At 36.3% G+C, this 71,526-nt stretch overlaps 6 protein-coding genes across 6 annotated transcripts in view; 4 read left to right on the top strand and 2 right to left on the bottom strand.

Annotated features, from left to right (window-relative positions):
• The first annotated feature begins 949 nt into the window (after positions 1-949).
• Positions 950-1,515, top strand: LOC132185774 (uncharacterized). Its single transcript, XM_059599558.2, has one exon. It carries the CDS (start codon positions 971-973, stop codon positions 1,448-1,450), a length of 480 nt encoding a protein of 159 aa, XP_059455541.2. The 5' UTR covers positions 950-970; the 3' UTR covers positions 1,451-1,515.
• Positions 1,516-24,661: 23,146 nt separating this feature from the next.
• Positions 24,662-31,745, top strand: LOC132184073 (O-fucosyltransferase family protein). The gene is made up of 12 exons (XM_059597557.2): positions 24,662-25,137; positions 25,578-25,673; positions 26,115-26,214; positions 26,298-26,365; positions 27,920-28,008; positions 28,163-28,343; positions 28,481-28,609; positions 28,702-28,835; positions 28,962-29,175; positions 30,324-30,508; positions 30,620-30,715; positions 31,168-31,745. Exons 1-12 carry the CDS (start codon positions 24,982-24,984, stop codon positions 31,319-31,321), a joined length of 1,602 nt encoding a protein of 533 aa, XP_059453540.2. The 5' UTR covers positions 24,662-24,981; the 3' UTR covers positions 31,322-31,745.
• Positions 31,746-32,592: 847 nt separating this feature from the next.
• TL29 (ascorbate peroxidase 4) lies at positions 32,593-43,205 on the top strand. The gene is made up of 11 exons (XM_059597735.2): positions 32,593-32,815; positions 33,047-33,142; positions 39,728-39,812; positions 39,886-39,920; positions 40,072-40,137; positions 40,243-40,283; positions 40,728-40,858; positions 41,095-41,201; positions 42,133-42,270; positions 42,637-42,771; positions 42,953-43,205. The coding sequence occupies exons 1-11, from the start codon at positions 32,708-32,710 to the stop codon at positions 43,061-43,063; spliced, it is 1,053 nt and encodes a 350-aa protein (XP_059453718.1). The 5' UTR covers positions 32,593-32,707; the 3' UTR covers positions 43,064-43,205.
• Positions 43,206-43,305: 100 nt separating this feature from the next.
• SRS (Seryl-tRNA synthetase) lies at positions 43,306-50,019 on the bottom strand. The gene is made up of 10 exons (XM_059597734.2): positions 49,743-50,019; positions 49,478-49,626; positions 48,672-48,765; positions 48,436-48,584; positions 48,235-48,327; positions 47,651-47,830; positions 45,973-46,139; positions 44,033-44,167; positions 43,853-43,946; positions 43,306-43,675 (listed from the first exon to the last, which is right to left on the bottom strand). The coding sequence occupies exons 1-10, from the start codon at positions 49,966-49,968 to the stop codon at positions 43,400-43,402; spliced, it is 1,563 nt and encodes a 520-aa protein (XP_059453717.2). The 5' UTR covers positions 49,969-50,019; the 3' UTR covers positions 43,306-43,399.
• A 312-nt stretch (positions 50,020-50,331) lies between these two features.
• On the top strand, positions 50,332-51,558 carry LOC148584636 (histone H3.3). Its single transcript, XM_088518070.1, has 4 exons — positions 50,332-50,437; positions 50,831-50,902; positions 50,990-51,066; positions 51,148-51,558. The coding sequence occupies exons 2-4, from the start codon at positions 50,831-50,833 to the stop codon at positions 51,407-51,409; spliced, it is 411 nt and encodes a 136-aa protein (XP_088374196.1). The 5' UTR covers positions 50,332-50,437; the 3' UTR covers positions 51,410-51,558.
• Positions 51,559-70,651: 19,093 nt separating this feature from the next.
• Positions 70,652-71,526, bottom strand: part of LOC148584635 (uncharacterized) — a 4,556-nt gene continuing 3,681 nt past the window's right edge. Inside the window, exons 5-7 of the mRNA XM_088518550.1 lie at positions 71,471-71,526; positions 71,205-71,330; positions 70,652-70,701 (exon numbers count right to left, since the gene is read on the bottom strand). The exon at positions 71,471-71,526 is cut by the window's right edge and continues 257 nt beyond it. Of these exons, the coding sequence (XP_088374676.1) occupies positions 70,652-70,701; positions 71,205-71,330; positions 71,471-71,526 (232 nt within the window). The remainder of the gene's footprint in view (positions 70,702-71,204; positions 71,331-71,470) is intronic.

The raw sequence follows: 71,526 nt of genomic DNA, 5'->3' as shown, positions 1-71,526 counted from the left end.
TTATGTTTGTATCTATAACATTGTAACCTCATAGTTTTGGTTATGATTTATCAAGTTTTATGCTCTCTGATATAAGAGCTTATGCTCTTGATCTTTTTTCAATGAATGAATATATGAAAGACTCACCTAAAAAAAAAAAAAAAAAAAAAAAACCCATATAGATTATATAAATCCATTTATGTACATCACTTTAAAAGAAAAAATAAAAGAAAAATCACTTAAAATATATCATGTCAACTCTTGTAAAATGGATATAATAAATTGGTGTAAGAAATAACATTTCTTTCACGCGTTCTTTCTTTCCATCAATTTACTTATAAAATAATAAAATTATATTCCATAAATAAGTTGATAATGTGGGTGAAAATACCAATTCATAACTTAATGTAAAGAAAAGTCGTTGCTTTTTAAGCAATGAAAGTGATCATTGGTTGTAGATTAGAAATGTTGATCAATTTTTAGTCATTGAACCTGACCAAGAGGTGGAATATATGTTTGTTAATATAAATTAAATATTTAAGGAAATTTCGCTCTAATTACATGGGAAAAGACATTCAAAAAAAAAAAAAAAAAAAAAGGTCTTTCTTTCAGTACGTCTACATACTTTCCCGACACGAAACGGCGCGTTTAGCTTTCTAGTCTGACTTTCCCGGATTTTCTACGCCGCCCCCACTCAAAGGTTGGGCTTTTCCACACTTGGCCACGTAACCACGCATCCCGTCCACCGACTCAATCAAAAGTGGAGCCCACAAAACCCCTCCCGTCCATCTCAGCCGTACATTTATTCTCGCAGCCAACTTTTCAAACTCGCAACCCGTCAAAAAAGAAGCAATTTTACGAACAACCCAAGAAGCTCACATGAACTCTCAAGGAAGTGCACCTTCCCATTCATTCACCTTTATATATATATATATATATATAACACACACCAACTGAGGCGCCAGAAAACCTGAGAAAATCAAAGGAGGAAATGGGTCGGCCCAAGGCGGATTTGAAGTGCAAGAAGCACCCAAAACACCGGCAATCGCCGGGCGTTTGCTCGCTTTGCCTGACGGAAAAACTCTCTCAGCTATCCTCACGACGAAACTCTGAAACCACGGCCGGCTCTTCTTGTTGCTCTTCTTCTGCTTCTTCCTTGTCGTCATGTTACTCCTCCTCTTCCGCCTCTTCTTGCTCGTCCCCATTGCGTCGTTTTCGCTTTACGAAGGAGGGAAAGACGTCGTCGATATCGTTTTTGTTTAACGGCAAGAGCGTGCTCACCAAGAGCAGGTCGTTGGCTTTCGTTGCAAGAATGAAAAATGGAGATGATGATAATGACGATGATGATTATAAGAAGAAGAAGAAGAAAGTTGGGTTTTGGTCGAAGTTGCTTCATCCAAGAAGTAGCAAGAGGATGGGGGAGACTCTTATGCACTCTAGAACCATGAGAGAGATGGTGATTACTAGCTAATTAATTAAACAGGATCTTCAAAATGGAGAGTTTCTTTGTTTCTTTTTTTCATTTCTTTCTTCTTTCTTCTTGGTAGATGAGATCATAAGAAGTGTATCTATATATTAGGTTAGAGAAGTTTTTCATTTTTCATCTATGTATTGTACTTATTATTCACATTCCACTTTCCTGATGATAATTATCATACAAGGAAATAATTCGTTTTTGATTTGATTCTTCCTTCAATTCATTACTTATCTTGCACGTCTAATTATTTGATTGCTTGTTTTAAAGATTTTTTCATGATTTGCGATTTGAAATCATAAATCCGAATGCCTACAATAAATTAAACAAGCATACAAATTTCCTCCAAACTGATTTGAAAAAAATTTCTTTGAACTTACTTTAATAAGTGACAAGTATCATTCAATATCTTTGAATTTCTCCAAAATTAATGTATATTAAAAAAAAAAAAATGCAAGAGATAACACCCGACATTTATTAAAATTAGTTGAATAAAATTTCTTTGGTTTGTAGGAAATTTTCATTCCATAAAAAAATATTTGCTTGCACTTGTGAAAAGGCGAGAAACATAGGGGAATGACTTGGCCCTTATAATCTCCATCCAAGAACTTTCCTGGGGTTTACGAGTTCAATGGTCAGTCCACGACCACGGGTTTTTAGGTTAGAATTCTGTGAATTTCCTTGTATTAATTAATTATTAAATTCATCGAAATGACAGCTGCTAATTAAATAACTCTCGGTCCCCAAATTCGTGGCAATTTCCTACCGGTTGGTTGTAAAGTTCAAATCAAATGGATAAGCTGGCTGGCATGAGAAACTTGACAGATGTTTTGACAGCTACAAAAATTCCCCCAATCCAAGTTCTTCTATCCGGATTTCCCCAGGATTTTAAAGTAGTCTGAGCCTGCTGGGTGGTGGTGTGTACATAATAGAAAATTAAGAGAGACGTGTTAAAGTTTATAATTATTGCCTGTTCCCCTGAAGCAACTTATAATAAAAATGGAAAACAAATAAAATATTGAGAAAATTGAGACAAATATTTTTAGGTTATTGGGTATTCGACACCTCCATGAAATTCGATTGGTTACATTATGCTCTTATTTGCTTGATAACTTTTATATTACAAATTAATAACTCATATTTATAAGAGAATTTGATAGGTAAATATAAGATAAGATAAAAATGATATCTTGGGATAGGTGAAGATAAGAATTAAATAATGATTTTATTACAATCAAACCTATCAATCCTAAGATACACATAATCGATCTCTTTATATGTATGTTTGTATAAAATAAAAACATAGAACGGTTACATCTAATCTCATGGCATCACAAATATATATATATATATATATATATATATATATATATATATATATATATATATATATATATATATATATTTTATGTCGGTGAACCTCTCTAAGACCGAGCCCTTCGGATCCACCTCTGCAGAATAAACATCGGTCCCGTGCACTGCACCCTCGGAAGTTTCCCTACACAGAATTGCACGGCATAAGTGCATAACAAATACTTTTTTTTTTTTTATCGGGGAACCTCTCCAAGGCAAATATAAATAACTAGCAAAATATATAGCTTAGAATAATAAAAAAAAATTAAAAAATAAATAGCAAAATAAATTAAACACGATTCATAGGGTCCAAGAAAATAGGTACCTTTGAGCGTGAACTATTTTTCCTAACAATCCCCATAAGCCCCAAATAACAAGAAGAGAAATGTTAAGAGTTGAGTCGAATGGTGCAATCATAAATGATTAAACCATCTAATTTGTGATGTCAAAACAAATATTATAAACCTAAATGACGTCAAAATAACTATTCAAAAAACTGATTAATTGTTGGTTAGAAGCTATTCAAAGAACCCAAATCATTTAACTTTTTCATTCACATATTCAATCAAAGTCCTAAATCCAATTGAGTTTTTTAATTAGAAGCGAACTAGATTATAGAGAGAAACTAAATGAATTGGGCATTTTAGGTTTTTTATATTGAAGGAGGGGCAAAGTTTTAAAAAAATAAATTTTTTTAAAAAAAGAATTAAAAGGGAACACAAATATTATTTTTTTTGGGGGGAGCAAAACTATAAAAAAATAATTAAATTGGACACATATATTATTTTGGGGGAGCAAAACTAAGAAAAAAAAATTTAAGGGGATACAAATATTGTTTTGGGGGACAAAATATCATTTTGAAGGGACAAATTTATAAAATGGGTAGATTTTTAAGGCAATTTAAGAAAATTTGGAAATATTTTGGGGGGACATTCGTCCCCCCAACACAAGCCACAGGTCCGCCCCTGAATCCTAGAAGGTAAATATTTTAAGAAGGAATGATATAAGGAGTACTAGAGTCCTCCTAAATGTGATGTAGCTTCTAAAATCACCATTAAATTTGAAATGATCATTATTGAATTTTGATCTATTGATAATTTTAAAAGTTACATTACTCTAATCTTCCTTATATCATTACTTTATTCTAATAGGAACCCTACGGTTCTTCTTGATGTTCTCCTTGTTAAAGCATGTCACTCTCTCGAGGGATCGAGCGTAGGCTCGAACGCAGCACCAAACTTCTCTAGTACTGCGCTTGAGCGCACTCGATCCCTTGAGAGCGTGACATGCTTTAACACTCCTGATTTTATATAGATATTGTTTTTCACCCAAAAAAAAAAAAAAAAAACACTTATTCCACAAGTCGCTTATATTTTTTTCAGAAAACAATATCAACGTAGTATCATAATTAAGAACATCAAAAGGAACTATATCATTTTTCGTATTTTAATACCAACCATATCATAATTCTAACAAAAAACCGGTTAAGTATTTTGTAAACGTTTTATGTTTAAAAATAAATAAAATAAACTAACAAACGACGCCTCGGGATATGATTTTTGAAAGTGATGTTACTACTACCATCGGATCAAACAATCGGAAAAAGCCCCAGCAAAATCACATGATAACCGTACGATCATCATTAACACTTGACCATTCTCTTTCCTTGTCTTTCAGTTGTTCTTGGCAACTACCATTAACAAAGAATCAAAAAACATGAACTCGAAGAACATCATTCAAGATCATCATTCTTGCAAAAATTTCCAAAATTAATGACTCCTTAATAATGACGTTCAAATAGCGACTTTTCATAAAAAAAAAAAAAACGACACCGTCAAATTCTTACATGATTTCACTTTGTCTGTCGATCTACAATCATTCTTCCCAAAATGATTAAATCAAAATTTTCCCATATAAAAAATTAATTAATATATATATATATACCCGTCTATCTTCTATCACTTCTTCTCATGGAAGATGTTATGATTAATTAGTTTATATTGCACCCACCTAAAAAATTAGCCATACGACATGATATTTATTCTGAAATCTTCGTCTTCTGCAGTTTTTGTTCTACTTATTGTTCTTGATTGTTGCTTCATTTGGTCTGCTATCTCTCTACTGCATCTTATATATATATAATCACACGTGTTAAAACACACGCAGCTAATGTTTAGGCAGGCTGCCAATTAATGGCCCAATCAACCCAAACAAGAAGACCAAACTTGTGTTTTGTGTTTTTCTTTTTCTTTTGTTGAATTTTCATTAAAATTATGCCATAGATTTAAAAGCATGAAGCAGATGATGGAGATTGGAGATTGGAGATTGGAGATATTAGTCCCAAGTCTACAAATTAAAGTCTATAAGATGTTGACATGTGGCTTACATTCAATTCTACTAACTTTACCTATACTCTTGTTAATTACTTTTGTCCTTTGCCCTAGTCAACTTTGGTCTTCTAGTTTTAGTCAACATTGCATATCCTCCTCTTTAAGTTTTGTGTGGAAGCTAAAAAGTCATACATCTACAGGCATGTGACTCTTTCAATTTTTTCCAATGAAAAGGAAGAATTGATTTTGTTTCCTTTTGAGTCAACACGACTCATTAAGCAAAAAAAAGGCCTAAATCAACTAAGAAACATAAACCATAACATGATAACATGGTTTCATTCGACAATATTCGGACACACAAAAATATAATATATAGCTAACATTCATGGTTTGTTCTTCCTCTGTTCGTCTAATTTAAATTGTTTTTTTCTAGTATTTTGGTACATTTTGGGGTTTGCTTTCTTTTTTTCTTTTCTTTTTTTCCTTGTAAATATTCGATCAATTAAATTAACCTTGTCAATTTTCCTCCACCAGAAACGGATGGACTGGTATATATATATATATGAGGTCAATATTGTTAGAGTATACCATGGAGTTCAAGAATAATAGTAGAAGTCTATTTGTATCCAACATGATTCTCCTATAAATAGGAGCATGTTATATTGCAAATATTATCTAAAGAAATAAGAGCTTAATGCAGCCTTATAGCTTGATCTTGTAGATGTAGGTCATAGGCCGAACCATGTAAATCTCTATATCACTATCTTATTATTTCTGTATTGTTATTTATTATTATTTCCGCATTAAGAATTCTTTCATGGTATCAGAGCAAATAGGCTAACACCAATTGTTAGATCCTGAATTGCAATTTTCTTTTATGTTTCTTATTCTTCATTTCGATTGATTTCACAATCATGAAATCTATATATATTGTTTTTATTTTTGTTAAAAATAAAACCTTTTTTTTAAAAAAAAAAAAAAAAAAAAAAAAAAAGGGGTCATATCAAATCTTCAGCAAAACCAATCCACTTCCTCCAGCCAACTCATCCACAGCCCATTGTTGGCTCCATCTTGGCTTTCTCCAAGGCTATCGGCGAACAAACATTGCCCTTCATCAAAAACAAAAAATAAGACCACATACAGGTTGCTATCGGCGCCTTCATCCGTGGCAACACCGGGCTACCCCCCTCCACCCACGGCACAACACCTCTACAGCCATCCCTGGCTGTGAACACCGTGTCCAGCCACAGACCCACGAAGCATAGAGGCGTGACCCCCTGATCCACATTTGTCGGCGCTGATCCTCACCTCCCTCAGCCACCATTACTGTCTTTCGTCGGACTCAGCTTGCCATTACGGCCAGATCCGGCAACCTAACCTCAGTTCCGACTTGGTCCTTCAAGCCACTGCTGCCATCCCTGGCCGTGAAGCCCTTGCTCCCTTCAGCCATATATCACCGCACAATCTTCCCGCGCTGTTGATGTCACAACTCCCGTTCTCCAGCCGTCCACCGAAACCCCGTCTCAGACGCCCTTTCCACAGAGCTCCGCCACCTCTGCAACGCCCAAATTCATAAAGCAAAGCACTGCACTGCCAAGCATCATCCCATCCGCCGCCATCGAAGCCGTCTAGATCCGCTAGAGACTTCACCTCACACCAGGTTTTGTGATTCTTTGAGAAGACAAAGCATGTTTGGTTAGAGATTTACTTTACCCTTATTCTACAATGCAGATATTCCTATTCTAGGTTAGAAATAGGATATTATGGTTTAAGTCTCAGATTTAGTTCCATTTGGTTATGGGATTAAGATAATCATTATCCCAGTTTATGTAATCTAAGAATAGTATATTATTTTGAGAAAAAAAAAAAAAAAAAAAAAAAAAAAAAAAGGCCAAGTTGCCCATATTTTTTGCCCTTTGTTGGCACAGTCATTTGGTCTTTTGTTGGTCCCTTGTTGACCTAGACCTACTTTTGGCCCTTTGTTGGCCCAATTCTCTTGACCTTTGTGGTATATTTTAAAACCCAGGCTCATTTCAGCCCACAGTTGGCTCATACCGGCCATAGTAGCGGATGCAGGCCACAGTTGCCGAAGTTCAAGAGCAGCCGATGTTTCAAATCCGGGGTCAACTCCACCCAACTACCTCGGCCGCCACCAACTCCAACAAGTTTTCAATCACCATCACAACCTTCGTTGCCAACCAAAAAACAAACTCAAGTTTTCACAAGTTTACACCTTGAGTTACCTTGAGTTTGATGAAGAATGTTAGAGTATACCATGAAATTTAAGAATAATAGTCACAGTATAAGACTATTATTGACTTACAGTTGAAGAATATCACTGAGTCACACTTGAAGACTATCACTGAGTTTCAGTTAAATAGTTAAAGACTATCACCTAGCTAACCAAGTTAGATTAAAAGTCTATTTGTATCAAACATGATTCTCCTATAAATAGGAACATGTTATATTGTAAATATTACCCAGAGAAATAAGAGCTTAAGGCAGCCTTAGGGCTTGATCTTGTGGATGTAGGTTATAGACCGAACCACGTAAATCTCTGTGTCACTATCTTATTATTTCCATATTGTTATTTACTATTATTTCCGCATTATGAATTCTTTCATAGTATCAAAGCAAATAGGCTAACGACAATTGTTAGATCCTGAATTGCAATTTTATTTTATATTTTTTATTCTTCGTTTCGATTGATTTCACAATCACGAAATCTACATATATTGTTTTTATTTTTGTTAAAAAAAAATTAAAAAAGGGTCATATCAAATCTTCGGTAGATCCAATCCACTTCCTCCAGTGACACGGGTGTGTCCAGCAAGAGTCCATTAACAATCTCCCAAACTTCAGTCCAAATAAGTCCACAAGCCCAACAGAATGCCAAGGCCCAAATTGAAGAAATCCTGATGCAGTCTAGAGAGTTCTAGTGAGTTCAAAAACATCATAGCCGTCCATTACTTCATCATTTCGAACACATGCCTAGGTCTAACTTGAAGTTCAGAATCTTATCTTTCCAACTAAAAACGTTTCAAATCATTTGGAGTTGGGAGCCAAAAGTTATGACTGTTTCAAGTGGAGAGGTCAGCCTTCTCGAGAATACGCATTAAGGTGGCTGTTTGTCCCCTTGTCAGCTGCACCATGAATTAATGATTGTTCTATGCCATTATTACTTGTTTAATTTCATTAGATGCTTATCCCATGCTTAGAGAGTTGTTCTAAACTTATATAATACTTGTGTGTACAAGTGTAGGGCAGAGTAGAGTATTGTGTTAAAAAAAAACCAGCCTTTCGCTTTTGAGAGGAGAGTTCTCCTTGTATCTCTGTATCTCTTTGGTGTGAGCCTTAGAGTGGTGAGTTTTCTAGTTCTGTATCCCTTGTTATAAGCCTTTAGGTGGTAATATTCTATATCCCTTTGGTGTTATTTCTTGAGTGGTGAACTTCTATTTGTCATTTGAGTGTGAATTTGTGTACTTGTTTTCCATCTTCTTTTCTATTCGGTATCATCCAGCCAACTCATCAACGGCCCATCGTTGGCTCCATCTTGGCTTTCTCCAAGGCTACAGACGAACACACATCGCCCCTCATCAGAAACAGAAAAGAAGACTACAAACAGGTTGCTATCGGCGCCTTCATCTGTGGCAACACCGGGTTGCCCCCTTCCATCCACAGTACAACACCTCTACAGCCATCCCTGGCTGTGAACACTGCATCCAGCCACAGACCCATGAAGCATAGAGGTATGACCATCTGATCTTGTCGGCGCCAATCCTCACCTCCCTCGGCCACCATTATTGTCTTTCGCCGGACTCAGCTTGCCATTACAGCCAGATCCAGCAACCTAACCTCGGTTCCGTCTTTGTCCTTCAAGCCACCGACACCATCCTTGGCCGTGAAGCCCCTGCTCCCTTCAACCATATATCACTGCACAACCTTCCCGTGCTGCCGATATCACAACTCCCGTTCTCCAGCCATCGCACCTTCCCAACTTTCCACCGAAACCCTGTCTCAGACGCCCTTCCACGAAGCTCTATCACCTCTGCGACACCCAGATTCATAAAGCACTGCATTGCCAAGCATTATCCCATCTGCCGCCTAGAGCCGCTAGGGGCTTCACCTCACGCCCGATTTTGTGATTCTTTGAGAAGACAAAGCATGTTTGGTTAGGGATTTACTTTACCCTTATTCTATGATGCATATATTCCTATTCTAGGTTAGAAATAAGATATTATGGTTTAAGTCTCAAATTTAGTTCTATTTGGTTATGGGATTAAGATAATCATTATCCCAGTTTATGTAATCTAAGAATAGTATATTATTTCGAGGAAAAAAAAAAAGGCCAAGGTACCCATATTTTTTGCCCTATTTGGTCTTTTGTTGGTCCCTTGTTGACCTAGACCTACTTTTGGCCCTTTGTTGGCCTGATTCTCTTGACTTTTGTGGTATTGTTTAAAACCCAAGCTCATTTCAGCCCACAGTTGGCTCATACCGGCCATAGTAGCTGATGCCAGTCACAGTTGCCGAAGTTCATGTTCAAGAGTAGCTAATGTTTCAAATCCGGTGCCATCAACTCCACTCAACTACCTCGGCCACCACCAACTCCAACGAGTTTCCAGTCACCATCTCAGCCTCTGTTGCCGACCAAAGAACAAACTCAAGTTTACACCTTGAGTTTGAGGGGAAATGTTAGAGTATACCATGCAGTTCAAGAATAATAGTTACAGTATAAGACTTTTATTGACTTACAGTTGAAGAATATCACTGAGTCACACTTGAAGATTATCATTGAGTTTCAGTTGAATAGTTAAAGACTATCACTTAGCTAACCAAGCTATAGTAGAAGTTTATTTGTATTCAACATGATTCTCCTAGCATGTTATATTATAAATATTACCCAGAGAACTAAGAGCTTAATGCAGCCTTAGGACTTGATTACTATCTCTGTATCACTATCTTATTATTTCCGTATTGTTATTTATTATTATTTCCGCAATATGAATTCTTTCAAATATTTGGAATAACATTTGCAAAAAGGAAGAAATGGTTAAAACAAAACTCCAAAACCTTACCCATTTAGAGTATTTGTTTGGAAGTATTAATTCCCCTTTGGTTGCAATTTCTGGCCTGTTTCGTGTGGATATTTGACTTGTGCCATTAATTCTTACTTGCCATGTTCATAACTCTTGTGGAATGGAATTTGAATGAATGAAAAGATACAAAATGGAATTGATGATAGATTGATAAATACAATGGAAAACCCAATAATTGACGTAAATAAATAACTTGCCTTTTTCTTTTTTTCTTTTTATTGCAAACTCTTCTTTTCTTTTCTTTTTTTCTTTTTTTTTCTTTTTTTTTACATTAAAAACATCTTTTTTACTTCTTCTTTTTTATATACAAAAATTCAAAACTCCATTCAACTTTATATTTCATCAATCCTTTCTTTTTTCCTTTCTCCTCTCAAAAAGGTTTTCCAAACCCTAGTTACTGTCGTTCATTTAATACACACAAGTCTCTCTCATAGGAAAAAAAACACACATACACACACACAAAAGTCTCAACTTTTTAGCCTACAGAAAGAAAAAAAAAAAAAAAAAAAAAAAAAAAAAAGAAAAATCTCTGAACTCAGAATTTGGGTCCTGAATTTTGAGAACTCATCAATTTGATCCATCGACGCATTATGATTTACTAAATGGGCCTTCTGGGATTGGGCCATTTTCATTGTTTTTGCCAACTAAGGGCTGGGCCAATAACTTGTTTAAATTAGTTGGCAAACAATTTTTGGAGACGTGACTGATATATAGAATCAGCGGAGCCCGCCCAAATCTTGCTCTGGGCTTGTTAGGAGAGAGATATTTTTGCTCCTAAAAAAAAAAAAAAAAAAAGAGAAAAAATGTAATGGTTACATTTTTTTTTTCCTAAGCAAAAACGGCAGAGTAGTTGAGACTTGAGTGTGATCATAATAGCACAACTCCATCAGGTGAAACCTAAAATGCTTTACACTAATCAGACATGATGATGCTCATGGTAGGAGTTGAACCCATGCCCTATGATAGAGTTCTACCTGTTTAATTACAATGAATTAGGATCCTCTCCATTTCAAATGAACTGAATAATATCCAGTTAGTTATAGTGGAGGGGTATTTTTGTCTTTTCACTTTTTGAGGAGACAAAAATATCATTCCACTATAATTAACTGGATATTATCCAATTCATTTGAAATGGAGAGGATCCTAATTCGATTACAATATGGAGTCTATTTATTGTTTATCTTCCAAGTATGAGTCTGAGTCCAATAAGGAGTCTTTTTAGTGTTTTGTGTTTATCTTCGAGTATGAGTTTGAGTCCTAGTCTACGTTATTTAGTCTTTGTGTCCAATATTAATTAGTCTTTCTAGTTCATCTTTATCTTGTATTCATTATATTATCCAACCCTAATTAGATTCAATTGTGGTCTCTCTTATCCGAATGGAGTTATTGTGGTCTCTCCAGAAGTGGGGTTCCATCACCTTAATATATATATCTAACTACATAAAATTACTTTGAGACCACTTAACCACCGCTCTTGACGGTTAGTGATTCTTACATGAAGTAGAGGGACCCTATTTTGAGAGAGAAAGAGACTAATAATAACAGTAAGGATGTTGAGAGAGAAAGAGACTAATAATAACAGTAAGGATGTGAGTGGTGCAAGAGTCCAATTAAGTTGCTTTTTTATTATAATGTTTTTTTATTTTATTTTAATGTTAATGCAGCATGATTGCAATTGAAATTGATTAATAGGGCCGTTTGGTCCCGTAAGAGGTGATGGGTGAATCAACGACATACAATACAAGACAGGGGCAACACTATCTGTCTATCAACCCCACTTCCCATCTCCAATGACAAACCATCTTCCATGTCTTTTTTTAATCATTACATCTTTCTATTTTCTTTCTTTTTTTACTTTATTTAATGAGTCTGCTTAGTTAGGTGTACTCAGTTTAGGGGGAGAATCGCTCCAAAAAAACCTGGTCCGGCCCCTTAATATTAATTGACCTAATTTACAATGTTGTATGTATCAACTTTAAATCATAATTATAAAATAAATACTATCTATTTTATTTGAAATGGAGAGGATCCTTAATAATTCAAGATTGAGAAAGTATATGCCTGAGCACATTATGTTAATTATCTAGAATCATAATCATAATCGTAATCATAATCATGCCTAATTGCCTATTGCCTAGCTCAGAAAAAGAAAATCATAGGGCTTGTTTGATAATACCTTTTAGATGGAGTTTTTTGCTTTTTGGTCGTGATGTGAGAGCACTAGAAGCAGCTTCTCTAAATCTCATTATCTTCCTTAAATGGTGGACTCCCCAGCATTAAACCCAAAATGAAAATTACAATGCAGCTGCAAGCAGTACAAGAAAAAAGTAGGAAATGGGTCATAAAATGACCCGGTTCTCTCAATAAGGGCAGCAAAAAGCAGTATATATATAAAAGCTTTTCTCATCTCTTTTCTCTAGCATTTATTTAAAATACTATTTAAAAAATATATATATTTAAATGGTATAGAGAAATGATAAGAGAAGCTATTATCTTAAATATAGAGAAATAATATTTAAATAATATAAAGTTTATTTAAATAATAATGTAAAACTCTAATTTTTTTTTTTAAAAAAAAAAAAATCTAAGAAAAACTGATGCTAATGGTCTCAAAGTAAAAGTCGTTTTAAGTATTTTATGAATGTTAATTTATTTGTTAACTCTTTTACTCTTTTCGCTTGAAAGCAAACAAAATATCTTAACAAGCATTGCCAAACAAGTCCATATGATCATGTTTGATGGGTCACCTTAATATACATCCTTAAGATTAAAACCAACGACCCCACTTTTTTTTTTCTTTGTTTATTTTTTGGAAAGGGGGGTGGGTGAGGTGTCTGAAGTTGCGTATAGTTGAGTAGCATTTTGTGAAATCACAAATCAAATACTGACATTGATGGTGGCAAATTAATGAGTTGATCTACTTTGTAGGTTTGTCGTTTATTTAGGGCATGTTATGAGCATTCATTAGAGATTCAGGCAATTTGGTGATGGTAAGACTATATAATAGGGAAGGGTACATGCGCTTTATTTATGTCGTTAATGGGATGATATGCCTTCCACTACCTTTTTTTCTTTCTTTCTAATTTCCTTCCACTACCTTGTCTGTTAAGTTTACCTTGTCTGTTAAGTTTTGTTTGTAATTTGATATTAAAGATGAGAGAACTTAGACCCTACCCAACCAGTTCTAGGACATCCAAATTCAAGTTGTGCCTTCTACAAGATTGACATCTGCCTTCCATTATGCTTCACTCTAATGTGTCAAATCTACTTTTTTAATGAGAACCCCTCTTGAGGTAGGACTACTTTGTGTATATACCCTAGATGAGAGTCAAACTTTGAGTCTATACAAAGTATACCCTCCATACTAGTCGAGCAAGATACGGGTGTATGATCCCAAGAAATTGATAGCACTCATGAGGATTGAACTTTAGTCTTAATAGACTTTCGTGAGTGAAGACTGATGCCTGCACCACTAGGCCGACCAACCCCTTGGACACGACCATGTATATAAAAACTTAAAAGACGTTACATGTGTTCTTTTGAAATGTTAATAAGAGCGTAGTAGTTGGAAGTGCAGCTCTCGAAATGAACTTTTTAATATGGCATACATCAACACCAGTGTAATCAATACTATCAACTTTAAATTATGACGATGTAATTAATTCTATCAATTTCAAGATCTTATTCCTTCTTGTTCTTTCATTTTTTTCTTCTTGAGATAAAAAAGAAAATAAGATAAAGATAAGGTAGGTGTGAGTGGCACTAAACAAGCTAACCATGAATGACCCTTCTCTCTATCTTCTCTTTTTTGGCGTTTATATGTAAACTAATAATGGATCCCAATGAGTGTATGAGCCCTAGGTCCATTTAAGAATATTATGTTTTCATACATAATATGATGATTATATGAGCGTGGAGGTTGACCTTTAACCTATCTTGCGCACTAAGTGACACAAATTTCCATGTCCCATTGATTTCTGTTTATAGTGCCTGGTTTCCACCACAAAAACACTTGCCCTTATTCATTTCTAAATGCTTAACAACAACAACCCCCACCAAGAAAGGGTCAAAAATAATGGTTACTCTTTTATACCTTTTAGGATTCATCCAAAATGAATCCAATGGATCAGTGACTTCATGCGCCAGCTTTGGGATAATTGGATGATTTTCATGTGAGTACTTGATGTTCCATTTAATTTCTTCTCACCACTATTATATATATATATAGGAATTAAAGCTATTTTTAAGTGTTATCAAATGTCGGACACCACCACCAAGAATCCAATACTATATAATGAGGAGTGATACGCTTACAAATAAATTTTACATAAAATTGTTTACAAACTGATGTGGTTCAACATGATTAAGTTTTTCAAAATTTGAACTTATCTTATATCCAATCATGTTGTGCCACATCAGTTTATAAAAGTTTTTTTGTAAAAATTGTTTGTAAGTCTAGCATTCTTCCTATACAATTATTGCTCGATTTCATACCCTATCAAATTTGCAATATGTGGGGGCATTATCAAAATTTTCAATACTATACAATATTTCATACCCTATCAAATTTATGCATAGTGAAAGGAAAAAAAAAATGCTAAATCAATCTTTGTGATTTACTTGATTTATAATTAATTATACAATTAACTCTCCGAGGCCTCAAAATGAATACAAAAGTCCTTAAGATATGTCAAAAAAACTACTCCCTACAATCAAATTTCATCAATTAATTTAACAAATTTTGATAGGATGAATTATGATCGAAATCTATTAAATCAGTTAATGGAATTTAACTGTAGAGATTAAACTATTTTTTTGACATGCCTTAAGGATTTTTGGGTTTATTTTGATACTATAGAGAGTTAATTATAAATCAAGTAAATCACAAAGATTGATTTTATATATATATTTTCTTATAAAAAACCTAATGCTCCCTTGCTCACACTCAAATCATAAGTCTCTTCTTAAAAAAAAAATAATAATAAAAAAAAAAATCAAGAGTCTCACAACCAGGAATGAAGTTAGAATTTTTATATAAAATTTTAAAAAATGGATTTTTTTTTTTAAAAAAATTTATAACTTTTTATCCTTAATTAAAATGTTAATTATAAAAGTTTCTCTCATCGGAGGATCCTTCACATGCAAGTCTGCGACCCTAATTATCAAGTTCAACAATATCGTACGGTGTATCTTACAAACGCATGTGGCTGTAGCTTTTGTTAATTAGAAGTTGGAACGTCGGCTTCCATTAACAATGGGGACAGGACCAAGGGACCCCACTTCTCCTTAATTAATTATGTTTCCTTACACTAACCAGGATCGCCACTCCACCGCCACACGATTGTTAATTACTAATCTGAATGTCTGATTAGATTTGACGTAGACAAGATCCATAATCATGAATTCCATTGAAAATCAGTAGACCAAAAAAGACTGTCACTTAGCCCCACTGGACCACTGTGCTCAAGCCACGTAGCTAACTGTGAGATGTGATGCGTTACCTAGGATACACGTCAAACAATGGTCATTTTAAATGAAAAATAAAATAAACTAAAGAATATGGGGAAATGTGCCATATTATTATTCTCAAAGTTACATTCACATGTTTTCTTTTAAAAAGGTTTGGCTAAAGCACTTTTCTGGACTCATACAAGCACGTGTTATCTTTAGTTTGCTTTAATTATGGTTTTAGTTTGTTTAATATTAGACTGGAATACAGAGATCGAAATTCTCTCAAATTAAAATTTGAAAATTTTAAATTCACAGCGATTTATTTTATTTAACCGATTTTAACATTTAAAGAGAAAACTACTTTCAAAAAATTTAATAAGCCACCTTTCTTCATTAAATACTGAAATATGACTTATTTTAGACGCTTAAATGAGATAAACAGCTAAAATTTATAAATTTTAAAAAAAATTTAGGAGATCTCAATCCAAAAAACAAGAATTTTCTTAAATTTTATGTAAGATTAAACATATTGGTTTGTTATCTTTTGAAAATAAAAACATTACCAAACACTCAAATAAAAAAGTTTTTAAATAAAACACGCTTTTTATGGCCGGCCTGGCCATGAAGGGAAGAGGTCATGCATGACCAAAGCCATGGGTTTTCGTTGTCATAGGTCCCACGGTCATGGCCGGCTGAAGAAAACTATGATTGTGGGTGTTGTGGAGATTTACTAACTTTAGCATCGGAGCAATTTTTCACTGAAACACCTGCAAAGATGTTGGTGCTTAACTTCAATTCCTTGTTCCGGTGCTATCAACTATTTCTTCATATAATAATTTTTTTTTAGTAATAAAAAATAATAATAAACGCCCGTGCATACTATAAAGTTTAACCAGTCATAATACTTTGGAATTACTTATTAATTATTGCCACAAAAAGTTATATATAGGTGACTCAAAAGATAGGAGTGATACGCAATGTGCATAGATGTTTCAATTTTTGGTTTTGTTTGTCGTGAGGTCCAACTTTTGTCACGGGTAGTACAAGTTTCTAGTTTCTGCTAGTCTTGCACCACCGTACCCCATCCCTAGAAAGCTAGAAAACTGCGGCTACATCTAAACAACCCAACTTTTTTTTTTTTTTTTTTTTTTTTATCACTCATTTATCTTAATTTATTTATATATTATTTTTATAAAATATATCATTGAATTTGTAAATCCTACTCATCTAATAGTAAATTTATGGGTAAAGTCTACATACTCCCTCAAACTACCACCTAATTGACAATGTCCCCCCCAAACTTTCAATTGGGACAATGTACCCCCCAAACTACCAAAATATTGTCAATATCCCTCCAAAGCTAACAAAAAGATCAAAATGCCACTATATATTTATCAATATGACAAAAATACCCCTAAAATTCAAAAAAAAAAATTAAACGAAAATTTTAATTTTTTTTAAAAAATTATTTTAATTTTTAAACGATTTTTTTTTTTTAAACCGAAATTTTTATTTTAAAAAAAATCAATTTTTATTTTTTAGATTTTTTTAAAAATATGTTTAAAAAAACGATTTTTTTAAAAATATGTTTAAAAAAACGATTTTTTTTTTTTAAAACGAAAATATTTTAATTTTTTTTTTAAACGGAAATTTTTATTTAAAAATTATAAAAGAAAACATTTTTTTTTTAAAAAAAAAAACAATATAACAAATGAAAAATTTTCAATTTTTAATAAAAAAAAAATCAAAATTTTTTAATTTTTTTTTTTCTAAAAAAAAGATTTTTTTTTTCTTTATTTTAGGTTTTTCCATAAAATTTAGTATTTTTTTTTTTAATTTTTACTAAGGGTAGTTTCGTCAATGAGGGGGACATTGACAATGTTTTGGTAGTTTGGGGAGTACATTGTCGCAATTTAAAGTTTGGGGGGGGACATTGTCAATTGGGTGGTAGTTTGAGGGGGGTATGTGGACTTTTTCCTAAATTTAAAGAGGAGAAGAGAGCCCATTTTATGTGTAAAATTTTTATTTTACAGCATTTAATAGAAGTTTGACATATTAGGTAAAAATATCAATTGTAGTACAGATGATAATTTTTAATTCAAATCAATTTATGGACTTTTCTATTGGTTCCAACCCAACGCCCACCACCCATATTCGAGTCATCAACACCGGAATCTTTAAAACCAATCAAGATAGGTTTTATCGATGAGTATTTTCTCTATAAAGTATTTTGTTAAATATATATATATGGTGTGAAAATAGAGTTATATTATTTTTTTAGTGTTTTAAATTGAGGTGTTTACTTCCTATTGGAATGTATAAAAGACTAAATTTATACCATCACCTAATTGATTTTAAAAATTCTCAATAAAGAAAATCTCTTCTTTTTATTTCCGCTTAGGAGAGAGATGTACGTTGAGGCACGAGAGGGGTAGGTTAGGGAGACTAATTGTGGCTATCCTACCTGAGCGTGACTATAGTAGTACCTACCCACTGGGAGCTATACATGAGTGGCCTAGACGGTGGAAACCACAGGTACTTCCTCAAGTTTGACTGAGTTATAGCCTGACCCAGCCCCACCAGAACATCAATAATAACCAAAATGACTAATACTAATCAGGAATACTAACCAAGGTGGCACGAGGTTAGCTAGAGATAAAAAATCTCTCTCATTCGTCTGTTCAAAGTAGCTAGAGATAAGAAAATCTCTCTCATTCGTCTACTAAAAGTTTTCAAATATCTCAAATATATACCAAAACCAAGACAACAATGATAATTATGACCTAAGAATTCATCATAGGCACACACAAAATATCAACAAGTAAGAATGAAACATGATATATTCCACAAGATTATCTCCTTCCCTCTTGATGATGCTTCGACAGACATACGTATCTCTTCTCAGCAATCCATTCCGGGCACTCCAGCTCACCCGATCAGAAAGAGTAGTAATGCCCATAGAACACCCTGGCGCCAACAGTATGCCGATTGGGATGTGGGTGGCGTGGGGACTCTTGTAACTTTGTGAATGTGACAAACATATAAACCGTACAGGACAAGCAGTCCAGCACAGCAGCGCTTCTCTTCCTTCCTCTTCACGGATCGTCACTGTAGCACTTCATCTTCAGGCCTAATGACAAGGTCCCCAAACATCATCAATTGCTGACATTTTTATACAGTGGGGTATATAGTATTATACTGTTATTGTTGTTAAAATATAAATTAAATGATTAAATGAATTTCTTTATAAAGGTGAGTATCGGTTTGGTTTGTGCCAATAAAGGCATTTTCGCCTACCTAATCATGAAAATCGGCCAATTAATTCTTTCATACCAACAAAGAATAGTTTTGGCTTTTTTCAATTAATCGGTTAGTATATTAATTTCTGTTTAATTACCAAATCAATAAAGCATATATCTTATAAATGAAAGAAAAAGTAAATCCATGGAACACTAACAAAAGGACAACTATAAATTAGCTAGCCAGACAAACCAATAATGAAACCTACAAAATAAAATTCAAATTTCACTTGAAAAATTGGTTAAGTCGGTTAATTGACAAAATAAAAATTTCTACTTCCAATCGACCGTTGAAAGTCAGTTGTTAGTCGGTGATGATTCGGTAGTAGTAGGACTGGCAATTTTGACACGATCCGTGAACCCGACACGAAATTACCGAGTTTGGGTCATAAACGAGATGACCCGTTTATTTTGTGTCTGGCAGGTCAATTCGCAAGTGACCCGCCAGACATGTTTATAAATTTTTTTTTTTTTAAAAAAAAAAAAAAAAGAGTATCTAAAACGGGTCATGTCGGGTTAAACGGGTTGTGTAAACCCGACAAGACCCATTACTTTATACATGTTAAACGGGTCGGGTCAACCCATTATTTAAAATCTAAAACTATTATGATTTATGAATGCCAATAATATTATCACATCACTTTCTAAGCTAAACGGTTTGTGTCGGGTTAAACGGGTCATGTTAACTCAACACGGCCCATTACTTTATACGGGTTAAATGGGTAGTGTCGAATCGTGTCAACACAACACGACCCATTATTTTAAACGGGTTAAGCGGGTCGTGTCGGGTAACCCGTAAAATAGTCGTATCATATTCGGGTTTAGTAAGGCCGACCCGTTATCTAAACGATTCGTGTTTAAGTTTACCTTAAACGAATGACAGGTCATTATGGACCGTAAACGAATTGACCTGCTGACCGGTTTTACTAACCCTAAGTTGTAGTTGGTAGATGGTCCATAGGTGATAAACGATTACTTAAGGATTGTTCTGGAGTTAATGTTGTTCTCTTTATGTTTTTGTCTTGCACGTTAAAATTGCCACATCAGGTGCATTGGGCGCAAGTAGACTGTAGTATCATTATTGTGTAGACTGGAACTCACGAGATTGAAAGAGAGGAATGGATTTGAAATGTTTTGTCGTCTACACGAAACGTGTGGGTACCCACATACCGTTTGGATCTTCCGGCGCTGTGACAATAAATAATCTGTTTTTTCTGTGAGCTGTCATTACACTCTCTTTTATGTGTTGTCACCATACGTGTGGGTACCCACTCCCTAAGGGTTTGTTTGGTAATGGGGATGGGGATGGGCCAAACACTGTTCATCACAATTTCTCAAAAAAATCAACATCAAAACATTCTAATTTTTTCACTTTTAATATCAAATCATTCACTTTTTATTATTATTCAAATAAAAAAATCACTACAAAACAAAACTTTTTCACTTTTCCATACCACTTTTTTTATTTTTTTATACCAAACATTCTTACTTTTTTATCACATCAATCTATATCAACTACAGTGTTTATGCCATCCCATTTGCCAAACACCCCCTAATTTTCCTTGTGTATACCTTCGTTTGTGTTCACCTCACATTTCCCCTCTCTCTCATTCTTGTCTAGCTACTTCGATTATCATGTACAATATATATTTTCCTTTTATTTTTTTAAATAAATATATTGTTAGAATTTATAGGATTTTGCTTTATATAATTTGCTTAGGATTATAATGTTCATGTTTGTAATACAATCAAACACAAGTCACATTATAAGCCTCTAAAAAAGTAAGAGGATTAAGGGTACTGATAAATTATATGGGACGAGAATGATTATAACTTAATGATAATAGTAATGACTCTTCATATTATTTTATAATAAAATAATTTGAGGGCATTACAGCACGTGTCTAAAACGGGATCATCTCAAACTTTTATTTTTCTTTCTCTTCTTAAAATACATTTCTATTTTCTCATATTTTATTTTGTTAGGCACATAGTCACTTGGAACATGGGTACAACCTTAATTAAAAAATCACTAATGTTGAGATGTATCTATCATTTATTGATTTGTAAAGATTCTGTAAAAAATTGTTTCCAATACCATTAGGCATTGACAGAATTGTAGTGCATTTTATCATGTACTTTGTGTAGTTCGATGGGCCGCTTTCAACTTTATGTTTAAAAGCATTCTCAACTAATTCTCTATTCTCTCTTCCATTCTAATCTAAAATGAGAACGACCCCTAAGTAACTCTAATCATTGACAAAATGAAAGCAAGTTCAAACATGTCAATGCTTTTGATGTATCAATATTCCTAACTCGGCCCACCCCTGAACTAAGAAGCAAGGAAGGACACATAGTAGTGAATTCCCTCTCCTACCACTTCAATGTACTAACCCTATATTCCCGGCAAAGCAATTTAGGTAATATTGTAGCCAAAATGTATGTGGCACTGCGTGACACCCAATAACGAGAGTAGGAGGCCGGGATGCAATGTCATTACCCTACCAATAATGTACTCAACTAAAGAACATCAATTGAACGCTACGCCAAAATAGGGTCTTGTAGAATGATTGAGCAGCACCTTGCTTAATCGATGTAATGGAAGGAGCCCTCTGCCTAAGTAGCGAAGGGACATCCATTTTCTTGGTATAATTCATTAGCTCTCGATACACTTGCCATTCTATTATCGAGTTTTTACCTTCATTGACTTATAGCATCAGAGATATTCATGTCGGCATACTCGACAACAAGCATTGGTATGATAAAAACCTTCAATATTTTTTTGTGGGTCATTTTATTTAGAACTTGGGTGTATTTTGAAGAGATAGAAGGCGAAATATATATATATATATATATATATATATATATATATATATATATATATATATATATATATATATATATATTTTCTATTCAAAAAGGCGGGAAGAGGCGACCAGTGTAATTTTCTTCCTTGAGTGTGACCATCGAGGTTCTCACCCGTTGTGGAATGTTCAGTTTGAGCCATAACTATTATCTAGGAAGGCGAGTCCATCATCACAGCTCCACCAAAGTGTAAGTTGGTAAAGCCCTTTCTTAGTAGCATCTGATTCGGAGACTATTACCGCAAGCAGGTTCGAACTCGTGATCACTAGGAAGAAAGAATAAGAGAATTGAACCTTATCCCCTGCTACTTTACCAACTCAACTACCACCTTGGAGGTTAGATGTTTAAACGTATAATAAAAATTGTCATAGATGTTTATTATTTGACAATTAAATAAATAAAATAAAATTAAGAATCCGATTCTAGCATGTAACGTTGCTCTTGGCAGCACATGCACGCCATCCTTAATCAATGAAAGGATTCAATTCTTCTTGAGATCCACAACTTGGAGCAACTTTTTTCACTTGGTGGATTTTGCTTAGACATTCACACATGGGACCGACAACCCAATAGAATTTCATGTTTCAATCGAATACTAAGGTCCAAATGATCAGAATTTTCTACTGTCCAGCCAGTACTTAAAGTCTTAGACCACAAGATTTTGCTGAATTTTGTTGGGTCATATTCTATCATGCCTGGGAGGGTAGGGCTACATCTTTTTAGGCAAGATTTCAAACCTAATAATGTTTACTTGGTTTTGTCCCACTTTTGTTTCTCCCCAATCCAACTATAAAGTTTGCCTTTAAATGTATGGTGAAGGTTGAGTGGATTGATGTTCCTCCGATTTTTTAAAATATGAGATTTTTAAATTTTTAAAATTTAATGGTCTAAATAAATGCAGAAGTTTGTGTGTTACTAAGGTAAGTAATTTTAGAGTAATGCTAGGGACTATCTTTTTATCTTCTAAAGCTGATGTGGCTTTCAAAATCACCATTGGATCAAAATTCAGATATGATTCATCTAAAATTTAATGGTGATTTTAAAAGCCACATCAGCTTTAGGGGGATAAAAAGATGGTCTCTAGCATTACTCGTAATTTTAATTTTCAACATGAGTAATGCTAGGTACCAGCTTTTTATCATTCTAAAATCCTCCTAAAGCTGATGTGACTTTTAAAATCACCATTAAATTTTAGATGAATCATACTTGAATTTTGATCCAATGTGATTTTGAAAGTCACATCAGCTTTATGAGGATTTTAGAAGGATAAAAATATGGTACCTAGTATTACTCTTTCAACATATCAAACCCACTTGCCTTAGTAATATACAAATATCTGCATTTATTTGGGCGGTTAGATATATTGAAGGACTCAAATTTTAAAATCTGATAATCTCATATTTTTAAAAAATTTGAGGAAATCCTAATCCTGATTGATTGGTCTCATCCCAGAATTCGAGAGCTGTTATATCATTGTTATATAACTTGATTTGATGATATGTTAGTGAAAATCGACACTTGTTAAACGTGTGTTATTAAATTTGTTGAAAACTTATGATTGTTATGTTTCATCAAGGTTCGATTAGGGTTGGAATTTCACAACGTGTGATCTAAAAATAATGATTTAAAAACACAATCGTAATTTGATTTTTAAAATTACAGTACAAAATGGCGCCTTTTAAGTGGTCTGTTGAGTTAATGTATTTTAGGTAACACTTGGGGTAACATAATCATCATCATAAGATTAAAAAATCATCTTAATGCTACATTTAAGGTACATTTTGTTCCTTTCAGTGCTGGGTGGAGTCATATCTACTTATTTTCACCTATTAACAACAAGAAAAGAGTTCATTTTTATTCGTTTGTTTGATAAAAAAATAAAACTTTTAAGATAACTCAAGTTCTGAACGACAAATTTGGGTTCATATTCACATATATACGTGCCAAATAGTACGATTATTTATTTATTTAATTATTATTATTGGTTAATGAGGAGTAATCTTATATAGAGGACCATTTAATTTCGAGCAACAATACCCAAATAAAAAAAAAAAAAAACAAAAACAAAAACAATTAACAGTAATAAACCGCCATGACAACAATCAATTACAATTTTGATTATAAATCTCTCATTACTAGCAAGTCTAACAGAAAATCGCAAGTAAACAGATTTTCCTAAACTTGCTCAGGCAGATAGATTCTATATAGACTCTATAACTAAAAATACAATTTTTTTTTTAAAATTATATCTAGCTACTAAGTTTTCATCTAGTTTGAATTTAATCCTTAAGTTTTCAATTTCAAATATATAGTTTTTAGGTTTTACCCAATTTTAAAATAGGTTTGTCTATTACTTTATTATTAAAACTAACCGTTTGTCATATGCCACAAGTCTTATTTGACACGTTATAAACAATCTAAGAGTATTGCATGTAAAACGTAAAGAAACACAAAATCTAAGAACTTAAAAAAAACAAACTTACAGTAACAAAAGACTTCCGTTCGGTTTATGTGACATTGCATTAGAGTTGTTGAGATGGACGTTGACAAACTGTTAGTTTTGACCGTAAAGTGATAGAGGGATTTTATCTTTAAAATTGAAAACCAAAGGGCTAAATCAAAATCAGATGAAAATCTAAGGATTCGATATGATTTTTTTTTTGATTATTTAAAATTATTATTATTATTTTTAATCAAATGGAATCTTCAACATATCCGAAAGGTGAGACGTTCCCATTACCTGGCAATAGCATAGTATAAAAGGACGAGGGCAAACTTCTTTTACTCTGCATTTCTCATTTTCAATGATTTTCAAAATTGACCTTCTCTCTCTCTCTCTCTCTCTGTCATCCGTGATTTAATTAGATCCTGACTCTTGCGAAGTGCCAACTAGAGACCGTCCCAAGGTAAAAGTCGAAAAGTGCACTACAAAAGAGGAAGGGGAAGGCGAACCCAAGAACCGAACCACCCCCCGCCGGCCGCACTGAGAGCGGCAGACACTGAGACACCAAAAAAACCAGTCGCAGTAGCAACCGGACGGCTAGAATGGCCGCTTGACATTGTGCAGCCGCCGAGAGAGAGAGAGAGAGAGAGAGAGAGAGAGCGTTGGTGAGAGAGTTAGTTCTAGAGAGATGCAGAGGCGTAGGTGGAGGCCATTGGCACTACTGAGGAGGCTGCTCACGTGCGCAATCTGCGCAATAGCGCTCGTGGCTCTACTCTCCGAGCACGTCCACGTTTTCCCTTCCTCCAAAGCCTCCAGCTTCCCTGATTCCTACAAGTTCCCCACGGTAACACACACACACTCTCTCTCTCTCTCTCTTTGCCACCTTTGTTTATCCTCTCTTTCTTTGAACAAAATTCTAGGGATTCCGTTTTCTGATCAGGGGGTTTTCACTCTCCTTCTACAGACTTCTGTGATCTCCAACTGATCAGGAATTTTTGTTTATATATATATATAGTTCATGTTTTCGGTATCGGTGCGATTTGGATTTAGAATATATTGCTGAAATTCTACTTTCCTTGTTTCTGTTTTGAGGTCAGATATGTATGTTTATTGTTGATTGACTTATAAGCATAAACGTATTGAGTACCAGTCTTGCTTGTCTGGTTCTTATATTTCACGTTTTTTTTGTGTGTATATATATATATACATATATTGGATCAGTATTTGGGTACTTAGATTAGGTATTTTCCTGATCTAAGATATTATTTTTGTAATATTCTGCAGCAACATGAATTCAAACAGAGATTGGGCACAGAGCGAAGCTGGACACAAGAGCTCACTCCGCCCCATTTGTCCAAAGCCCCTCTCTCTTCTCGCCAGGTTTACTGTTTCTACCGTTAATCCTATGATTAAGTTGTTTATGTACTGGGTTTGGTTGCTAATGGAATTTGGATAATATAAGAAATTTCATGGTTGTGGATTTTAATGTTTTTATTATCTGGGCTAGACTGAAACTGTTTAAAGTAATGCGGTTCAGTTGAATGGAATTTTATATTACGACAACAAACACAATGTAGAGCATAACACTCAAAATATCAGTTTTTTGTTTCGTCCAAGTTTTTTAAGCATCGAAACAATGGTAGTTTTATTGTTTTCAGAAAAAAAAGTTTTTAATCTCTTTCTAATATATGGATTTGATTCGTTCTTTGAGTTCCCCTAGTGTTGTGCTTACTAGCAGGTCAAGTCTTATAGGTTTAGGTGTACATGTTGATGCGAAGTAGTCATGCATCTTTCATGTTTTCACTCTTTTAGATTTGACAGTTGGGTCGTGCTAGTGGGAATCCGGAGTGGTACAAGCTATGGAAGCCTCCATCAAATCGTGATTTTGTGCCATGCGTAAATCCTAGCTCTAATTATACACGTAAGGAAGTGCAATCTCAAAACATGTTGGCATATATGAAATCCTTGTGTACTTACTTTCTGATTTTACTATTGTTTATCTAGCTCCTGTAAAGTCGCGAGGTTACCTTCTGGTCCATACAAATGGTGGCCTCAACCAGATGCGTGCTGGGGTGCGTATTACATTCTCTCTGCCCCTGCCTTTCTCTCTCTTTCATTTGATAAGATCGATTTGTATTGTATTTGCCAGAATATTATTTTTGAATTTGTATACATCCTAATAATTTTGAATGTCTTTGATTTCTGCGAAGTTGTGAAGTCGGAAACTAGGAATACTACAGCCAGTCCCAATATGAATTGTGATAATGTCACACCAAGTTACCATACACCTTTATATCCCATTTGAGTCTGGGAGTCTCCTTCCAACAAGTTAGGCAACCTTGATTGTGATTTCTAATTTCTGCGAGTATTGACCTTAACTTTCTTCCTTGCAAAATTGAGGTAATCCTAGAATCTATTGAGATGGGTTCGGGTGTCTTCTCCCATAATTTATATGTAGAGATGTGTCTTGTTCCGTCATGATGTACTTGCTGCACTTCAGAAAGCTTCTGTTTGTCTGCTGGATTAACAAATGTGTGGAGTTTAGGGATACTAAACCTTCATCTGGTCCTGCCATAACTTAATCGGGGTTTCATTTTGTATGAAAGTTTCCATTAACCTTAGGAAATAGGAAGCACATGTGGGTCGCATACCTCAAAGTCTTGCCATTGTGCCTTTTCAAACCCACCTGATCTGAATAAGTTATGTTATATGTCCTGACTCATGCCACTTGTTGATCCGAAGAGCTGGTTCTGAAATAACTACCCTGAGCAGTTTCCCTAAGTAATAGTGTTCTGCAGTGCACAAATAATATTAATCTTAAGTGCATTCTAGCATCAAGGGGAAATGGCTGTCAAGAATTTACGGCGCTTGGACCTTCCTTGGTGACATTTATCAAAAGCTTAGTTGTGAATGGAAAATAAGCCTTATGCTTTTTAATTTTTTAAAATCTGTAATATAGTCATATTGAAAGTCAAAAAGCTTGTTTAGGGCTGCGACAAAAATACCTATGGTCTCAATTGGTGGGGTTTCTTCAGTTGATTGAAATTTCAATCATATCTCATAATCATTTGCATTTATCCTTTTCCACAAATGTAAGTTCTGAATGGGGACCTCTTTCTCTCTCTATCTCTCTCATACACATGAAGGCACACTCGCTGGGACAAATACACTCACAACCATGTGTATGCTTTATGAATTCATTAATGTTGGATATTACAGTGTTTGTTTGGCCACACATGCAGAAATAATGATATCTGTAGGATGTTGTGGACTAGACTTTGTGCAAGCCTTTTGATTGCCAGTGTTACTAGTACTTTGCTATAGTCATTAGCAATGACAGTGGTTTCAAAGTTGCTTGCCTTTACTGCTCGATAACTCAATTCAACATATTTCATTTAATTATGAAATCCTACTAGTTCTGGTCCTGCTTACATACCCTGTTCACTGTCTGTTCTTTGGATTAATATGAAAACATTTTAGAAGTGGTACTCTAGTTGGGTGGTGTTATTGACAATGTTACACACATTTGCCAAAATCTACCTGAACGTTTCAGTTATAGATATCTTGGAAGAATTCATCTGGCTACTTTTTGGAGCTTAATAAGGTTACTCATTCTTGAATTGCAGATGTGTGACATGGTAGCTGTAGCTCGTATCATAAATGCGACTCTGGTAATTCCAGAACTTGATAAGCGGTCATTTTGGAAAGACAATAGGTAGAAATCTTCTCTCTCTCTCTCTCTCTCTTCCCCTCCCCCCCCCACCCAAAAAAAAAAAAAAGAAAAAAAGAAAAAGAAAGAGAGAAAATTCTGTCTCATGTTCTACATGAATGATGCAATACTTAGATTTATTTTCTTTTCCAATATGCAGTAGCTTCGCAGATGTTTTCGATGAGGATCATTTTATTAATGCTCTGGCCAATGATGTAAAAGTTATAAAAAAGCTTCCTAAGGATCTGTCTCCGGCTACTAGAACGGTAAAGAATTTTAGAAGCTGGTCTAGCATGGATTACTACCAGGAGGAGATAGCTAGCATGTGGGAAGATTATCAGGCATATTCATTTGAATGCTTCTAGTCCTTTTTTTTTTTTTTTTTTTTTTAAAAATCAAGCGTCTATGTTTATTCAGCTCTCTTGCCAGGTTACTAATGTACTTTAATGCAATCATATTATAAAATATTTATTATCAGGTTATTCGTGCTGCCAAATCTGATTCTCGCTTAGCAAATAACAATTTACCCCCAGACATCCAGAAATTGCGCTGCCGTGCCTGTTATGAAGCTCTCCGTTATGCACCTCAAATTGAAGCAATGGGAAAAGTAATTTGACCTAAATGCTCTTCTGATTTCTGGAGTGGCTTTATCTCTATTGTGTCCTATGCAATGACCATTAATTTTCACCAATGTTGTAGTTGTTGGTCAATCGGATGAGGTCTTCTGGTCCTTACATTGCTCTGCATTTACGGTATGAGAAGGACATGCTTGCCTTTAGTGGCTGCACACATGGTCTGTCTCCAGATGAAGCTGACGAACTAAGGATGATCAGGTTAGAGATGCTTATTGTTGTTGTCCTGAGTACTCAGTTAATTCTCATGAATCCATGTGTAGAACAGTCCTTTTTTCTTAGATGCCAACACTTTCTATATCTATTAATTTTATTCTGAACTTGAAGGGAGAACACTGCACACTGGAAAATAAAGGAGATCGATTCTGCAGAACAGAGATCCAAAGGTTACTGCCCTTTAACTCCTAAGGAAGTTGGAATTTTTCTCTCTGCTCTTGGATACCCATCAAATACCTCAATATACATTGCTGCGGGAGAGATATATGGGGGTGATTTGCATATGGTGGATCTGCAATCCCGCTATCCCATATTAATGAGCAAGGTATGAACCTGCGTTATTGTGCTTGATTTTCACTTTCTTATGCTAATGGTCTCTCAAACTAGTCTTAAGAGGGACTGAAATAACAATTATCATCACAGCCCCAAATTTTGGCCCGTATCATGTGCACTTCACATGTTGCCGCTTTGCAAATTGAAAATGTTTACAGAGAAGCGCATTGTTTATTGTGGTAAGCAATGAAAATGGAAACCACTAGGCTCTTATGAGCCTTTTCCTGGGCAGGCACTTTCACCATGTACATGCCTTCCAAATTGGTGAACCCATTGCATTTGGGCTTGGGATGTCAAGTGTTTGAGCTTGATGTGAGATTTATGCATGCAAGGTCAAGGTTCATACATAAATCCATGCTTTCAACATAATTGAATCTGGGTGTCTGCTAAGAAAATCAAAATAGGAGTTATCTGAATTCATGAACTAATTATTCGTGTACTTAGGTCTGCCCCTAGAACAAGGGATATCGTTTTAGCAATTTATCAGGTTTGCCTAGATAAATATATGATATATTTTCTATAAATAGGTTGGAATCCTAATTTGATTGGATTGTTAGGTCGACCTCTATCTGATGTTTATGCCTAATAATTAGATTATGTCATGTGGATCTTAATTGCTCCATCAAGCTTCTGATGGCTTCACTTATCTGGTACTCATGGTGAGAACTATCTATATGCTATCTGCATTTACCCAGTCATAGTTGATTGACAACAAAGAGAGAGAAGCAAGAAATTTATAATTGGATGAATTTTCTCATGTCAGAGAAGCAAGTTGGGTGACATTTACTTAAATACATAAAACGATGTAACAGAAAAAATCCAAAAAATATCATTGGATACCTGGACATTAGATATTTGCTACCAATCGTGATGAACGGACCTCATCTAGCTTAATTGAATAACTACTTTACTAAACTCAACCTGTGGGCAGTTTAAGTTCAAAATAACTCTTCTTTTGCTTTAATTTCTTGCAACTGTGCTCTCCCACTCTCTCTCTGTGCTCGTGAAATTTGAAAAATATTTTTTCTTTTGAATTCTGTTTCCTTTTTATAGTCCAGTATACTTTCTGGGGGATGGGGGATGGCTGCTAAGGGCCAAAAAGAGGGGAAAAATGATTTGGAACTAATGATCCCTTTGCAGGAAAAATTGGCATCTGTTGAGGAGCTTGAGCCTTTTATGGATCACGCCACTCAACTTGCTGCGCTTGACTTCATTGTATCTGTTGAAAGTGATGTATTTATTCCATCGTACTCCGGGAACATGGCAAGGGCAGTTGAAGGTCATCGTCGTTTTCTTGGGCATAGGAAAACAATATCTCCCGACAGGCAAGACAGTTTCTTTTTAGGAGTTTAGCTAGGATTAAATGACTTTCTATCTAGCAAGCATACCCCCATCAATTGCTTCATAATAATTTAGTTGTCCTTTTTGTCCATCAGGAAAGCTCTTGTTCGTCTCTTTGACAAAATTGAGCAGGGAACCGTGAAAGAAGGCAAAAATTTATCAAATCGAATTATTGAAATCCATAAAAAACGGTATGTGATATTGGCGAGTTTATAGGTTTTATAACTAGCAGTAGCTACACATTGGGCATTGGATATACTGTTTGTTATTTTGGTGGGATATCATGACTGTCAATCAATGGTTCTCCTTAGAGGATTGTTCTAAGCACCCTTTTGGTACATCTTACATAGATTTCATTTGCAATTTCCTACCTGGGTTGGGTGATTGCTGTGTAATAGGCTATGGTGTCAAACTACTCACTTAATATCCAGCATACCGGTGTACCACAAGGCCAGTCACCAGCGGTAGGAGTGACTACCTGTTTCTGGATGACCCTTAAGACAGTCTCCTGCCGGGTCAAAATGTCATCGACTTGTGCAGCACATGTTTCAGCCTTAATTTTCTTAATAGTTTATATTGTGATAATCATATAGCACCCTTATTTACTTCTATTTGGTTTTTGTTCTTTACCGTGGTTGCACAGGCAAGGGTCTCCAAGGAAGAGAAAAGGCCCCATTTCAGGAACAAAGGGCATGGATAGGTTTCGTTCAGAAGAAGCCTTTTACGTAAACCCTTCACCGGATTGTTTATGTCGGATTGAATCACCAAATATAAACACCTCACACGTTATCAGTTAGATTAGATAATGCAGCAAATTCCCCTTGAAAACGGTTGCTGTGTTGGTTGGGTGTTGGCATATTGCACTCTCCCACGTTATTTTTTGAAGCAATACAAGCTGGTTGTGCTGCTGCTGCCATTATACGCATAGAGTTGCGTTGTGTATATCCTGAGTCTAAAGAAAGCTGGGGCGGATGTAGGAAATAGATGAAGACGACAATTGCGTTAATAGTGCAGGGCAGTAATGGGATCACCAAGGACAGGGCCTTTCATGCCATTTTTATGCTTGGAGTTGGCCTGGTTTCAAAGAGTTGAATAGGCAATTCATCGGGGATACGATACTGTATTTCTACTTTCTTAGGAATTTTTACACCTCTTGTATGTAGGTATTTCATTCGTAGTTATTGAATGCAATAAAATCGAAAAATCAGTTTTTTTCCTTTATTTACCACGGCTCTTTTCTTCTTTCTTAGCAAGCATTTTCTGGTTCTGGTTTAGATAGAGCGTGTTTGAGATTTGCGTTAAGGAGGGTAAAACATACTTTTAATACCTAGAAAGTGGTGACGAACAAAAAAGTTGGCATGTTTGGTATAAAATTTATAAGTGTTTTGCCTTTTTTTTTTTTTTTTTTCTTTAAAAATGACTAAAATGTATTTTTGGGAAAATCTTAAAATTGAAGATTTTTCTAAAAGGTTCTTTTAGACTATAGAAGTTCTACTTTTCATCACAATCCCAATTTTCAAACGTGCCCTTGGTCTGAGTTTAACATCAATGCTTTTGGGGCAAAGTGTGTATTGGGAAATAGAGCTTTTATACTTAGAGATTATTTTTTTAAAAAAAAACTTTTATTTCTATCTTTTTTTCAAAATTGTACAGCTTTTTAAAATATGGATTTATTAACGCAATCTCAAACAGATTCTAAAGCGTTTTTTCAAGCATACTTTACCGACATCCATTGTAAATGGTCTACGAGGGACTGGAGTATTTATTTATTTTTTAATACCTTTAATTGTACTCAAGTATTCTTAAAACCCAAAAAGATTAGTTTAGGCTTGACTCTTGAGTGAGACACCCTACCGATACATAAACTATTGAACTTGGCTTTTTCTTGTTTTAGGGGAAGGAAGAAATGAAAAGAAAAGAAAAGAGAGGCGGCTAGGCTTTAGTTTTTGTCCGATATTCATGGGATGGAGGGCATGTGTCGGTAAATCGGAGATCCAGAAATTTCCGGATCCAACTTGACATCGACAGCATGTTAGCTTAGTTGGACAACAAAAGATAGGATAACGCAACTCACTTGCTCACTCCACACAATATAGACAACCCAGTTGCCCATTTACGTATCACAAACCTGCGAGAGAATTCTCAGAAGACAATACAGAGAAACACAGAGAAAAACAGAAGCAATGGGGGTCTCCTTCCTCTCAACTTCCCCTCCTTTGCTTTCACTTGTTCCCGTCCCATCTCACAGGACAGCTACCATTGTTGCCGCCACCAGATATCCCTCTTATGCAGTAAGTTTGCCATATCTATCTGAGAGTGCGTGTTTGCAAAAGTAAAAAATAAAAACAAAAAATTCTCTACTTCATTTTCTTTTTTTGTGTTGAAGCTATAATTTCCATTTTTGTCAGAAATAGGCTTCAGTTAAATCCCATCACAGGTGTGAATCAAGATGTTTGACGCCATACCATGCCATTTGCTTTGCTTTGCTTGCTTTATCATGATAGTTGCTGTGCGAATGCCAGGTTACGATTCGTTGTTGTAAAATGGAAACTGATGAGGATCAGGATCGGTTCTGTAGGAGGGACATTCTTAAATGTTTTGGTGTCACCATTGGCATGGTGAGAACATTCCTTCATCTACTTAAATACAAATTCTGTTTTAGAAAATTTACTTTTTAATTTCAAAGAAGAGGAAGGGCCCTTGTTTCAGAGGTAGACATTGATTCTGTCTACTATTTACCACGCATTAAGTGGTCACAGATCCTTGAAATCGATATTGACTGAACTTATCAGTCTATTCCATTACCAGAAAAATATATGTTTGTGCATATGATCCATCCGATTATTGGTAGGTTGTGATCTTAGGGGCAACCTTCCATGTTTCTTGGAATATTAGCTGAATGTATGATATATGTTTGACAGAATGAAAATTATGAATGATATATGTTTGTGGATTGTGTGAAGTATGTCAGCTTGCCATTTTCACATGTTATATCATGAGGTAAATTTTTGTACCTTGAAGAAGAGGAGAGGAAAAGAAAGAACAGAGAAAGAAGGAATTGTATTATTCCTTGTACATCTAACATACGGCATCTACATGTGTTTAAATAGAAAAGTAATCAAATTGTTATGAACCTTAGTAATGACAATAAGATCAAAGAATAATGACAATAAACTCAAAGGATCAAATCAGATCATAAATTAACTACTAAGTTTCATTTTTCAACAGTCTCCCTCAAGTTGAGGCAAAGATATCTCGAATGCCCTGCTTCCATAAGACTGTATGAAGAACAATGTTGGACACTTCCTTCGCTAAAATATCTTAAAGTTGTTCTCCAGTATCCATGTATGGTGTACAGATTAATTTGTACGCAATTTTTCCTCGATAGAATGTCTATCAACTTCAATGTGTTTAGTTTGGTCATGCTGAGTCAGACTATGAGCAATATTAATTATAGCTTTACTGTCACAGTATAAGCTAATAGGATCCTTATAATTATATCCAAGTTCTTTCAATAGTATCTTAAAGCACAATAATTCACATACCCCGTGTGCCATAGCTCGAAATTCAGCTTCTATACTTGATCGACCAACCACTAACTGTTTCTTAGTACGTCAAGTAACTAAATTTCCTCTTACAAAAGTGCAATACCTCTGTTCCATGACTGACCGAGCCCATCTGCATTTGTATAGGACTCTATTTTCAAGTGATCATGTTTGGAGAACAACTCTTTACCCAGTGATGATTTCAGATAATGAATTTTGTAAACTGCTTCCATGTGAGACTCCCATGGTGAATGTATAAATTGGCTTTCTACATTAATTGCATAGACGATGTTTGGACAAGTGTGGGAGAAGTAGATTAACTGGCCAACTTGCCGTTGATCTCTACCTTTATTCGTTAGGATTCTCATTACTCTCTCCTAACTTCTTATTTTGCTCTATTGGGTTGTCAACTGCATTGTAACTAAGCATTCATGTTTCCTTGAGTAGTTACCTTTCCTTGTAAAAAACATTCAATGAGCAATGTCTGATCAGCTTGACTCTGCTTATAGTCACACTTCTGTATGACTCAAAAAAACTCTCTTAAACAACACCTTAGTAGATTGTTTTACCCTATATAATGCCTTCTTCAGTTTGCACAGTTTACTATTGACTGAAGAACCTTGAATCTAGGAGGAACATCCATATATACTTCTTCCTCTAGGTCTCTATGAAGAAATGCATTCTTCACATTAAACTGTTGAAGTGGCCAATCTAGATTTGCGACCAACGAGAGTAAGACACTGATAGAGATCATCTTTTTCACTAGAGCAAATATTTCCTCAAAGTCTATCCCATAAGCACGCGTAAAGCCTTTTGCGATCAATCTGACCTTATATCTTTCTACCAAAACCATCGTCTTTATGTTTTACCGTAAATACCCGTTTTCATCCTACCACTTTTTTCCCTTTAGGTAATTCAAGAAGGTCCCCATGTGTTATTTTAATGAAGGGCTTTCAACTCTTCTTGCATTGGTTCCCTTCACTTTGGGTGCCTCATGAACACTTTGGGGAATAAATACATAAGACAGTTTAGAATAAAAGTACAATAAGATAATGAAAGATTGTGGTAAGAAACAAAATTAGATATGGGATATTGAGTACAAGATTTGATTCTTCTGCATTAGCCAACAGGAAGATCCATATAATTAATTGCAAGCATTGAGGTGTCTAAAGTAGAATAGGCATAGGATTACTAGAGTCAGTAGTCGATGTTTGGCTGATGAATTGAACAATAGTCTTACTCTTCTGATGTTTGGAATAAACTCTTAATTCGCCCACCAGTGGCTCAACATTACTCACTAACAATCGGCTATGACTGCCGACCATCATGTTCTGGAACATCTTGTTCTGATAATGTGGTAAGTGCAAGTAAAGGATCGGTCAAGGAATTCTCTTCATTACCCATCTCCCCTTGAAGAGAGGTCTTTGGAAAAGAAAAATGGGGTGGAGATTTAAAACAGATCACGTCTATAGAGACAAAACGCTTTCTTGAAGGGAGATGATAACATTTATATTCCTTTTTAGTTGGCGAACTCCCCGAGAGCTCTACGATCCAATTTACCACATGATGAACTATGAAAATTAACAAAGCAAACACAACCAAGATTCTTTGAGGAACAACAAATAACGAGGAAGAGAAAGATGGGGACAAAACATCAATGGGTGTCTTGAAAGTTAGGACACGAGATGGCATTCAATTACTAAGATATGCGATAGTAAGCACTCTAGTAGGATTTAGGAACATTCATGAAAATCATTAATGCCCGAGTTACCTCTAGGAGATGCCAATTCTTTCACTCAGCAACCTCTTTCTGTTGTGGGGTGTAAATGCAAGCTGTTTGATGAATGATGTCAAGGTCACTAAGGTAAGATTGTAGGTCACTAGAGAGGTATTCTCCTCCATTGTCAGAACAAATAATCTTAAAGAATGTATTTTGAATTGGGTTGGAATCATCTTATAAAATGTCTGAAAACAGGAGGAAACATTTGTTTTAGGGAAAAATATAAAAAAGCCCCACAAACTACCAGCCGTTTTCGATTTAGCCCCCTAATGTTCGAAAAATGATAAAGTAGCCCCCCAAACTACCAAATTATTGCATTTTGGCCACTCCGTTAGTCAAAACCGTCAGTTTGGACGGAAACTGCAAAACGACGTCGTTTGTTACGGGTAAGTTACTACAATGCCCTTTTGAGAAAAATATAAAAAAGCCCCCCAAACTACTAGCCGTTTTTATTTTAGCCCCCTAATGTTCAGAAAGTGATAAAGTAGCCCCTTAACTACCAAACAGTTGCAATTTGGCTACTCTGTTAGTCATTACTGTCAAATATGATGGAAAATTCAAAATTACGTCGTTTTGACAATGGTAAGTTACTAAAATGCCCTTTTAGAAAAAAAAATCATATTAAAACAAGCACGCTAAATGGTGCCATTTTGCTTGAAATTAAGGTTTCCTTACACTTACCAAAACGGCGCCGTTTTGATAAGTGTTAGGAATAAAAAGAAAAAACCTTAGACACCACGCAGAAAAAACCCCCAACCCCAGTTTATCTCTCTCCCCCAAACCGCCGACCACCACATCGTTCTATCTCCGGCAACCTTCTCCCTCAAGTGAAAAAAACACAACGCCCCTCTCTCTCTTTCTCTCAAAACGACTGCCCCTGCCACCACCATCCATCACCGCCGGCCACACCATCCACTAGCTACGAAGCGCCACCGAAAAATTCTTACCCATTGTATAAATCAAACAAAAAAATCACGTTCGTAGATAAACAACACCGATCCGACAGCTATACCATGAAATACAATAAAAAGATTGAGTTATGGGTAAGATTTACAGGCTGTCGGAGATAGACGACGTGGTGGCCGGCGGTTTTGGGGAGAAAGATAAACTGGGGTTGGGGGTTTTTTCGTGGGTCACCTGCGTGGGGTCTAGGGTTTTTTCTTTTAATTCCTAACACTTACCAAAGTGGCATCATTTTGGTAAGTGTAAGGAAACCCTAATTTCAAGCAAAACGGCGCCGTTTTGCTTGCTTGTTTTAATATGATATTTTTTTTTTCCAAAAATGTCATTTTGGTAACTTACCATTGCCAAAACGATGTAGTTTTAAATTTTTCATCATATTTGACGGTAATGAATAACGGAGTGGCTAAATTGCAATTGTTTGGTAGTTTGGGGGCTACTTTATCACTTTTTGAATATTAGGGGGCTATAATGAAAACGGCTGGTAGTTTGGGGGGCTTTTTTATATTTTTCCCAAAAGGGCATTGTAGTAACTTACCTGTAACAAACGACGTCGTTTTGCAGTTTCCGTCCAAACTGACGGTTTTGACTAACGGAGTGGCCAAAATGCAATAGTTTGGTAGTTTAGGGGGCTACTTTATCACTTTTGGAACATTAGGGGGCTAAATCGAAAACGGCTGGTAGTTTGGGGGGCTTTTTTATATTTTTCCCTTTGTTTTATCTTTCAACAAATAAACCCAAATAGTGCGAAAAAAAAAATCATCCATAAAAGTAACAAACCAATGAAACCCAGATAGAGAGACAATACGAGGACCACAAACATCAGAATGAACAAAAGCAAATGGTTAAGTACTTTTATTGCCACTAGCAGGAAAATACACGATTGTGTTTAACAGCAAGTATCACATTGAAACATAGAAACTCAATTTTGTGAAAATAAAGATGGAAAAATATATTGCAACAAAGAAAATGAAAGATGCCCTAGTCTACGATGCCAAACTCATATTTTTGTCATGGAGTCATGAACTCATGTAATGTGATAAACATGTTTGAGCTAGCCAGGTTGTTTGAGTTGAGATATCAGGAAGTAAAGACCATCCTTCATTCTACCACTGCCAATCATCTCCCTGTGATGAGGTCCTAGAAAAATAATAAAATTTGAGCAACAAAGAGAAGATTATTTGCAAGGTTAGGTACATGTAGAACATATAAAAGAGACATAGATGGAGTTACAGGGATTGAACCTTTTCTAGACATGGATGACAGGGAACCATTAGCAATTTAACTTTTTTCTTTCTTGGACAAAGATGATATAAAGAGAAAGAGATGACAAACCAGTCATATGGTCGGATGCCCTTGAATCAATTGTCCAGGGATCATCAAATTCGCTATATTACAAGTCAAGGTTGCATTTAAAGATGAAGCTAAATTACCTAAATGTGCAGAGGAAGATATAGTGGTGGCTGGCTCTAACTGTGACATAAGCCGACACAGCATTTCTAGTTCTTCCTTGCTAAGAGTCTCGCTGTCAAGAGTGGAAGACTTGGAGTAGGAGTTTGATCAACTATTGAAGAGTGATTTAACACCACCAAAACGACCTCCTCTCCCTTCACTAGGGTGGCCATGAAGTTGCCAACAAGTCTCTCAAGTATGTTGTTATTTATTATAACGATCACAAAACAACCTATCCTTCTCCTCCCGAGCAGCATCCATTGTTTTTCCGTCATCATGACTATTAGAATTCACTTTTCCAATATACTGTGACATAGTTACCAAAGCAGATTGTTCGTGGGAAGGAGATTGGAGCATGATGTTAAAATATTAATTAAATTATTAAATTAATCATTTCTTAGTAGCTTAAGCTTCTAAGATAAGTAGTGATTTAATATGATATCAGTGTAAAGGTCATGAGTTTGTACCTTGTCTCCATCATTCACCTCTCATTTCAATTAAATATTCCACATGTTAGGTCTTACTTGATTAGTTTGAATCCACATGTGGAGGGGAGTGTTAAAATATTAATTAAATGATTAAATCAATACTTTTTTATTAGTTTAAGCTTTTGAGATAAGTGATGGTTTAACATATGACACGGCACGACTCTCCTCATTCTGAACATAGACAAAAACCTCTCGGGGAGATGGAAGAGGCTCCTTTCCAAAGATCTGAACTCAAACCTGATCATATTCGAATTTAAACCTGCCAGAAATTCATCGCTACGATCTTCTTCCACCATTTTCTGAAGTTTCACGGCATCGGCTACACATGCAATCTGAAAGTTTTGATAGTGATCTAGTTTCTGCTTCAATGCACGAAATCAATGAAAGTAGGTTATAAGAGATTCTTCACCTTGAGGCGTTCCATGAATCCGACATTTAGAATCAATGAATAAAATAAGAGAATAATGGCAAAAACTCAAAATCAAATCAGATCAGAAATTAACCATGTTTCCTTCTTCAACAACTTGAATATGGGTTGTCATGCCATAAATAAGAAATGCGTCACAAGTAGTGGGTTTTGCAAGATATTTAATTGTGCTAAGCTGGAAAAATCTGCAAGTATATTGTCCCATAAACCTGGGCTTGAAACCACTTCCCTTCACACCTACTTTTTTCAGCTCTAACCAATACTTACCTAGCTTAATGAGCAAAAATGTCGAATATGAATATTTGTTAGTATTTTAGAAAGTTTACTAACTCAACAAAGCCTTATCCCCCCACAGTGAATTGCAGTAGAAAAAAATAACATTGCCCAAAACAATGGTGCTTCTAATAGCTTTCAACAATCTGATTTAGAAACTCTTTTCTTAGTTGAATCATGCATGTGTACACACACAATCACATATTTAAATAAATATACAATGCTTTGGCCTAGAGTGATGTTTTGATGAGTTTCTGCCTATTGTGATCTTCTTTTAGGAATTAATGGCAAGCTCTGGATCATTTGTGGAAAAAGCTAGTGCTGCTGATTTGATACAACTGAGACAGCGATCTGAGTTTCTTTGTGAGTTCTTCAAACACTACATTTTCACACTGAAATGAGCTATTGATCCATATTCACAGCTCCTTCTTTACAGCTAGAGTCAGGGGGACCCTGTCTACGGCTATAAAGGCAAGTCCCCGTTAGCATGAACCATGTTTAATTAAAATAGTTAAATGGTTGCAGTATATTTTACAATTAGACTGTATTTATATATGGAAGATGATGCTGTCATACTTTTTTTTAAGGATTTTGTCACTTTTTCTATCTATTGTTGTTTCAGGGAAGTCCAGACCTTATCCCACCCATATTAACGTTGGCACTGAATGATATCATGACTTATGATAAGGTCAGACAAAATCTCTACCTGAAATTTTACATGGATGCTGGATAATTCCTTTACTTCGGTAAGCGAGAGGAAAGGACAGTACTGATGTACTTCTGAATTTTGTAGGCAACAAAATCTGGGGGCCCAAATGCATCCATACGGTTCAGGTTCATGCTACTAATGGCACTATCTCTTTTAAGTCCTGTAATCTTAAAGTAAAATTTTGGTGTGGATATGCAAGCTTACACTGGTCCTAGTATGAAATCCCACTGAAGAGTCAGAAATATATGCTGTGTCCAAACCTACCTGTCAGCTGCAGATGATGTTTTAGAATGCTTAGCCATGCCAGTTTAAGGGCTCTCAAGTGTCAATCTACTAATTTGCCCTGTTACTGAAGTGTCAAGGATTTTAGCAGTTGAGGGGTGACGTGGGCGGGAAGACCTAAAAATGCACATATAATGCTGAGTTGTTAAATAATTTATTCATGCACATTTGGACGTTAAGTTAGTTTAGCATCCTAACTTTTCATTTTCTTCACTTAAAAGCTTTCTTGGTTTAGCTTCTTGAAAAATTACCTGAATTTTCTTCTCCATGTTTTTTCTTGCCTGAAGTTCAGAGTTAAGCAGGCCTGAAAACAAAGGGCTTTCTGCTGCTTTGAATTTATTAGAGGAAGCAAAGAAAGAGATAGATTCATATTCCAAGGGTGGACCGATTTCCTATGCAGATCTCATCCAATTTGCAGGTTACATTTTAAATATCACCAAGTTCGAACTATGAACCATAGATATGACAAACATTCTATGTATTGCTTGTGCAGAGGTACTGTACATTAGCCAATATGATAGGTTCTTAAACATCCTTTCAATACGTCTATCTAGCATGAGCTAGCATGGAAGATGAACAGAGTGTGGAGTGCATGTGTCTATGCCTGTGCATGTGTGCTTCTGCCCCTGACTCAGATACCTTCATTCTATGTAGCGCAAGGTGCCGTTAAGGCTACATTCCTAGCTTCTGCCATTCGAAAATGTGGTGGGAATGTAGAGAAAGGGAACTTGGTATATACTGCATATGGTTCAAGCGGGCAGGTTTGTTTCTCAATTGTTGTTGTGTCATTGCTGGGATATTCAGTGTTGTTCTTAACTCGTGCATATATGTTTCTTTGTGCGGATATCCCCAACATCAGCTTTATGCTCTCATTTGATTACTAAATGCCATTTTTAAAGCTTTAACTGGATGTTGTGTATTTGTGGCCAATTTCAGCTTTGAGTAGTGGTTAATATGATGGTGACATTCCTGAAGTTCTGTTTATCTTTCTGATTTGTGTTACTTGGAATCATTGTATTTTCTACTGGACTTTAAGTTTCTGTGTTAGCGTATAATAGCAGCACTTGTGCAAGCACTCTGATTATGTGCGAGGGAAGATAAAATCTGTCATGTGCATTTTAGGAAGAACGAAATAAAGACTTTAATGTTTTAACGTCACTCAGAATGACAAGAAGTGTGCGGCTAGCATGCAGGCCAAAGGGGTTTATACACTAATTGACTAATCATATTTTCTTACATGTCATGCTTGCTTACTTTCACAAGCTCTTCTCTGAATCTTACATAAGTGGTTTACACTTGGAGCAATTCTGTTTAACTTGATGTGGAGGATTGAAAAAGAAATTAATGTTTGCCTAAAATTTTTTTGGAAGCGTTATAATTCCTTGATGTTACTTATTGAAGTTTCAAGTCTCTTTCTCTTCAAGTGTGTCTTCGAGTTTGTTTCTCACATGCATAGAATTAGATTTTGAGAATCTTAAGGATGTATCATAATCAAAAGTTATTAAATAAATGTGTTCTTCTCTTGTTGTTCCTTTTTAACATATCAAAAAAAAAAAAAAAAAAAGATCTCATAAAGTTCAATTCACATTCTCAACCATTATTATAGTCTTTGTGATGAAGCGACTGGATATTAGTAGAAAGAATTGGATCTGTAAATTGATGTTTTATTCATACAACTGTTATTGCATACAGTGGGCGTTGTTCGACAAGCAATTGGGAAGGGCAGATACCCAAGAGCCAGATCCAGAGGGAAGGGTTCCCCAATGGCAGAAAGTAAGTGTCAAGGAAATTAAAGACAAGTTCTCAGCTATTGGCTTTGGTCCACGCCAGGTATTTTAGTCAACTATAATACTTTTGCTGCAGCAATTATATTTCAGTTCTCGTTTCTTTCCAAATAATTATGTGTACTTGTAATCTGCGACCAAAACAGAGCACCCCAGAATGCAGCCCACTGCTGCCAAATGTGTAAAATTTTTTTTAAAAAGAGAAGTTTCTTTGCTGATTGAAAATTTGGATGCATTGTACTTTCTGCAGACATGATACTTCACGTCAGTTCAAGTTTTTTTTTTTTTTTTTTTCAATGAAAAGGGCTAAAAATGAAATAAACAAAAACAACATTGTAGGGGATCCTTGTATTTTATTCATTTTTAATGAAGCCTTTAGTACCTGCTGATATTTGATTGCTTGTTTGGCCAGGTAGCTGTGATGTCTGCATTCATGGGTCCAGATCAGGCTGCAACAGAGGCCTTTTTGGCTACTGATCCGGATGTTTCTCCATGGGTTCAGAAATATCAACGTAGCAGAGAAACAGTATCTCAGACGGATTATGAGGTCAGTGACATTTTCTTGCATATATCTCCAAAAGGGTAAAAAGGGTTTTACTTGGATGTGATGTTGATTCAGTTATCTTGATCAATTACTTGAATATTTTTTTTTTGAAAAAATTGTACATATTATACCATAGTGATTGCTGATTGGTGCCATTGCAAAATGCAAATTGATTCTCTTTCAGGTTGATCTGATAACGCTGCTCACAAAATTAGGTTGCTTGGGTCAGAAAATCAATTACGAGGCATATTCATATCCCGTGAAAAAAGTTGATTTGACCAAACTCAAATTGTAGAGGGAAAAGCTAAATAGCCTGTGCAAAGCAGCAGCACCAACTGCAGCGACGAACTTTTTCTTTTTGAAAAAACAATGTAAGTCTTAGATTTAAAATAATGCCACTTTCAACCAATATAAATTCTTCCGCCAGAATTAGTCACGATTGCATCTACAAAGCCCTTCTCCCTCTATTAGTCATGACCAACTATTACGAGTGAGCTCATGCATTATATAACAGGTGGTACTTGTTTAAAGCAAACATTCCAAAAAGGAGGATATATATATATTTAAGTTAGCAGCAAAGAAAGATTCTGCAACTACAATACATGAATCAAAAAATAACCATTCCATCATCCTATCCGGATTTAGGAGCTATAATCCCAAGCCCCCCCATGAAGGGCCTCAATGGCTCAGGGATTATAACGGAGCCGTCTTCTTGCTGGTAATTCTCAAGCAAACAAACAATCATCCGAGGCACTGCACAGGCAGTTGCATTTAATGTGTGAACAAACTTTGGTGGAGCTAGGTTTCCTTTCCCCCTTTTAGGGATAGTTGATGATGGTTCTGATGGGCGATACCGGATTCCCAGTCGGCGACTTTGATAGTCTGTACAATTTGATGCACTTGATATCTGTTCAAAATATACACGTGGGATTTAATAAATAGCTAATTAGTGGTACCCTTATCTCAACAAACTACATATTCTTGCTTATCTCAAATTAATCTCAATAAGCAACTACTTTTTCAAGGTGAAATTTGTAGCCCATCTAACCAACAGAAGCTCATTTCAGTAAGAGAGAATCCATACCTCGCCAAATCGTTCTAAACCAGGCATCCATGCCTCCACGTCAAATTTACGATAAGCAGGTGCACCTAAATCCGCTGATGCCATATCCAAAGTTCTGCCAAGAAACTCAAAATTACCATGATTTGTACAACATGTCAACAACCACTTCACAAATTGATAAAGGCTTTTGAAAGTCCCTACTTATAATGCAATCCAAGTGATGCGAAGAGGTCTTCTTCAATTTTAATGAGTTCCTCGTGATAGGATGCGCTCTCCTCTGGTCGACAAAAGATAAACATCTCCACCTTGCTGAACTGGTGGACTCGATATAGCCCCCTGCTCAGTATTTCCACCAGCTTATCATAAGACTATTAGCAATTGTAAAGAGCATGACTTATACCTGAGCCCTAAGATCACCACCATCCTTCCAAAGGACTATAGTGGATATATGGCATATGTTTAGTGGTACATGGCCTTCCACAATACGGAGCCAATCAAGTGTTTTTTCAAGCATAAAGCATGGCCGAGGAAAAAAAAGAAGCACAAAGCATGAAAAATAAATGCTTCTGGGCCACTTTTTTTAAAAGCTAATACAAGACACTAAAAGATTTTAAGTTTATTAAATGACAGTAAAACTAAAAGGCCAAAGACATAAGATCACACCAAATCTTTAAATTGCACAATCAATCGCGGAACACGTTTATTGTTTGGTTTCAATCTATATCAACAAAAGCTGATGCCTTCATAACAGACAATCATGGTCACCAAACCCTGATGGCTTCATCTGGTCTCTCTCAACCCTGCAGTGAGCAGGGTCATACATATATAATGCATGGTTGTTACAAAGAAAGGCAGTAACTGTACTACACCCAATTCTACAGACGTAAACCAGGCACTCTACTATATATATATATAAGTAATTAGCGTCAACGGGAGGAGCACTCTACTAGATTTGTATTTGAGTTTCCATTTTTGGGGCATGGTCGACTTATATTGAGCTCGTTTCGGAGTCGAGTCATTGATTTGGATATTCTGCCCATTCACAGCTGAGGATATTCTGCCTATTCAGAGCAGTTTAGATTTTGGGATTCTGTTTGTATTTGGAGATGCATGCATACCTGTGGTATTTATTGTATTTGATGGTTTTCATCATGTCATTTGGAGAGAATTTTGGACACTCTGAATATTAAGAAGTAGAATGTACAGGTTTAACTTTGGTTTGCGTTAATATCAGGCTAGGCTTGGTATTGACATGCCACTGATGTATGCAAATTGAATTAGGGGTTTGAATCATGACAGTTGTGGTATCATGACTTTGATGCTCATGGTTTCAAACAAATGCTATTTCTTCAGCATTGGATCAAAGAGAAGTTGATCATACTTGTCATGACAGCATATTTGGATGATAGAAATTTTGGCAGCATGTGTTTGTGGACCACCTTCTTCTTCATTGTGAGATTGCTTGTGCCATTTGAAATGTCTTCTTCAAATGATTCGAGTTGTCTTGGGTTATGCTTTGACAAGTAATCAATTTGTTTGCTTGTTAGTGGGACTGCCGGCAACAATCGGAGAGCTGCTGCATGGAAGATGGCGCCTTTTACGGTGTCTTTGAAGGAAAATGAATGATATGTGTTTTGAGGACTACAAGAGGACTTTGGAGGAGTTGAAAGCTTTATTCTTCAAGACTTAATATTTTCGAACAGCTGCTTATGTTTCTCTTTTAGTGATTAATTATTATGATTTTCTTGTTCTTTTTGCCTCTACTATCTAGGTGGCTTTTCTTGTATCCTTCCCGTATACTTAGGGCCGTTAGGGGGCTCCTTACGCTTTTAATAATATCTCAATTAATTATAAAAAAAATGTTGGCAGCACCTTGAACAAAACAGTGTAATGTGAGTATTTCACAAATACTATCTAAAATATGAGATCATATCTCAATATCAATGGAACAAGTGATTTGCAATCAAAGTCGGTGAACTAGTTAGGCTACTGTATCGTTGTTGGGATAGTTGCATTCAGTTGAAGATTTACGATGTAATGATTTAGTAGACATCATTTAAGTGCACAGAAGATGGTGAGAACAGAAAATGCTGAAGTAATATTTCAAGGCAGCTAATAAGAGAAGTATGCAAATAATTTACCTTGTTGCTGTGCCTGCAGCACCAGCTTCAGTTCTGAAGCAATGGGAAAATGCCGCATACTTCAATGGTAACAATGACTCAGAAAGAATAGAATCCATGTGAATTCCCCCCACTGGAATCTCTGCAGTGCCAATGAGGCACTGGTCACTATCTTCAATAGAATAAACCTAATGCATGTTCATCAAGAGTATTAGCAAGTCTATACATCAATTACAATAATCTCAGAAAATTAAATTGCCATTTCTTCAACAGAAAGCACTAAAAAAAATGAAAGACTGGCCTAAATGTAAAAAGAATTACACAGGTTTAACACCTTAAGTGCGGTTCTCGCTAATTTAAGCCCAGAACAATTAAAAGATAAAGTTTGAAAATTGCGCAATTTCAATCTAGCTTTATTGGGTAAATGGTTTAACAAAAAATGAAAGACTGGCCTAAATGTAAAAAGAATTACACAGGTTTAACACCTTAAGTGCGGTTCTCGCTAATTTAAGCCCAAAACAATTAAAAGATAAAGTTTGAGAATTGCGCAATTTCAATCTAGCTTTATTGGGTAAATGGTTATGGCGATATGCTAAGGAAAGGGAAGCATATTGGAGGTTGGTTGTTGAGATCAAGTATGGATGCATGAATGGCGGTTGGTGCACCAAAGTGGTGAAGGGTCCATATGGAATTGGAGTGTGGAAACATATTCGGAGAGGGTGGGGAGTTTTCTTGAGATTTATTAGCTTCGGAATAGGAGATGGCTCCCACATTAGGTTTTGGTACGATACTTGGTGCGGGGATCAGCCCTTGAAGGAAGTTTTTCTTGAATTATTTCAAATTGCTAGTAATAAGGAGGCATGGGTTAGAGATCACATGCAGCTGTCCAATGGTGTTATACAGTGGAATGTTCCTTTCTTACGACCTATCCAAGAATGGGAGGTAGAGGTGGTGATGGCTTTTTTTGGGAAGTTATATGCCTTCCTTAGTCATATGGGGTTGATGGACTGCATGAGGTGGACTCCTTCCAAGCGAAATATATTTGAGGTAAGGTCTTTTTTTCCCATGCTTTCTTCTTCGGGAACATATGCTTCCTCTTTCCCGTGGAGTATATGGAAAAGTTCCATTGAGAGTCAATTTTTTTGTGGGGACGGCGACTCTTGGAAATATTCTGACTTTGGATAACTAGTGTAAAAGAGGTATCATTGTTTGGGACTAGTGTTGTATGTGTAAGCAAAGTGGTGAGTCTGTCAATCATCTTCTCCTTCACTGTGTAGTGGCACGAGCTTTGTGGAGTGTGTTATTTTCTCATTTTGAGGTCACATGGGTCATGTTTGGAGTGGTGGCAGATTTGCTAGCTTGTTGGAGAGGACAGAGAGGTAATAGTTCAGCAAAGGAGGTGTGGCGAATCGCCCCACTGTGTCTAATGTGGACTAATTGGCGAGAGCAGAATGCAAGATGTTTTGAAGATAAAGAAAGGTCGATGGAAGAGCTTCAAAAGCTGTTTATTCAAACTTTGTTCCATTGATCTGACGCTTTCATAGTGCCTCAACTTTCCACCATGTCTCAAATTTTGTCTTTATGTTTCTCTTTTTGCCTTTAGCAGGGCTTTTCTTTATATACATCCTGTGTATTAGGGTTGTGCCGCTTTGCGCTTTCATATTTGGACAGAGGAATAAAAAGTAGGATATGTACAAACCTGGGTATTTGCTCCACGAGGTTGGAAACCACATTTTTCAACAACAGAGGACCTTACGATCTCTGGAGTTGTCAAAGGTGTAAAGCCCTTCTTCATGACTTCAGAGAGTGTCCAATTAATAAGGGCCATTTCTAACATAACTGCTTCATTCTTCAGGTAGTAGAATTTTGATCCACTGACCTGTACACAACAAGCAGAATATTAGATGCCAATAAGAAAGAAAAACAACCACGAAGTGGACCAACGCTAACAAACCCAATTATTTGGGAGTTAAAATTCTTGATTTGGTATAATGACAAGCTATATTGTTGACAAAATTTTCCAATTTATCCAAGAACTGTAAAGTTGACTCGTACTTGAATTAGACCAGTGGTTCTGCAATTAGATATAGATGGAGCCACATCAAGACTAACAAGCCTAGGTCCCAACCAAATGCCAATAAAGATCAGGTCAACATTTAAGTCACTTTGGCCATCTTAATTTACCAGATAACAGTAAGAAACAGACTCTAAACATTCTAATAATAACCCTATGTGACAAACTAAGAGACACAGATAATACCTTAGATTAAACAGAAAGAGTACCTCTGCAGCAGCATCGAAATCAAAAAGATCAAGTTCCTTCCCCAGTTGAAGGTGATCCTTGACAGGGAAGCTAAACTGGGGTGGGTTACCGACCTACAAAAGCAAATAGAAAATAGAAAATAAGAAAAGAAAGCTTTATGAGGCTGGAGTACAACATGCAACCCTTCTTAGACAAAGAACAAGTCAAAAGAAACTACATACTGTCTTTCGTATCACAGAACTGTCCTCTCCTCCAATTGGAACATCAGGATGAGTCATATTTGGAATACACTGCGCTTCCTGCTGAAGCTCATCAGTAAGTTTAAGCAGGTCTTCTTCCAAGGTAACAAGTCCTTCCTTCAGATTCTTTCCTAAATGCATAAACAAAATAGGTCTAAAGGATACATTTTTTAAATTGGCGGAATGCTATGTGCATAATATAGTATTCCCACTAATACCTTCCTCTATGAGCCTCTGACGCTCGGATGGTTCCAGTTTCCCTTTCATCTTGTTTGCCACCACATTCCTTTCTCCACGAAGCCGCTCAACTTCCTGCTATCTGTGAGTGACAATTAGCAATGAAAATTGAGCAGAAAACAGAACCCATGGACATTAAAGCTCAAAGCACTACCCACTTGGAATGTAAATTATTATTATTATTATCATTATTTTGATAACAAGGGCCCCTCTAAGGCATAGTCACTTTGTGTACTCACCTTTGTTGGGTAAACCTCAGACCCATGTAAAGCGCCCCCTCTACACAAATCAGGTAATATTCTGACTTTGCAGGTGGGCTGGCCCCAATGAATTGTTTGCACCCAATGGAATTCGAACCTTAGACATGATGAAATGCCACCAAGACCAAGGCTCTTACCACTTAGCCAAGCCACTTGAGCCAAGCCCTTCGGGTTAACTCTAAATTAAATTTCGCAACCAGAACTTTATCAAAAAGCTCTCTCTCCTCCAAACTTTTACTATACTACTAGTACAGAAACATAGTAAGCAACAAAAGAGATGGGCACTATTAAAAACTAATTTTTGAACACCCAATGTGTCACAATTTATATTAGGTGGGTGGGATGTAAAGGCGTTGCATGGTGCTAAGTCTCATTCATTACCAGGTGAAACTAGGAGTTAAAACTTATAAGTGATTTTAGGAAGGATCAATTGTAACTTTGACTAATCCAAATATGCTCAGTGCTTTCCTGGGTCATGATACAATGCAAATTCTTTCAAAATTCTAAAGACAACAAGCGAATACAACCTTTTGAAGATTGGACATTTGGTCATAGAGTTGCAGCACAGCTTCCAAATTAGCAATGGAGTTCCTGTTCTTTATGTTGGCAGCAACCGCTTCCTTGTTCTCCTTTATCCACTTGAAATCTATCGCTGCTTTCCACTGAGGTTTCGCAACTTGATCACCAGAAACACTCAAAATCAAAATCAACCATAAAACATAGCATTAAAACAGTAACAGTTCAAAAAAAGCTCTGTTCGCTGCCAAGAATGGAGAAGTTTGAACCGCTCACCCTTTTCCTCTGGAGGCGTCGCGGTCTGGAAGGCCATGGCCGGGGCCGAGAGAGCTCTGGCGAGGACTTGGAATGTGGGCCTCCGAGCACGGGCATGGCGGGAAAGGAAGAAGAAGTCTAGGGTTAGGGTTTTCGGCGGCGCGAAGAGCGAAGAAGACAATGTAGGGATTGAAGCGAGCTTCAGGGTCTGTAAGGTCGTCCCGCTCACACACCACTGTAAACCCATCTCCTCTGTTTCGGAAATCTCCGAGAAAGACAGAGAGAGACGTCTATATGTTAAGGCACATTTATCCTCAACTCTTTTTTTGGCAAAAAAAAAAAAAAAAGAGAGAGAGAGAATAATCAGCTGTTTTATCAAATAGAGCAACTGCTTTTACAAGCTAATGATTGTGAGACACGTGTTAACTTCTTGGTGTTTCAATTCACGCATTAACGGCGGGAGGAAAGCACAATCCGAAGCGCAGCCGAAAATACAGATCTTAGCCGTTCATTTAGGGCATAAAAAACACAATAGTACCAACGTTTGACCGTCCGATCGAGTACCCGGAAAACAAGATAGAAGTGCCTGTGCACCGGCCCTATATAAAGGGCCACGACCTCCCGTTATCCTCACAGTTCTTCAGAGCTTCCCCTTTCTCTTCGATTCTCAGCCAAAATCTTTTGCAGCTTTTTCTTCCTACAGACGCAACTTCGAGGTAAAGCAAGCGTCTCTCTTTCTCTTCTTTTTTCTCTTTCGACGTTTCCTCTGCTTTCTGTTTTGTACTTCGTTTCGTTTTCAAGAATTGCTTGCTTGATTTGGTTCTTTTAAGGTTAGGGTTTACATTATTTCAGGATTTGGCTTGGGGTTTTTGTTCGTAATCGATGTAGTTTATTTTTCTGCCTTACATTTTTTTTAGCCGGTTTCGTTTTGATGTTCTTTCCCTCACCTCTTTGTTAACACCTCGACTTTTTTGCCACAAATTTTCCAAATTAGGGTTTTATGGCGGTGGTGATTTCATGAATTGCTGATTGCGAGTATAAGAATTAGATGTAAAAGATTGCAAGAATTAGACGTAAAAGATTGTAACTTTGAGTGCTTAATTTTACAGATGGCCCGTACAAAGCAGACTGCCCGCAAGTCCACCGGTGGCAAGGCTCCTAGGAAACAGCTCGCTACCAAGGTATGTTTGAATACTTCTTGGGTTTTGGGTTTCCTGTTTGTTTGTTGCTCTGTTTTCTGAACAAAGTGTTTGTTGTGAATGTTTCAGGCTGCCCGCAAATCAGCCCCAACTACGGGAGGGGTGAAGAAGCCCCACAGATACCGCCCTGGAACTGTTGCTCTTCGGTAAGTTATCCATCTTTTTATGGGTGACAATGAATATAAGGTTTCGTCGTGGGTGCTAACTATATATGAATGATGATGCAGAGAAATCCGCAAGTACCAGAAGAGTACCGAGCTTCTGATAAGGAAGCTGCCATTCCAGAGGCTGGTCCGTGAGATTGCTCAGGATTTTAAGACCGACCTGCGGTTCCAGAGTCATGCGGTGCTGGCATTGCAGGAGGCGGCGGAGGCGTACCTGGTTGGTTTGTTCGAAGACACTAACCTCTGTGCCATCCATGCCAAGCGCGTCACCATCATGCCCAAGGACATTCAACTTGCTAGGAGGATCAGGGGCGAGAGGGCTTAGGAGGAGAGGCTTTACCAGCATCATTCTACTGCTAGGGTTTTCTCATTTTGTTCACTAGTATTAGTACACTGTTTGGTTGGTAGGACTTGGGGTTGCTTTTGTTACCAAGGGATTCAAGTTTCAATGGCTCCATGAATCCTTTCTGATTTGATCTCGTTCAATGATTTTGTTTTGACGGGTTTTTTTTTTTTTTTTTTTGTTTGGCGCACGTTACCTTCTCAAACTTTCAAGACAACGTTCCTCTAGAGCTGTCAAAAATTATAATGCTAACAAAAAGATAAAAATATCCTTATAAAATAAAGTCCAGCTATGTGGTTGACAAATTTTGAATTTTGGCAGCCTAGCGTCGGAAAAAAAATAATGAAAAAGAATTTTGTTATTTTTTTTAGTTAAATTTTTATAAATTAATATTTAATTTTTATTGACTCAAAACTTGTTTTTATATTCAAAACTATAATTTAAGGGTGGAAGGTTAGCTTTTTAAGGATTATATCAATCAAAAGGGATTTAATTATTTTAAATTTAGCGTTAATGCTTCAAATTTGATGCTAGTATTTTAAATTTGAATTTTTTTTTAATATTTCTTTTCTTCAATTTTTTTTTTTTTTAAAAAAGCAAAATATCTAATATTAAGATTTTTTTTTAAAGAAAAAAAAAATCTTGGCTACGTCAAACTTTTGACTAGGACTAGGATGTTTCAGCCTTCCAGGTTGTCGAAAATTTCTACTCATAAAATACTCTTAATAAAACAAAAATACTTTTACAAATTCGAAAAAGATATAAAAATAATAATAATAATAATTTTTTAAGGTTAAATATTTTTTTTCCACTTGTGGTTTAATAACTTTATGTTGTCTCTTAGAGTATTTCCAATTGAAGAGCTAAATGTTATCCTTTATCTAAAATTGCTTTTCAAATGTTTAAAAAACCCCTTAGAACATTTCCAATGGAGGTGCCATATTTTTATGTAAAATGGTTTATCAAAACTCACTTTTATCTAGTTTAGCTAAGCCATTTTTAAACGTTTCTACATTTGATTAGCTATATTTCTATCTATTTTATTAAAATATTATTAAAAGTAAAAAAAAGTTTTAAGAAAAAGAGAACATGTGAGGAAAAATGGGAAAAAATTTGGGAAAAAGAAAACATGCAGAGAAAAAGTAGGAAAATATTTGGGAAAAAGAGAAAACAGGTGAGAAACAATGAAAAATAAAATAGCTCTCTTGAAAAGTTCTGCTACATTTAGCTTTTGTTTTTAGCTCTTCTAATCAAATATTTATTTTACATTTTCTTTTGGCTAATCCAATGTAGAAGCTTTTTTAAACATTTGAAGAGCTATTCTAGATAAAAGTAACATTTGGCTTTTCCATTGGGAATGCTCTTATATTGGATTAGCCAAAAGAAAATGTAAAATAAATATTTGATTGGAAGAGTTAAAAAAAAAGAAGCTAAATGTAGTAGCATTTTTTGAGGGAGCCATTTTATTTTTTATTGTTTTTCTCACCTATTTTCTCTTTTTTCCAAATCTTTTCTTACTTTTTCTCTGCATGTTCTCTATTTTCCTCAAACTTTTTCCATTTTTCCTCATATGTTCTATTTTTCCCAAAACTTTTCTTACTTTTAATAATATTTAAATGATATGAATAAAAATATAGATAATTGGATGTGGATGCATTTAAAAATTCATTAGCTAAATTAGATAAAAGTGAGTTTTGAAAGAGCAATTTTGCATAAAAATTTGGTTATTCCATTGAGAATGCTCTTAGAGCATTCTCAAAGGAGGAGTCAAATTTTTATGCAAAATTGCTTCTCAAAATATACTTTATCTAGTTTAGCTAATGAATTTGTAAAGGTCATTTACATCCGATTAGCTATATTTTTATCAATATCATTTAAATATTATTAAAAGTGATAAAAGTTTTGGGAAAAAGAGAACATGTGAGAAAAAATGAGAAAAATTTTGGGAAAAGAGAACATGCGAGAGAAAAAGTAAGAAAAGATTTGGAAAAAAGATAAAACAGGTGAGAAACAATAAAAAATAAAATGACTCCCTTGAAAAGTGCGGTTACATTTAGCTTTTTTTTTTTTTTTTTTTTTTAACTCTTCCAATCAAATATCTATTTTACATTTTTTTTTTTTTTTTTGGCTAATTCAATGTAGGGGTTTTTTAAACATTTGGAGAGCCATTTTAAATAAAAATAACATTTGGCTCTTTCATTGAGAATGCTCTTAGGGTTTAATTTTTAGAGATATGTTAAAATATAATAAAACTCCCACAATTTACCCATCAAAATCCTAGATGGCAAAGTGCCATTTGCCATCAACTTGGATAATGTTCCCTTTTACGAGAAATGCTAGAGGTCAATAAGTTCATCATATTTGGCCCATATTCCCTTACAATCAACTATTAGATTTGTAAGGTTCACAATTGACTTATGTTGGATCTACATAAGTATACAAATTCAATGGTTGATTGTAAGAGAATATGTGCCAAATATGAGGAACTTATTGACTCCTAACAGTTCTAGCCCCTTTACATCAACTTGGGCCATGTGCACTTTGCTACCTAGGATTTTAATGGGCAAAATGTGGGGGTTTTATTAGATTCTAGCATTTCTTTAATTTTTGGGTTAAATGCTATTTCAGTATCTATGGTTTGCACCAAAATCAAATAGCCACCTGCGTTTTTAAAAATATCACAAATGGTACTTGTGGTAAGCTAATAAACTCACTTGGTACTTCTGTCAAAATTCCGTTAAGTTTTTTAACAGAACACCACATCACCCTTACACGTGGGCGCCACGTGGCGTGGTACCTATATTTTTAGCTGCCACGTCATATTTTATTTTATTTTAAAAAAAAAATCCAAAAAAAAAAGAAAAAAGGCTAGGGTGGCCGAACCACCCCATAGTTTATTTATTTATTTTTTTGGATTTTTTTAAAAATAAAATAAAATATGACGTGGCACCCAAAAACCCAAGTACCACACCATGTGGCGCCCACGTATACGAGTAACGTGGCGTTCCATTAAAAAACTTAACGAAATCTTGATAGAGGTATCAAATGGGTTTATTGGCTTACCACATGTATCATTTGTGATATTTTTGAAAACCTAAGTGACTATTTGATTTTGGTGCAAACCACATGTACATGTAATAGTATTTAACCCTTAATTTTTTTCACAGGATGGGCCAAATTTTTTTAAAAAAATCACGCACGTCAACACTATTAAAAAATCAACACGTGTTTTTAAATTAAAAATATAATAAAATTAAAAAAAGAAAAAGAAAAAAGGTGTCTGGACAACATGGGGTGGATGGAGTCACCCTTTGAGAGTGGGTGGCCGAAACCACCCCAGCTCCAATGACCCGGCCACCCCATTTGGCCTGAGGTGGTTTCGAGCCACCCCAACAGCTTTGGGTTGGTTTCGGACAGCGCCATCTCTTTCTCTCATTCTCCCTCTTCGTCTGCATGTCCTTTCTCCATTGGGGTTATACACCAGATTATACAACCTCACACCGAAACCCAACATATCACGGAACAAACCCATCATTTCTCCTTTTTTATGCAGCTTCAGGAAAACCATCTTCGCCTGAGATTAGCTTCACCGCCCAACCCGGAACACGCCACCACCCCCCAGATTCGGATGCCGCCACGCCACGCCCAGGCCGATCCCCACACCGCTCAGAATCCTCACACGCAAGCGAACGCTTCTTGCTCCTCACCGCTCAGAATCTTTTCTCCTTTTCATTTCATCGGTTGCTACCCCTCGACACCTGCGAACACTTCTTCTTGTTCGTCTCCTCCGCTGCCGCCGAGAATTGGGATTGACCTAAAATGTAGGAGCTCCTCTTGCTCTCCCCGAAATTCAATATCTCTCCCGATTCGGGCTTCAACGAATGCAAATTCCCATTCTTTACAACACTACTTTGCCGGCGTCGAGGGGTAGCAACGAAAAAGGAATGCTATTGTTCATGTCTGGTGTCATTTTGTCGAACACTTGAGTGGTGAAGTCCAGCGGCGGCGTTGGAATCGGCGATTCTGACCACTCACACCTTGAGGCATCGGTGGCGAAGGAGGCCAATAGTATCAGGGTAGTCGGCCTAGAGAAACGTCCCCGAAAATGGGGTTGAAAGCCGGCAAACGAAAGAGAAGAGCCTCTGAATCACGTCGAAGCAAAGAGGCAAAGAAGAGAGAATAAGAAGAAAGCCACCGCTTTCCATAGTTTTTTTTTTTTTTTTTTGGGAAACTTCACTTATCCCTGTACTTTCGTTGTTTTTGCAGACACCCCAATTGTTCAAAAACTCTCACTTTCTTGTATCAAAGTTTTAGTTTCGTTCACTTTGGCCCTTCCATTAGGATTTTCTGTGAAATCCTAACGGAAGGGTCGCACGTGCCGCGTATGTGAGAAAAAATTATTGAAAGCCCGTTTTACCCCTGAAGTCTCTTCTTTCTTTCCCTGCTTCTGTACCATTTAAATCAAAATCTTCTTCTTCTTTTTTTTTTTTCGTTCCACTTTTCTTTTTCTTCTTCTTCAGGCAGCCCTGCTTTTCTTGTTCTTCTTCTTCGTGCTTACCATTTCATTATTCTGCTTGGTTATATCCATTTGATACCCATTATAGATCAAGCCGAGAGTGAAGTCAGTGAAGTGATCGACGCAGGAACAAGAATCAACAATCCAATGTGCAAATGTGGGAGGAGATCACGCATCTTAACAGCATTCACGCTACCCAATTTCGGTAAAAGGTTTTATACATGTGCAAATTACGTGGTAAGATTTATTTTGGCATTTTTATTCGGTTGGGGATGGTTACGGTTTTTAGCTGTGTATTTGCTGCAATTTTTTTGCTTAGCCAAAAATGTGGGCAGAGTGTTTTGCTGAAATTTGTTTGGTTGGCTGGATATTTGAGCTGGGAATTTGGTGAAATTTTTTTGCTTGGCTGGGTATTTGAGTTGAGAATTTGGTGAGATTTTTTTGCATGGCTGGGTATTTGAGCTGGGAATTTGCTGAAATTTTTTTGGTTGACTGGGTATTTGCTGAGATTTTTTTGGTTGGTTGAGTATTTGTGCTGGGAATTTGCTGAAATGTTTTGGGTTGGCTGGGTATTTGTTGAAATTTTTTTGGTTGGCTGGGTATTTGTTGAAATTTTTTTGATTGGCTGGGTATTTGCTGAGATTTTTTTGCTTGGCTGGGTATTTGCTGAAATTTTTTTGCTTAACTGGGTACTTTGGTTCTATATAAGTAATAGTCATGATAAATGAGTATGGTGATTTGGTTCGATGTTTTTAGTTAAATGGTCATGCTAGCTAAGTATGGTTTAAGGTTTAGTTTGTTCATGAAATTGGTTGTGATATATTTCGATTCATTTTGAAACTCTATGAAGGATTTGGAATGAAGCATTTTTGGTTGACGCCAGATACACTATTTTTGTCTAGAAATAGTGTTGGTGGCATATGGTACATAATAGTTGTGTAAGATCTTATTTATGTTGATCTGATTGTGTAGAATTCTGACAACCGTGGATGTGGGTTTTTCAAATGAGTAGATATGGATATTTGTCAACATGGTAAGCGAGTGGTTTCAAAACTGTTTGAGTGGCACGAGAATTTGAAGACTGAACGTGCACAAATTGGAACAACAATCTCGAATGAAATTTTGAAATGTAAGATTGAAGTTGCTGAATATAAGGCCAAAATGGAGGTTGCATCTGTTAATTTTGAAATGGAATTACAAATGCAGAAGAACAAATTTCATGCAAAGGAGATGAAATATCGGTTTGCCTTAGCATGTTCATTTATCCTCCTTGCTGTATTGATATTTTATCCCGTGTCTAATAGATATTCCTCATGGTTGATGTTGCCCTGAGCATGTAATGAAATGTGTAATGGAATGTGTATTGCAAACCTTATGGTGTAATGTATTTCGTGGTGTTGTTGTCCACTTTTTTTGTGTGAGACAAGTAATTTCCATAGTATTGTTTTGTGCGATACATGTAATTTACCTACTATTGTTGTGTAAGAAAAATAATTGACCTACTATATTGTGTAAGACTTGTAAAATAATGTAATACTTGTAAAATTGTTTTGTAAAATGTTAACATCCAAAATAATTACCATCTAAGAAGCCACCACATTGGCAAACAACATGAACACCAACTATTACAACCTGTATGCATGTCACAAAATAATTACATAACATTCATTAACCTATTTTCATGTCACAAAATAATTACATAATATTCATTAATAATATTAGAAAGCCACCACATTGGCTAATATGGTGAACACAAAATATTAGAATTATATCTGTCTGGCTTTATGTCACAAAATAATTACATTCATTAACTCACAACCTACATCCAACTCAGAAACATTCATGGTTGCCATATTTTTTCTTCCCTTTCCCCTTTCCCTTGTCCCTTTTTGCATTTTGTTTACCTCTAGGTGGAATTGTTTCACTTGGTGCCACTTGAGATTTGGGTATGTCAAAATCAGGGGGGGGCAACCCTAAAGGTAAAACCACCTGCCCGTAGAAGTCCCAAGCACATAGTGGTCCACCTCTTGGAATTTTCGATGGTTCAGTAGGCTCACTTGTGATATCGATCATCAGCTTGCCCTTGCGGTTAAGGTCCCTAACACTACCAGCGTATACATTCAAATCACCAGCAGCTCTTGCTCTTGTGGCTAACCCTAACAATTTCTTCCTGGTTCTAACTACAGGACCCGCCTACAGATTTTAAACAAAATAATATATTAGATAATAAATTCAAAATCAGCACATACAACGTCTTTAATAACGCCTTTAATAAATTCAAAATCAGCACATGCAACGTCCTTAATGACGCCTTTAATAAATTCAAAATCAACACATACACTAAATAATAAGGCTTACATTGGATTGACTATTACGAAGTTCAGTTGGAGCACGAGTTTGGGATGTATGGAGTTGAGTTGGAGCAGTTGGTTGTGCATGTGGTTAGGGAGTAGTAGAAACAACCTACATATTTTTGAAAAAATAATGTCACATGCACATTTTTCTTATCAATACAAAATCAGCACATCACAACCCCTTCAATAAATTCAAAATCAGCACATAACAACAACGTCTTTAATGAATTCGAAATTAGACACAACAATCCCAAAAAGCATCTTTCTTATATACAACAGTCCTCTCATATTCTTCATCCTCTTTTGCATTGTCATCTACCGCATCTACTTCAACAACATCAAACGAAACCAAATACAACTCAGCTAGCCCATGCCCTAAATGGTGTGAAACCATTTCATTTACATCATGATCAGATGATATCAACCTTAATCCTTCATCTAAAGACCTATTAGGTATCTTGTAGTGAATGAGGTTACTAGACCTATTCTCATAATCCTTACATATTTCCTCGATATCCAAGAAAGACATCTTATGTACATCATGAACCGAATGATTATGAACAAACCCACCTACATACGTACACCTATTTGCCCTATAGAAATAACCATTGTAATGCACCTCAAACAGCAATATGTCACTAGCAATTATGCGGCCTGCCACATTGAGACAGGATGCAAAAAGCATTAAACAAAATGCAACATATATTTAGACAACAAAAAAAGGATGCGGCCAAATACAACATGCAGTGAGTTTTGGCTAAAGCGTGCAGAATATTCCAACAAAGCATTAAACAAACAAACCCTAAACCCTAAACAGCAATCAAACAGTGAGAAATAAACCATTAAGTATGCATTGAATTATTGTTAAACCCTAAGTATGCAGTGAGTTTTGGCTAAAGCATGCAGAATATTCCAACAAAGCATTAAACAAACAAACCCTAAACCCGAAACAGCAATCAAACAGTGAGAAATAAACCATTAAGTATGCACTGAATTATTGCTAAATCCTAAGTATGCAGTGACTTTTGGCTAAAGCATCTAGAATATTCTAAGTATGGACTTAATTATTGCTAAACCCTAAATATGCAGTGACTTTTTGCAGTGAACAACATCAATCAAACAGTGAGAAATAAACTCTAAGTATGCACTTAATTATTGCTAAACCCTAAATATGCAGTGACTTTTTGCTAAAGCAAACCCTAGCAGACAGTCAAGTTTCTTCAACCGATAGTAGCCAATTAAAAAATGAAAAAAATTTCCAACATTTTGGTAGCATCAATTCGACCAAAGAAAGTGGACACTGTCTTTATTCAACCCACCAGTACACCAATCAATTTTTATTTGACAGACTTTTGACAATAAAACCATATGACCCATAAATAGACAACATTCAACAATAAAAGGGACCACAATGTTAAACTCAGCATACGGACAAAGGGGACCACAATGGTCGACGACTCGGCATACCTATAAATAAAACAACCAAAATCATTTGACAAAAGGGACTATACTTGGAAAAGATGGCAGTGATGAAGAAGACGGCTCACGGACAAATCTTCCAACGCAACTACACGAGACAGTCACTGGGTGGAATCGCGATTTAGGGTTGGAGTTGGTTTATTTGGGTGGAATCGCGATTTACACTCACTGGGTGGATTGAGGAAGATCAGTGGTCGTTGGCACACAGTGTGTTCTTCGTGAAGACGGCTATCCAAATCCTTTTTCAATTTTGGAGTTTTGGTGATTTTCAAAAAAAAACCCTAAGGGTGTTTGTACACGTGGTGGTATCCGGGGTAAAACAGGCTTTCAATAATTTTTTCCCACATGTGCGGCACGTGCGACCCCTTCCGTTAGGATTTCACAGAAAATCTTAACGGAAGGGCCAAAATGAACGAAACTAAAACTTTAATACATGAAAGTGAGAGTTTTTGAACAATGGGGGGTTGTCTGCAAAAAGCGCGAAATTTTTTTTGGGGGGGGGTAAGTGAAGTTTCCATTTTTTTTTTAATTTTAATTTTTTTTATATATATTTTTTAATTATAATTTTATAATATTTTTAATTTTAAAATTTTTATTTTGTATTTTTAATTAATATATGAACACATGTCGATTTTTTAATAGTGCTGACATGACTTTTCGTCAAATTTTGGACGGAATTTAGATGGAGGTACCATCTCCATTTTTATGTAAACCCGAGGTACCTTTGACAAAATTTTAATTAAAAAAAACGATTTTTTTAAGAAAAAAGGGAAATTTTTTTTTTAAGAAAACGAAAAATTTTTATTTTAAAAAAATAAAAAACAAAAAATAAAAAAAAAAACGAAAAATTTCAATTTTATAAAAATAAAATCAAATTTTTTTAAATTGTTTTTCTTATAAAAGATTTTTTTTTTTTAAAAAAAAAAAATTGGCAAGGTCTTTGATTTTTTTTTTTTTTTTTTAGTTTTAGGTTTTTTTTTTTTTTCCTAGAAATTTTAGTATTTTTTGTCTTTATTTTATCAAGAGTAGTTTTGTTATTGGGGAGAACATTGGCAATTTTTAGTAGATTGGAGAGACATTGTTACAATTAAAAGTTTAGAGAGGACATTGTCAATTAGTTGATAGTTTGAGGGGGTATGTGAATTTTTTTTTTTAATCGAGAGAGAAAATCATGTGTGCATGATTAATAAGGTTTAATTTTCTTGTTTTTATCAAATTATTTAAAAGACATCAAATCTATAAGATTCATACGATTATCAAACAACTTCTTTTCGATTTCTTTCGTTAGATTGTGTTCATTAGGCCACATCAAGTTCATTAGGCCACATCAAATTCAATAAAAAAAAATAAAAAATAAAATAAAAAATAAAAAATAAAAAAACACTTGTCTAGACGATGTAGCTAGATTCCCATGTCAACTTTGAAAGTGATACATCAGCTATAAGCCTATAACTTCAACTCATAAATTGCCATTGTTTGACCTGGTAACGTTTTCAACTATAATTAATTGGTAATTGACTAGATAACTTGTATAGTAAGATAGCAATTATTGCACCATATTACAATAACAATAATCAAAGCAACATTATAATGTAACATACCAAAAGCATAATCATCCAGTATATTGGTCAAAGGCCAATTGTCAAATTAAATATTTAAATATTATAAGCTAAATATAGTAGTCACTAGATCCAATACATAAACAAAGGCGAGGAGCTGGCCCTAGAGAGAGAACCTTTGACATATCTCTAGTTTTTCCTCTCTGGTGAGTTCCTTTAGGGAGGAGGGACACCCCCCCCCCCCTCCCCCCTCCCCCCTTCTTTTGCTCTTATGCACTTTTTTTTTTCCTGTTCTATCTCCTGTTTTTGGTCCCCATCACTGGTTTCAGCAGTTGCCATGCCACTCCCTCCACCTTGTCAACTTGCCGCCCTATCTGGTCGTCGCTTTATCCTTTGTTTTGGTCGCCTTGGGGGTTTTAGATCCGGTATGATCTAAGCTAGATCTGTTCCTTTTGGGCTTACCAGGCCAACGACGCGCCTCTTCCCCGCCTTCTTCAGCCTCTCTGCCACCTGTCCCCGCCCGTCGACATGGGAGCTTCATTGAGACAATGATCAATTGGTCCTCAAGACAATCTATTATCCTTTGGGTAAAAACTCCTCAAATGTGAAAAAGTCCTACTTTTAGCTCATTTAACAAATCCCAAGGCCCTAATACATCTTCCAACATTGTTATAAGCACAAACCAGACATCAACACAATTTTCCAACACTAAAGTTCAAACATTTCTTTCAAAATCCAACCTTTCCACTAACATGATGGGTAGGGCAGACAAGATCTCACTAACGGAGGGAGAAAGGCAAGGAATAACGATTTTTGGGGAAGAAGTGGAGGAAATCCGCCAGAAAAGCGCTAACTACCTGGTGGGAAATTACTGGACAAAGAAAAAAAATAACAAAGATTCCTTTAAGTCTGTTCTATCCAAGCTGTGGAGATCGGTGGGAAGAGTAAGCTTTAAGGAATTGCAAGACAATTTATGGTTGTTTTAATTTGCTGAGGGGGATGATAAATGCAGAGTATAGGATGGAGGGCCATGGTCGTTAGATTGACAGATAGTGGTGACACAAGACTTTGATGGCTTAATCCCTCCTTCCCAAATGCAGCTGAACCAGTCTACCTTCGGGATCCAAATTCATGATATGCCATTATTGTGTATGACAAAGAGCGTGGGTACCAAAATAGGAGAATCCCTGGGCATACTTGAAGGGATTGTTGTGGCCAAGGATGAGGAAAATGCTTATGTATACGGGTATGCATAGACTTGACAAAACCTCTGGAGCGAGGTAGAGCACTCCTTGTGGGAGGGGAGATCCATCTGGGTGCATTTCAATTATGAAAAGCTTCCACTGTTTTGTTTCCACTGTGCGTACATTATCCATGACCCCAAGGTTTGTAGCAGCAAACAGGGTTTACGGCTAACGTCTGAGAAGAGTGAGAAGCCATGGAGAGTTTGGCTAAGAGCAAACGACACTGGGGGGAAGATAGGATTAGGAATGACTAAACTGAACAGAGACGACAAGCCCTCGTTTTCGGCAAGGGGATGGTCATCTGGGGAAGTAGCACAACCACCGTACTCTCCCGAAATGGCTACTTGCAACAATCAAGGAAACCCTAAGGAGCCAAGCATTCCTAGTAAGGAAGGTAGTAGCGCGGATTCTAGCTCATACCATAACGATTATGGAACTAAATCTGCATTTATGGCCAGTTTTTCAAATGAGACAGCTGGGGGGAACACAGACAATTTACTGTAGCGAGGGAGAAATATAATGGGGGATTGACATGTGTGCATATCCCTGGGCTTAAGGTGGGTCAGCGGGATGAGCTAGGCCCAACTAAACAACAGAGAAAACACATCAACTCTGGAAGGAGAAGCCCAGTATGGATGGAGCCACAATCTAAGATGGGACGGCTTAGAGTGAACCAAAACGGACCGGAGGGGCTAAGATGAAGCTGAAACAGATGGAGACAAATGAGCATCTGGAAAGAGCCTGGCGTTGATGATGGAACCTCAAGAAGGAAGCAATTTGTGAACCTAGAAACAGAAGGCTAGGGGGCCAAGGTATGATGCTGGAACTGGGGGGTGAGGAGACACAAAAATGTAAGATTGCCCGCATGGAAACAGAGGAGAACCTGGAGACTTCAGTGAAGAGAGGAAGGCAGGATGGTGAGGCACCTGTTTCAAACGCTGGTGTCATGGTGGAGGATGCGAAGCAGCCCCGCCGTAAACAATGATTCTCCTAAGTTGGAACTGCCAGGGGCTTGGGAACCCTAAGGTAGTTCGAGACCTTTGCCAATTGGTAAAGGATAAGAAGCCCAACTTTTTGTTTCTTATGGAAATAAAAAAGTTTTGAGAATAAAATGGAGAGAATTAGTACAAGGTTGGGTTTTACAGGTCTCTTTGTAGTCGACCCTGTGGGTCGAAGTGGCAGACTAGCTTTACTTTGGCATGAAGAAAGCGGAGTTACCATCCAGAATTTCTCTAGAAGACACATAAATGCTACTGTCCAATCTCCAAATGAGAGGCAATGGAAGCTTATGGGATTTAATGGCCATCCGGACGAGTTAAAGAGAAAGGAGGCATGGGCATTTCTAAAACGTCTCAAAGATTTCCCCCCGGAGCCGTGGCTGTGTGTTGGGGATTTCAATGAGATTGTTACTTAATCGGAGAAGTGGAGAGCATCCATGAGAAGTGAGAAGCAAATGGACAACTTGAGAACAGCAATAGAAGAAAGTGGGCTCAGTGACTTGGGGTACAAGGGCTCACGGTTCACATGGTCAAATGGGAGAGAGGACCACGAGTTCACTAAGGAGCGACTTGACCGGGGCATGGCTAACCAAGAATGTTACTCTACATTTAGGGAGGTGGAAGTGTGAGTCCTAGTAGCATGTACCTCAGACCACAAACCCCTACTTGTCGTGTTTGAGGTCTCTCCAGTAGCACAACAATAACAAACAGGGTTCAGATTTGAAGCTAAATGGGTGGTAGAGCAAGACTTTCATGAAGTTGTCCACGATGCATGGGTGGAAGAAAATAACTCAGAGCTAGGGAGGATAGGCATATGTACCAAGCTGGAACGCTGCTGCAATGCCCTATCAAGGTGGAGTAGAACAAAGTTGAAATAGGGAGACTTGTCTATTAAAAAGCACACTAGAAAATTGGAAGAGCTCCAGAGGCACGAAACATCCACTCAGAGGGATGAAATCTTGGCTCTCAAAGCAAATATTGACCTACTTTTGGAGAAAGAAGACTTAAGATGAAAGCAAAGAGCAAAGCAATCCTGGTACCAAAAGGGTGATCGAAATACACCATACTTTCATGCATGGACGTTCCAGCAAAGACTAAATAATCAAATTATATGTGTGAAGGACGCAACTGGGAGAATATGGTCAACACCGGCAGATGTGCACAAAACGTTCATAAATTTTTATAAACACCTTTTTTCATCTGGCGAAGTGTGTGATGTGGAGGACTGCTTGCTGGGTTTGGAGGAGCGAGTAACACCGAGTATGAACTCTCAGCTTTTGGCAGAATTCAAGAAGGAAGAGGTGGAGGCTGCTCTTGGGCAGATGCACCCACTTAAGGCCCCGGGCCCAACGGCTTTGTTCTTGTTTCTACCAAAAGTCGTGGAGCATAGTGGGGAAGGAGGTATGTTTTGCTTTACTCCAATTTCTAAATTCTGGTGTGTTTGATCCTGTCACTAATCATACATTCATAGCCCTGATTCCTAAGAAGAACCCTACTTGTGTCACCGACTTTCGCCCTATTAGCTTATGTAACGTCATATATAAGCTTAGTGCGAAAGTGCTAGCTAATCGGCTTAAGAAGGTGCTGCCCCATATCATTTCATCCACACAAAGTGCATTTATCATTGGGAGATTGATCACTGATAATCTGTTCGTGGCTTTTGAAGCCTTACACACTATGAATAAAAGAATGGTAGGAAGAGAAGAGTATATGACGCTTAAGTTAGATATTAGCAAAGCCTATGACAAAGTTGAGTGGCAGTTTCTAGAAGAGATTATGAAAAGGTTGGGGTTTGCTCCAAGATGGATTCAGTTGATCATGACATGTGTGAAAGTGGTTACTTTTTTCAATATTGATCAATGGTCAACCCCAAGGAAATATAGTCCCAACAAGAGGAATAAGGCAAGGAGACCCTTTATCCCCTTACCTCTTTATCATCTGTGCGGAAGGTTTAAGCACTTTGTTGAGAAGAGTTGAAACAACACAAGGGATTTCTGGGCTTTTGATCACACACGGAGGTACAAAGCTTAACCATCTCTTTTTTGCAGACGATAGTTTAGTTTTTTGCAAGGCAAATTTGATGGAATGGCAAAAAATACAAGAGTTTTTGGGGGTGTATGAGTGTGCTTCGGGGCAGAAGATTAATAGAGAAAAAAACAATTCTATTTTCTTTAGTAAAAATATCGAGGCAACACGTGCTCAAATACTTAGTCTTGTGAAAATTTTAATATACTCGCAAGTGCACGAATCATTTGCAGTAGTTAATGGATTGCAAGTGCGAGGTCGATCCTATAGGGAATTGTGATTTTGAAAGCAGAATTTATATCTAAACCAACTTAACCTTAACCTAGTTCCAGAAAGATGGTTGAATTTTGGTTTTTGAAAATAAAAGAAAGCATAAACTAAATAAGATAAAAATAATCAAAAGATAAAGTACTAAGGCTTTGGAATCCACACTCACCAAATCATAGCAACATGTTCTATGTTCATCAATATTATTCTAAGTTCTCAAAATAAAATCTTAGGTATATTTTACTTTCATTTCAAAGAGTTAATCAAAACCATCATATGTATCCATTATTTTACACAAATCACAAAAGAAATCCAATTTAAATCAAATCATCAAGTGTATCTGTAAATCACAGCAAGATATCAAATTTAAATCAAAATATCAATTGTATTCGTAGAACAAATCACAAGGGATATCCAAATTTTTTATGAATCAAAAACCAAGCAATCAATTATATGAAATTATCTCAAATCATCAAATGTATCCTTGAATCACAAAAGATATCCAAGAATCACTCCACAAATTGATTAGAAGTAAAACAATTGAAATAAAAACTCAATAAAATTGGATAACATTGACTTACATGAATACAATGTTACTCTTCATTGATGAGGTTTTATCCTCAACCTTAGTTGAGAATTTAGCTCCACATGATTATTGAAAATAAAACCTAAACCCAAAGAAAAATTAAACTAAAAAGAAAAGCTGTGGATCTAAATTGTCTCCAAACTTGTCTATTTTTCTTGAAGGTTTAGAGGTCTATTTATAGGGCTTAGGAAAGTCCTAGAAGCCCTAGTAAACCTAGATAATTTAGAGGTTAGACCCCTAGTCTAATTAGGATTATGAAAACCTAATTCTAGGTGAAAAAAGACTCTTTCTGCATCTAGGCCATACTCTGACAGTGCAAGTGCGCTCGATCGCACTTGTGCGTGCAATGGATCTCTTGTGGCTCAGCGCTCCCGCGCTGATGCTTGTCCGTGGGCGGTGATGCGCTCGAGTGCAACGTTGCTAGGTTCGAGCACATATGTGCTGAAGCAAAGGGCTATACGCTCGATCCTAAGCCTCCAGATTGCTCTTTTTCTAACTTTCTTCAAAACTTTGTAATTTTTCTCTTTAAAATTGCAGTTTTCCCTCAGCAACCTACAAAACACTAAAAACAAAGAACTAACACAACATTAGATTATAACACATCCAAACGATTTACAAATGTAAATTGAGGGGCTTAAACATGCAATATTTAGCATACATCAAACACCCAAAAACTTACATTTTGCTAGTCTCTTAGCAAAACAAAACTAAAAATAAAATGAAAGCATGAAACATAAATCCTCTTTTGTGGGAGAGGCGATTGCATTTAGCATATGCAACAAGCATTTCAAACCACTAGGCATTCCTAGTGGACGAGTGAAGTCTCATGAGAGTTTAACAGGATTGATACCGACAAACATTGTACACTACAAAAAACAAAATTTTTATTGACATAGGTTTACTGACGTGTCAGGTCGTCTGACACGTCAGTAAACCCTCCTGACGGGGCCATCCTGACGTGTTTCGGTCGTGAAGAATGTGGGTGTCAGGAAATGGGAATTCCTGACGTGTCATTTTTGGCACGTCAGGAATTACTGACGTGCTAAATACAACACGTCAAGAAATGTTGACGTGTTCAATTTAACACGTCAGGAATAATTCCTGACGTGTCAATTGATGACACGTCAGTAATTACTGACGTGTTATTTCTTGACACGTTAGGAAATTTTTTGACGTGCCGGAATGGCGCGTGAGAAATTTTCTGACGTGTCAAAATTGACACGTCAGAAAATTCCTGACGTGTCAAAAAATTAACACGTCAAGAATTACTGACGTGTCAATTTTTGACACGTCAGGAAATTCCTCACGTGTCAACCACTGACACGTGAGGAATTACTGACGTGTTAGTGGTTAACACGTCAGTAATTCTTGACGTGTCAATTTTTGACACGTCAAGAATTACTGACGTGTCAATAATTAACACGTCAGTAATTATTGACATGTCAAAAATTGACACGTCAATAATTTGGTTTTAAACGAACCAAATTTGCTGACGTGTCAGAAATTGACACGTCAGCAAATTTGGTTCGTTTTGGATTTTTTTTTCCCTCCCCCTCTATATTTTTTGTGATTTATTTCAGGACTATACCCGAATTTTGTGTTACGGTTCACCTGATATTCAATCTATCCATCAAATCCATGTAAATAATATACAATTTTTCCATCAAATAACATACATCATATCCATTAACATCAATCACAAACTATCCACCAAAACTAACTTCAACACACCATAATGACACAAATAACATAATATATATACACCAATCACAAACAATCCACCAAAACTAACTTCAACACACCAAAATGACACAAATAACATAATATACACCAATCACAAACTATCCACCAAAACTAACTTCAACACACAAAAATGACGCAAATAACATAATATATACCAATCACAAACTATCCACCAAAACTAACTTTAACACACACAAAATGGCACATACTAACATAATATACACCAACCACAAACTATCCACCAAAACTAACTTCAACACACTAAAAATGTCACATACTAACATAATATACACCAATCACAAATACAATTACACCAACTTATACACAACTGTTAATAGCCTCAAGTTCTCAACCAGACTATCGATCATTGGCATCCATAGCATCCTCTCGACGATGGCCATTACCTGCAAATGATAAAACAAACAATATTCACCAATAAAACAACCACCAAACAAATAAAATCCACTAACGGCAGATGATAATACAAACAATCGTTGAGCCCGAATACAAACAATCACGTCGGTAAAGTGAAAGAAAAATGCCCGAATATTCACCTAACTCAATTGTTAATTATTCCACAGTAAATGATATAACTAAAATAGGTAAAACGGTGAAGTTAGCAGAAAATTCATATAAAAAAAATAATTGAAAAAAATTAAGTCAATATATATATGCATGGTCACAGAGCAATCAATAATATATAGACATGAGAAAATGAACTTCATTTTTCCCATGGCAATTATGTGAGACATATGATCTTCTTCTTTTTTCCATTGCAATTATAGAACTTCCATATAAGTTATTAATGTTGGGGGTTCAATGGAAGAGATGATAAACACAAAGGAAAAACACCCTCTCTAGAGTTGAGTGCATTTATATCTATTTATATTTAGAGTTACAAAATTAAGTTTATGAAGAACTGGTCTTGATGATATTGATATGCATGTATTGCTTCGTGCCATGCAGTTATATCCATTTATACATGCATGAATAACTCTAAATAATTATCTCAACCAACACTATTTCATAGTAGACCAAATTCATGCCAACAATTTGAATTATATTTATAATGCATGCAGCATAATACAAATAAACACTTCAAATGCAAAACCCTAACCCACATCCATCACCAAACCAACCATGATATATAAACCAAATTTAAGCAAGATTTACAACATCATTAATTATTTAGAATGACTACAACATATCCAAATTCTAAATATATATATAGGGACAGTTATAAAACTAAATTGACTATTAAAAAAAGTCAGTACCTGATCCACTGTCGACCGACGATCGCACCATCCCAAAGGGTGGGGAAGCATTGTCTGGTGGGGTGTGAAACCGGATCATTTCCTCAAGTTGGCGAAAACGGGCGTCAAACCTTGCCTGACGTTCAGCCTCCTGCTCAGCTGCCTGTCGCGCTACCCGCGCATTGTTCTCAGCCATCTGCTCCGCCACTTGCTGGGCTACCCGCGCATTGTTCTCGGCCAACAATGCATCTATCTCTTCCTTGTGCTTCGCCCTCTCCGCGTCAAGCGCTCTATCAAGTGTGTCTTGTGATATCGTGGAGTGCCTGGCGTTTCCTGACCGTGCCTGTAACGGTGTATAGTATGAGTGTATGGTCCCCCGCACAGGCAGAATATTTGGTCCAGCCATCCGAACTCTACCGGCATACTCAGGCTTATTTCCCATTGCCTGGGCGAATGCGTCGTTTGGCGCCCACCTGACCGTTCCCTCTGTGATGCTAGACGATGCTGCAGGGTCGGTGGGTATAAGCTCATTCATCTTTTCCTGAATGGCACATTAATTATTGAGTCAGTGGGTTGCACAACTGTTAATCGCAAATAATTTATCAAATATACAAGCAAAACAACATATAAAAAGTGAATAGCATACACATCTCTCCTTCACAATATCATTCGGATATCCACCGCCCTTCTTCGTGTGTGACTTGACATAATTTTCTGCACGAGTAGGTTGATGGCCCAAACGTTCGGCCTGCATTTAAAATAGGACATACATTTATTTTTAAATATATCAAATGATATAATGTTAGATATAAATAGGATAAATTACACACGTACCTCCTCATGTGTCAACCTGGCATAGCTCATTGATCCGGTGCAATGTGGTGAATCATTTAATGCTCGCAAGCTCTTCATTTTCGCCGCATACTCCTACACAGTTAACACTTTTAATATGTTAATACCAATACAATTACAATAAATGACAGTACACAACACTAAGAATTTAACTCATGACCTACCCTATTTTCCTGGGTACACCATCTCTCCAATAAGATATCCAGGTCGACGGCATTGTACTCGCCTAGCGTCTGTCCCCCCAATCTTGCCCGTATAGTGTCCGGCGTATCTTCCTCCGTAATGGCACAAATTTTTTTTAGATCGTGCCTCCAAGTCCGCAGCTTGGAGCCCATATCCTTAAATGCTTTATTTTTTACTGCTTCCAAGTTGTACTCGGGTGGAACGTAAAAGTATGCCTGCACAAGTTCAACATTGATAAATTAAAAAAAAACATAAAATATGTGTATATGCATTTACTTACTAAACACACATATATATTTGCAACTTAGAGCGTATATATACATATATACATTACTAGTGTTTAACTTATTATTAAAAAACATACCATCAAGGCGTCCCAAATATCCTCCTTGGTACGGTCCGGTACCTTCGTCCAATCGTCCGGTATTCGGACGAAATTTCCGCTCCTAACTATGTCTCCGGTCATCCGTCTAAATCGCACGGCACTAAATCCAACGGGCTGGAATGATGCATTGTACTCCAAAATGATCTGTTTGCCGGGGGGGACTCCCGGCCGCCTGTGTGAATCAAGAATGGTAAACACCTCAATAACGGTGTTTCCTTCAGAATCAGTACCTAACAAATTAAAAAATAGAAAGGTAAGTTATTTCGAATTCAATACTAGGTAACAAGTAAATTAAAACCAAAATATGCACGACATTAAAGCATATACACTTACTTATGATCCGGACCTGCCGAGGGCCTAACCGGGCGTCGGGAGCAGGGTTGGTGGGCTGCGGGTCATCCGTGGCCTGTGCCCCACCAACCATGTGTTCCTGAGCCTCTGTCTCAGTGTCCTCCAGACCTGCTTTGTATTTTTTAATAATGTTTAGAATTCTATGAAGTTGTAGTTGTAGTTAAATCTAATTGTAGTTAACTATATAGTTGTAGTTATAGTTAGAAACTTTCAATCTTTTGAATCTTTAAAAAAACAGTCGGGCGTACCTGCGCTATGCTGGGTGTAAAGCCGCTCGACATCGCCCTCATAACTCTGTCGTAAC

This window comes from Corylus avellana, chromosome 7, assembly GCF_965113065.1.
Source record: "Corylus avellana chromosome 7, dhCorAvel1.hap1.2, whole genome shotgun sequence".
Lineage (NCBI taxonomy): Eukaryota > Viridiplantae > Streptophyta > Magnoliopsida > Fagales > Betulaceae > Corylus > Corylus avellana.
The sequence above is the reverse complement of the archived record's forward strand: the minus strand, read 5'-3'. Positions and strand labels throughout refer to the sequence as shown.

Bases quoted from the DNA above. Each gene is read 5' to 3' on its own strand.
- LOC132185774 (XM_059599558.2), top strand. From the start codon at position 971: ATGGGTCGGCCCAAGGCGGATTTGAAGTGCAAGAAGCACCCAAAACAC.
- LOC132184073 (XM_059597557.2), top strand. From the start codon at position 24,982: ATGCAGAGGCGTAGGTGGAGGCCATTGGCACTACTGAGGAGGCTGCTC. The intron at 25,674-26,114 runs GTTTACTGTTTC...TAGATTTGACAG, and splicing joins CCCCTCTCTCTTCTCGCCAG to TTGGGTCGTGCTAGTGGGAA. The intron at 26,215-26,297 runs GTAAGGAAGTGC...TTGTTTATCTAG, and splicing joins TCCTAGCTCTAATTATACAC to CTCCTGTAAAGTCGCGAGGT.
- TL29 (XM_059597735.2), top strand. From the start codon at position 32,708: ATGGGGGTCTCCTTCCTCTCAACTTCCCCTCCTTTGCTTTCACTTGTT. The intron at 39,813-39,885 runs GTGAGTTCTTCA...CCTTCTTTACAG, and splicing joins ACAGCGATCTGAGTTTCTTT to CTAGAGTCAGGGGGACCCTG. The intron at 42,772-42,952 runs GTCAGTGACATT...ATTCTCTTTCAG, and splicing joins TATCTCAGACGGATTATGAG to GTTGATCTGATAACGCTGCT.
- SRS (XM_059597734.2), bottom strand. From the start codon at position 49,968: ATGGGTTTACAGTGGTGTGTGAGCGGGACGACCTTACAGACCCTGAAG. The intron at 48,585-48,671 runs GTATTAGTGGGA...TTATGCATTTAG, and splicing joins TCAGAGGCTCATAGAGGAAG to GAAAGAATCTGAAGGAAGGA. The intron at 48,328-48,435 runs GTATGTAGTTTC...TTGCTTTTGTAG, and splicing joins GTTCTGTGATACGAAAGACA to GTCGGTAACCCACCCCAGTT.
- LOC148584636 (XM_088518070.1), top strand. From the start codon at position 50,831: ATGGCCCGTACAAAGCAGACTGCCCGCAAGTCCACCGGTGGCAAGGCT. The intron at 50,903-50,989 runs GTATGTTTGAAT...TGAATGTTTCAG, and splicing joins GGAAACAGCTCGCTACCAAG to GCTGCCCGCAAATCAGCCCC. The intron at 51,067-51,147 runs GTAAGTTATCCA...ATGATGATGCAG, and splicing joins CCTGGAACTGTTGCTCTTCG to AGAAATCCGCAAGTACCAGA.